This window comes from Salvia hispanica, chromosome 4 (assembly GCF_023119035.1).
Source record: "Salvia hispanica cultivar TCC Black 2014 chromosome 4, UniMelb_Shisp_WGS_1.0, whole genome shotgun sequence".
Classification (NCBI taxonomy): Eukaryota; Viridiplantae; Streptophyta; class Magnoliopsida; order Lamiales; family Lamiaceae; genus Salvia; species Salvia hispanica.
Genome location: NC_062968.1, coordinates 44,918,405 through 44,979,352, shown reverse-complemented (window position 1 = coordinate 44,979,352; position 60,948 = coordinate 44,918,405). Strand labels below are relative to the sequence as shown.

The 60,948-nt window shown below is 35.5% G+C and overlaps 6 protein-coding genes across 6 annotated transcripts; 1 reads left to right on the top strand and 5 right to left on the bottom strand.

Annotated features, from left to right (window-relative positions):
• The first annotated feature begins 16,872 nt into the window (after positions 1–16,872).
• Positions 16,873–18,409, top strand: LOC125218936 (BAHD acyltransferase DCR-like). The gene has a single exon (XM_048120745.1). The coding sequence runs from the start codon at positions 16,897–16,899 to the stop codon at positions 18,286–18,288; it is 1,392 nt and encodes a 463-aa protein (XP_047976702.1). The 5' UTR covers positions 16,873–16,896; the 3' UTR covers positions 18,289–18,409.
• Positions 18,410–20,858: 2,449 nt separating this feature from the next.
• Positions 20,859–23,335, bottom strand: LOC125222436 (SNW/SKI-interacting protein A-like). Its single transcript, XM_048125046.1, has 2 exons — positions 23,194–23,335; positions 20,859–22,984 (listed from the first exon to the last, which is right to left on the bottom strand). Exon 2 carries the CDS (start codon positions 22,929–22,931, stop codon positions 21,105–21,107), a length of 1,827 nt encoding a protein of 608 aa, XP_047981003.1. The 5' UTR covers positions 22,932–22,984; positions 23,194–23,335; the 3' UTR covers positions 20,859–21,104.
• A 456-nt stretch (positions 23,336–23,791) lies between these two features.
• LOC125221193 (WUSCHEL-related homeobox 7-like) lies at positions 23,792–24,420 on the bottom strand. The gene is made up of 2 exons (XM_048123318.1): positions 24,126–24,420; positions 23,792–23,985 (listed from the first exon to the last, which is right to left on the bottom strand). Exons 1-2 carry the CDS (start codon positions 24,418–24,420, stop codon positions 23,822–23,824), a joined length of 459 nt encoding a protein of 152 aa, XP_047979275.1. The 3' UTR covers positions 23,792–23,821.
• An 8,421-nt stretch (positions 24,421–32,841) lies between these two features.
• LOC125218247 (eukaryotic translation initiation factor 3 subunit F) lies at positions 32,842–36,205 on the bottom strand. The gene is made up of 6 exons (XM_048119883.1): positions 35,920–36,205; positions 35,617–35,696; positions 34,780–35,006; positions 33,767–33,888; positions 33,565–33,678; positions 32,842–33,113 (listed from the first exon to the last, which is right to left on the bottom strand). The coding sequence occupies exons 1-6, from the start codon at positions 36,139–36,141 to the stop codon at positions 33,024–33,026; spliced, it is 855 nt and encodes a 284-aa protein (XP_047975840.1). The 5' UTR covers positions 36,142–36,205; the 3' UTR covers positions 32,842–33,023.
• Positions 36,206–44,444: 8,239 nt separating this feature from the next.
• On the bottom strand, positions 44,445–46,223 carry LOC125221192 (nematode resistance protein-like HSPRO2). The gene is made up of 3 exons (XM_048123317.1): positions 45,261–46,223; positions 44,934–45,075; positions 44,445–44,553 (listed from the first exon to the last, which is right to left on the bottom strand). Exons 1-3 carry the CDS (start codon positions 46,171–46,173, stop codon positions 44,445–44,447), a joined length of 1,164 nt encoding a protein of 387 aa, XP_047979274.1. The 5' UTR covers positions 46,174–46,223.
• Positions 46,224–57,559: 11,336 nt separating this feature from the next.
• LOC125224381 (60S acidic ribosomal protein P0-like) lies at positions 57,560–59,787 on the bottom strand. The gene is given in 5 exon segments (XM_048127775.1): positions 57,560–57,837; positions 57,839–58,200; positions 58,283–58,381; positions 59,164–59,232; positions 59,340–59,787. Coding segments are annotated over 5 exon segments (957 nt in total). The 5' UTR covers positions 59,598–59,787; the 3' UTR covers positions 57,560–57,668.
• Between the last annotated feature and the right edge of the window lie 1,161 nt (positions 59,788–60,948).

Here is a 60,948-nt window from a genome sequence, read left to right as displayed (position 1 = left end):
AGGGCATCCTTGACCATGGACTTTACCATTTCTTCCTGCACAAACCTACTTCCACCGCCAAGACATCAAGACCAGATGATCCTTTTTCCTTCCATAAGAGCAAGTGAAGTGTCCCTGTGATAAGGCTAATTTCATGCATCGGTTATGTGGTGAGAAACACTTTATTTTACTGGGTCTAACGCAGTTTTTAAGCCGGGTGTGTGAAGGAGACGCTAGATCCAGGAAGAGCTGGAGGCAATGGACTAGCGGAGGAAAATGAAGGGAAATGAGCAGAGTTGAAGAGAAAAAAATGGCTAGACGAAGGAGGTCAATAGCTGAGGGCAACAAAGACTATTCATACCTCGCTGGACCCACTTCAACGCCTATAAATAAAGGAGCATGCAGCACACGCCAGATACATCATTTTTGCTCTCAGCTCACACACACACTTGGGAAAAATGGGAATTCGGGGGTAGTAAGGGTTTCTAGGGGTTCATCTTCGGCGAAAGTTAGTCGTAACACCGTCCTCACGGAGGGCGAAGAAACAACCTGTTTACATTCAGCTTTTCATACTTTTATTCCGTCGAACTTCATCGTTTTGGAAGTCGATTTGGTTGCTGGCTACTTATCGGTTATCTATGCATTTAGTTTATGTCATGTTGGTGTTTATCTTGCGTTGATTTACGTTAATTCTGTGTTTTTAAGGTTTAATTTCAGAAGTTGAATGTTATTCTCTGTTTTGGATAATTTTGTGCTTGATCTGGGAAATAGGTCGTGGATCTGAATTGTTGTTGTGGATCGGTGGTTGTTTGGCGAATATGTAGCTATGGGTATGCTTTTGGTCAGAGTTTGTGTCGGATGCTTGGATCCAGAGTGGATTTAGCATCCGAGGTTGGATCTGAACAGAGGAATCAAGTTGTGCATGGATATCAAACACTTTTGCTCTCTTTTCATTTTACTTCGTCTAGTTGTCGCAGATCTGTTTAGTTTTAAATTGTTCTTCGTTTAGTTGCTTTAAATTCAGTCTGTTTCGTTTCCGATTCACGTTCCATCTCTGTTTTTACTGAAATTTTATGCAAATTGATTGGAGAAGATGATGTCGCTATTAGTTGGTACTTTAGTTAGTTGTTTTTCAGCTTTTCATCCGTACTTTACCTTTTCAGCAAATGGTCCCCACCGTCAGTTCATTTCCCAGGTCTAGGTAATTTAGAAAATAGTTTCTTAGATCTAGTGATTGTCTCGTTTTCTAGTTTACATGCATGATTTCTGTTCTGCCTAGATCTAGCTGTGTTAGCGTAGCAGATTTCAACTCCAAGTTTAGTTTAATTTCCTCAACCCAAAAATGCGTGGCAGCAGCCAACCCAAAAACAATCCCGTATCCTTGAGCATGTTTAATTGCGCATTCATCTCTGTGGGATCGATCCCTACTTCCCTTTGCTAATTTTAGTATACGTGGTTGAGGGTTTTGAAGCGATATTCTGTGTGTCCGACGACCGAGATCTTCCAACGTTCCATGAGTTCCTAGACCCTGTGATCTAGTGGATTCGCTGGACCTAGGAGACTTGTTATTCCTTTTTGTGCATGCAGTCTCTAAACTGAAAACAAGAAGAAAATTGATCAGGCTTCGCTACCAGCTCAAAGTCTTTAGATGTTCTTGTTTGTTCAGCTTCTACTTTACCTTCCTCTAATTCAGTAGTAGTTAGCTTAGATTTGTGGCACAAGCGCCTAGGCCATTGTGCATTTGACACAATCAAGAAGGCTTTACTTCACTGTAACATTTCCTATGATTCAATAAAATCAAATTTTCTCTGCATATCTTGTTGTGTTGCTAAGGCTCACAGATTAACCTTATGAAGCTTCTGTTACAGTTTACCATAATCCATTAGAACTAGTGCATAGTGATTTATGAGGTTCATCACATGTACTTTCAAGAAATGGTTTCAAGTACTATGTTACCTTCATTGATCACTATAGCCGTTTTACTTGGCTTTTTCTCCTAAAATCCAAAAGTGATGTCTACTCTGCCTTCAAGTAATTCAAATCTCTTGCTGAAAATCAGCTCAATGTTAAAATCAAAACCTTGCAAAGTGATTGGGGAGGTGAGTTTCAAGGTCTCTCCACTTTCTTGCAAGAATTTGGTATTGCACACAGAGTCTCGTGTCCCCATACCCCTCAACAAAATGGATTGGCCGAGAGGAAGCATAGACACATTATAGAAATGGCTTTAGCTATGCTTTCTCAATCAGGTTTAGACTACAAATTTTGGGATGATGCTGTCGTCACTGCATCCTACATCATCAATAGAATTCCTACCCCACTTCTGCAGAATATCTCTCCTTTTGAAAAGCTGTTGAAAACCAAACCAAATTATCTAGAGTTCAAGCCTTTTGGCTGCCTATGTTACCCACTTTTGAGGTCTTATAATAAACATAAGCTTGAACCTAGATCCTTTCCATCCACCTTTCTTGGATACAGTAACACTCATAAAGGATACAAAGCCTTGCTGCCATCCGGAAAACTCATCATAACTCGAGATATTGTTTTTGATGAACTATCATTTCCACATCTTCCTAAGTCAGTGAATACTACTGCTCAAGCTACTTCATCTCCTGCATTCTCCCCTCCTCTTTCCCCAGTCCCACCTCAAGTTTTCCCGTCACATCCCTCTCAGCCTGCTTCTCCATGCTCACGACATACTCATGTCAATTCTCCAACTTCGCAGTCACCTCCACCAGCTGAATTTATTGATGGTGCATCTCCTCATAATTCTCCTCCAACTCCAGCTGATGGTAACTCATCTTCTCCTCATAATTATCCTCCAGCATTATCTGCATCATCTGGTCATCATCAATCACAGAACTCCTCTTCTTCCACTCAATCAATCAATACTCCTACTCATTCCTCTTCTCATTTACCAACTGTTGATGTTTCTGCCAAAACATCTCACCAAATGATCACTCGGAGTAAAGCTGGAATTTATAAGCCTAAATTGTTTACTGTGTCTCTTGATTGTATACCTAGATTTGCTCTTGAGGCCTTGCTGATTCCTATTTGGAAAGCAACCATGTTAGAGGAATTTTTGGCTTTGTTGAGAAACAATACTTGGATTCTAACCAAACTACCTCCAGGCAAGAATTTAATTGGTAACTGACTCAACTTTATTTTACCCAATTAATACCCGCAAGTGTACGGGGTTATCGTAGCAAACAGCAAGCAAGAGTATATCGTATCCCACAGAGACAATTTAGTGTAAACCTAAGTACCACGAACAAATTTCAACTACTATCCAGACGATCAAGAATTTTGGTTTGAAACTATCGACTATTGAAATTATATAGATTCAGAAAATGAAATAAGCACTTAAACAAGAAACAAAGAAGCAAGTTGTAGAAAATGATCGAGAAATATGCAGAATTCAAGGATCCGATGCACAACTCATAGCCTAACCCAATTGACATCGATTTACCATTTAAAGTCTCCAGAATTGTTGAATCAATCACAAATATAGATTAAACCCCCTCCCGAGGTGAGAAATCCGTAGATTAGGTGTAATAATTGAAGTCCCCTTCTAATTCTTAGACCTAACTCCTAATAGTTCAATTAGATTAAAGATCCCACTCAAAACCTCAACTCTCCCGAGTTTTATTGAATTAAAGTGTGAATAATTCTTCTTTCAAGGTTAAATATTTCATCTCCCGATTATTCTAAGAAACCCTACACTCCCAATTGGTGATCAAGCATTTGTTAGGAAAAAGCACAAGAATAATTCAAACAATTGCAAGAGCAAGATAAAAACAAAGTCAATTGGATTAAAACTATAAATCAATGCATCTTCACCAAGAATTCTACATAAAAGAAGTTTAGCTACTCATATTCATGGAAGAAAACAAGTCTAAACTAAAGAAAACAATGGAAAACATGATACGGAGTACAATTGGCGGATGAATTGAAGCTTGAATCTTCAATCTTCTTCCAAGAGTGCTTGAGAGAAATGGGTAGTGTGTTTCACGGCGGTCGAGAGTCCGTAGAGTTTCCCTAGCTTTTATTTCTTATCTCCCTATTTCAGAAAATCGCGTTTTTGCTTGGAAAAATCGCCAGAATTACGTACCCGGCCGGGTGGATTTAATGTACTGGAAAATCACCCGGCCGGGTGGGAATCTTTTGGTACTCTCTGGAAAAGCGCAGGTCAAAATGTGCCACCCGGCCGGGTGGAATTGTTGCACTGTAAAATCACACGGTCGGGTGAGGCTTCTCTCGAACTCTCTGTATTCTCCACGGCTTCTCAATGCCACCCGGCCGGGTGGCTTTTCTGCCCAAAATATCACCCGGCCGGGTGAGACTCTGTTTCACGTCCTTTTTTTGCCTATTTTGCCTAAAACACTTCAACAAACACGTGAACTCCGAAACAAAGAGTAATTGGCTGGAAATAACCATTTTGAGCACAAAAACTCAACAATTAAGCATATCAACACACCAATCATGGCACTAAAATACGAGTTTGTCAGTAACACTTGGGTTTTTAGATTGAAGAAACATGCTGATGGCAGTATTGCTAGACATAAAGCAAGATTAGTGGCACAAGGCTTCTCATAGGAACCTGGTTTTGACTTTGGTGAAACGTTTAGTCCTGTGGTCAAGCCTACTACTATCATGTTAATTCTTTCTATTGCTATCTCTCTTGGCTGGAGCATTTCACATCTTGATGTGAATAATGCTTTTCTACATGGTGATTTGGAAGAGGACATTTACATGAGACAACCTATAGGTTTTGAGCAAGGTGACCCCTCTCTTGTCTACAAACTCAACAAGGCATTGTATGGCTTAAAACAGGCTTCCAGATCTTGGTTCCTAACTATTCAGTCTGTACTTTTATCTCTTGGTTTCTCCCAAGCCAAAGCAGATACTTCCCTATTTTTCAGGATTTCTGGCAAGGAGACGGTCTATCTGCTTATCTATGTTGATGACATGCTCATCACTGGTTCTTCCCATATTGCTGTCAAAGATGTCATTTCAAAGCTCAGCCATCATTTCTCTTTAAAGGATCTAAGGGAAGTGAGGCATTTCCTTGGAGTTGAAGTCACTCACACAGCACAAGGCATCCATCTTTGCCAAGCAGCCTACATAAAAGAGCTCTTGAACAAGGTACAAATGCAAGACTGCAAGCCCTATCCTACTCCTATGTTGAGCACTCTCAAGTTGTCCAAAGATGATGGAGATCCTTTTATGGATGGCAAGCTTTACAGAAGCACTGTTGGAGCACTTCAATATGCTACAATTACCAGACCAGAAATTAGTTTTTGTGTTAATAAGGTGAGTCAGTTTTTGGCTGCACCTCTTGATTCACATTGGAAAGCAGTAAAAAGGATTTTGAGATATTTAGCAGGTTCTGTGGATTATGGCCTACACATACAAAAGTCGGATTTCACTCTAACTGCGTTTTCAGACTCCGACTAGGCAGCAGATCTTGATGATAGAAGGTCAGTTACCGGCTACTGTGTATACTTTGGGAAGAATTTAATATCTTGGTCTTCTAAAAAGCAAGCCATTGTTTCGAGATCAAGCACAGAGGCTGAATATAGGAGTCTTGCTCAAGCTGTTTGTGAAGTTGGTTGGGTAACATCTTTGCTTAATGAGTTGAATGTAGATTGTGGAAAGACTCCAGTTGTTTGGGTTGATAACATGAGCACGATTGCCTTAGTAAGCAATCCTGTGCTGCACGCACGGACCAAACATATAGAAATTGATGCACACTTCATAAGAGACAAGGTGAAAGAAAAGAAAATTGAGTTGAGATATGTCCCTTCTACTGATCAGATTGCAGACCTTTTGACCAAGCCCTTAGGCTACCAATTCTTCTCCCGACTTCGAAACAAGCTTGGCATTTGTTCTATGTCTGGGATCGAATTGAGGGGAAGTGTTAACATGGTGATCCAAACTGAAGTTCCTAAAGAGAAACCAGCTAAGAGAATTTGTGATGCTACATATCCAATGTCAAAGATAATATCTAGTTGTGCCACGTTGGAGCCAATGCTAGCTGCTCCTACATGGAAGGAAGTGCTGCTTGGTGGAATCGGCTGATTGGTCCAGGTACAGGCTTTATCTCATCACCTGAAAAAGGATGGACCACACCTTATTTCTCTTAATGAACATTGTCTTGTAGTTCAGATTTTACAGCTTGTTTTGTTAGGGATTTAGGGTTTGACTAATGTTCTAGGTTGTTCTCTAGCATAGTATATATAGAGACAAAGTTGCAACAGCCGCATTGATTTTCAATGAAAGCTTAATGCAAAAACTCTTTTCTTCCTCAAGTTGCAATGTCTTCTTTTACATCTTGCTGCAAATTCTGTTTTTTAGCCATTCTTATCACTCACCACTTTAAATTTTGTTAGTAAATGTCATTCTCTTATTTTATGAATTGAAGCATTTCATTATGTTACTAAAATTATAAATGGGCCTAGCTACGTGACCACAAAGACAATTCATTGAATTTGGGAGCATATGTGTAAATAGTCTAAACTTTAGATATTTGATAAATTACACCAATAGTTGTAGACCCACACAATCTCCATAGATACCCTTGTACAAAGTGACATATATAAAAGCTTGTTTTGATATAAATATTAAACTAATTATGCAAATTGATATCAAGTTTGTCTACTAGTTCTCCCACACCAGTATTTGTGGCAAATGATATTTGAACAAACAAACACTCACCACTCAATGTTGTTATTGGACTAAAGAGATAAATAACATAATCATTACTCATTTTCTCCCACGGCCATAATTGCATCTTTATTTAAAATAATAAAAAAGGAACATGCATCTTTATCTCATGTAAGTTGTGTATCACTTTTCCTTTTATAGTTTTATGCTTTGCACTGATATTATTAATTAATTTAGTGGCCTTCTTTGGCTTAATGTAATTTGGATAAACTATAAAAACCACCCTTACAGCAATCTCTTTGGTTAAAGAAAATATTGGATGATTACCATGATAATCTTTTGCCTTTAAAAATGTTTCCCTGAAAGAAATTTCTCTGGCCTTTTGAATTTATAAATATGTAGTAGTACAATAATTAACCCAAAGGGTGTGATTCATTCTTTTCTTTTCTTCATCTAACTACGCCCCTAAAATTAAGCATAGCCCAGTAGTTGGAGACTTTACAAGATATTGGATTTTAATGTTAATTATACTTAACCCGTTCATACAAATATGTTTTCATTCATAGTTGATAAAGTACGATAAAATGAAAAAGTGAGTAAAGTAATTAGAATGTATCAGAGGTTGGAATAGAGATAAAAAAAAGTAGCACGTATGTAGATTGCTTAGTCCTTGGATCTTGGGGTGTCGTTGCTTAGTTGTTATGGTGTGTGTGTGTTTTGAAATTTTATATGTCTTCTTTTGTCAATTATTGCTTCGCTGTTTTTGCTAGCATGTAGAATATCTTGTGTATCTTGGACTTCTGCTCGCCTTTTCTGGTTTTGAGATTTTTTAAATGCATTGGAAAAAAATATATTAGAGAGTAAAAGGAAAATATCACTACGATAAAAAAAATTGTTAGGAACATTTTAACTCAATTAAGGGTGCTAATTTGTTTTTCTAAATATAGTACCAACGATTCAAAAGATTCTTTATTGTTGTTGTCCCAATTAAAGTTAAAAAACACAAATGGAAGTGTACTAAAAAAAATAAAAGAAATTAAGTTAATTTGTCCTTAATTTAAGGACGCTTTCTTTTGCGTTCTAAATTGGTTTTATTTTTTGAAACTTTCCAATGCAAATAATTGTGTTCAATTTTTGTATCCTTAAAAAATACTCCGTAATAAGTTTTTTGTAGTGTAATGACAATGTTTTCATGAATAAAAATAAGAAATATTGACAAAAAAATGAGATATGAAATATAGTCAAAGTTTCATAGACATATGAAATATATAATATTAAGGACTGCAATAATAACAATAATAATAATAATAATAATAATAATAATATAAATCTTGATGTACATCTAAGTTATGTAGCATTGCCCTTTGGCTGTTTTGAAGGTTTTCTCTTACTACATACTACCTCCGTCCCGCAAAATTTGCTACACTTTGACCCGACACGGGTTTTAAGAAATGTAATGGAAAGTGAGTTGAAAAAGTTGGTGGGATGTGGGTCCTATTTTTTAAAGTATTAGTTTTATAATAAAATGTGAGTAAGAATAAGTTAGTGGAATATGAGGTCCACTACTAAAAATAGTAAAAGTGAAGTGATCAAATTTTCAGGGACGGACCGAAATGATAATATGTATCAAATTTTCAGGGACAGAGGTAGTAACATTTTTCTCCTTGCAGTATCAATTATTAGTGTTATATAGTCAACCTCATGTAGGGGCTACCGTTACTAACAAAACTTTGTTTATGTTTGTGGTAAGCAAATAGACAATAAACTTTTATGTCGTCTTCATTTATATTAAAGTGTGCAATCACTTTCGAATTTTATTTATTATAAAAAGCTGCCTTCATTTTTGGATGGATGCGTATAATTAACATTCTGAAACAAAACATCATGGCGTACAATGTATTTCCCCTACATAAGTCGTCAACGAATGCAATATTTTATTTATTTTAATATGGCTACTTACATATGATAAAATATCCCAAAGTCCATTTAATCATGCAACCCTTATCCTGGATTTTATATGCGCTCCATTGACTCCTGAGTCTTGAAACAGATCCCACTCATGAGAATGAATTTATTTCATTCATGAATCTGATACATTCTCTATTTTAAGTTGTCTCAAATATATATATATATAGGTGCGTATATACTTACCTGTTTAAACAACATATGTGATGATGATGGTGGTTATCACAATATGCCTGTGGCATGCCACTGAACAATTTATTAGAATCTGTAAATAATTTTGGAATGTTGTGTGAGTGTTTATGTAAATCTTCAGAAATGGCATGCCATCAATATTAATAGTCCGGCACAATTTAGGTCAATCCAATTCGCAGATTAATTGAATGTGAGATAATTAGACTGAAAATTTTAATGGGTTAGATAATTTTAATTCAAATCTGGGATTTCGTGCTATTTTAACAAGCTAATCAAATTGCTAAAAATAAATGTATATGTCACTAATCCAATATATAATGATTGAAATATTTAGTTATATTTATAACATGTAAATACATTTCATTATGAGAATTTTAGGATATACTAGTATCTTTTAATTCAAACATGATTTAAGTATTTCATTATTAGTAGAATCGGGTGTACGAGTTGTAATTTTTTACTTTTATCGACTATTTGCGTCAGGTTATGTTTTTATACTGAAGCAGCTTCTGTATAAAGAAAATAATATTTCATCCGTCTGTGAATAAGAGTCCCGATTTTTCATTTTGGTCCATTCACGAATTGGAATTCCAGTTCATAATTACTGTAAATAGTAAAGAGGCCACACATTTCACTAACTCATTTCACTCACATACATTTAAAACTAATATATACAAAGTGAGACTCATATTCCACTAACGTTCTTCCACCTACTCTTTTTTTAACAATTTTTAAAATCGGTGCCGGAATGAAATGGGACTCTTATTCGTGGATGTAAGGAGTATATACGAAGAAGCATTATTCTATAAAAATCAATCATAATTATTCATTTAGTTGAGTCTTACATAGACCATAGTGGATTAATTTCATAATCATGCAAATGCAATCTTGTAGAAATAAATTTGAGATAAACCTGCGATTTGAAGAGGATATGTCATCAGTCAATTAATACTCAACAAACATGCCCACTCACTGATATTACTTATTTACATGTTGAATTAACTACTCCATATATCAACCCCAATGATTCATTTGGTTCATTGTACCATGCGAATTGATTAGCACTGTCAAAGAAAAAATTATTAATTATGTGGTGGAGCCTGTACTCAGACATTTATTTATATGTATATATATATATACGTGGCTCGGAAAAAAAATCCATTCAATTGAAGGTTCAAGAATTGGACTCCAAAAATTAATAATGTCCGGCCTTGAATATTTTTGATATCTGAACTAGTATAAAACTGAAATATATTGACTAAAAGTTCAAAGCATATTGAATAATTACTAGTATTTTTTTAAGAGAGAAAAAATTTAAACCGCTTTAAGATATGTGAGCAAAGGAATCAAAATTAAAAACAAAAAAACTAATCTAAAAAGACAAGAAAGCAAAACACCTCAAAACCAAAATAAGTAAGCTAAATAAAAGGCAACCTAAAAAGGACTAAGAAGTGCATCCTCCAAGCAAAATAAGAAAAAAAAAAAAAAAACATTCATCAACCAAAGCCACCAAGTAAAAACTGAGCAAGAAGTAAGGACGAGTTACGTTGAACTTTTATATTCGCAGAATTGCTTATGTAATTAGTTAAAACCAAATTCTATTTGACTATTAAAATTAAAAAAAAATCACAAAACAAATTTTAATAACTAATTAAAATAAAAAAAAATGTTTCAATCCAAAATATAAATAACTAATCATAGATATCAGAATCCAATCTAGAACACAATAAATCAAACATATGTTCACAGTAGTCCCCATCAATGGGGACAAAGATAATATTGACCACACGTGTAAGTTCTTATGATAGACAATACTAATTCAAGAAATAATTATGTGCCTGAAATACATTTAAAATCTCGCGTGATTCCATAAAGTATCGGAATTAAGCCAAGCACTTTTATCTTCTACACCAGAATTTTATACCGATGAATGCAAAAAATATATGAGCAAAATTGAAGAATTTTGCAAGAAGCGTGTTTTGCAAGAAGCGTGTAGTAAAAAAATAAAATAAAAGTTTATTATACTGGAGTACATGATTTATGTATAACTGGGGAAATTGGAGGCAGGCATTTGCCCCTATAGCTAGTTCGGGCAATGCGTAGGATCCTATTAGAATGATAATTGCATTTTTAGAAGATCTATATTATATAATAATAATAATAATAATAATAATAATATAATAATAATAATAATAATTATTATTATTATTATTATTATTAATAATTTTTTATATTAAATTAATAATTAATTAATATAGACTTAATAAAAATTAAAAAATTGTGAATTGTATTCATAATGATATAAACAATATTTAATATTTTTAGTTAGGTGTTTCAACCCTAAAATAAGTATAAATTAATTTAATTAAAAATATTCAATTGATTTAACTAGTTTAAATAATTAATTTAATTATTCTTTTTCTTGATTTATATTATGAATGTAATTAGATGTATGTATAAAATAATAAAAAGAAATACAAGAAGGAAGAGAAAAGAAAAAAGAGGAAACATAAATTAAGGAGAAAAAAAGAAGATGAAAGGAAGATAAAATACTAAAAAAGAGAGAAGAAAATGAAGAAAAAAGAAAGAAGTAGAAACTAAAGAAAAAAAATAGATAAGAAAGGAAGGAAAAAGAAATCACATGTTTGGCATACTATTTAATTGAAATTTCTAAAAATATCTTCCATAGCCAAAAAATCACATGTTTGGTACTTAGGGTTGTTTTGTCACGAGTACCAAATATGATACTATAAAATAAAGATCAGGTACTATTTATGTGCGAAAGTGAAAGATCATGTACCGTTTATGTAGTTCACTCTAAAGCAAAAAGAAGGAGAAAAATGTTTCCATAAATGAATATGGACTATTTCTATGGGACAGACGAAAAAGAAAATATGACATATTTCTATAGGACAGAGGAGTATGGCAAATAATGTCAATACTTATAAAGTGATTACCAAGATTAAAAGTATACGAATGTCAATATTCTTCATAAAAATGTCAACCAAGATTAAAATATGGAAATGTTAACTTGCTGCATAAAAATATCAACTGAGATTAAATGACACATTGTGTTGACAATAAAATAGATAAAACTTTCTTCCTCTCTTTTACTTTACTTGTTTTTTCTCTTCATCTCTCTTATTTTACCAATTATGCATTAAAACTTGTGTCGTTCAAAGGTTTTTATTTTTCAAAGACATAAGAGTACTTTCTTAGTCCTAACTAAGTCGAGTCAAAACTTTTGGACACCGAGATTAAGAAATTGTGTTGAACAGTAGGAGAGGGAAATAAAGTAGGAAAGATAAAGAGAGAGAAAAGTATGTGATGGAATAATATAAAAGTGATTGGAGGTTTTGTTTTTTATCAAAAAGGAAATGACTCAACTTAGTTAGGACATCCTAAAAAGGAATACACTCAATTTAGTTGAGACGGAGGAAGTAATTAGGATTAGGTATACTTCTCCGTCTCTTAAAAATAGATCACATTTATCATTTTTGGATCTCCCTTAAAAATAGACTAATTCTATTTAAGGATTGTTTGATCTCTCTAATGAGTTGTGTCACATTCTCCACTAACAATACTCTAATCACTTTTTCTTTTGGTCTTTCTCTAACTTAACGAATTGTGCATTAAAACCTTATCGTTTACTCCCTCCGTTCCATAGTAGTGGAATCGTCTTACTTAACGAAAAGAAATGACTCCACTACTATTGTAATACTTCAATTAGATCAACATGCAACAAAACATTTATCAGCGTTAAAGTCCGTAGGTAAATACTTTGACTGGCGTATCTATACCAAAAGTAAGTGGTAATTTTGACGTGTTCACTTGCAGCTTAGCCAGTGCTAATCCATCGAACAATTTGGTCATTAATTAACAACGCATTTTGTAGCCTTAATATTCAATTTTGATTATGCCTCTTTTGTCAGTTATAAGAAAATGTAAGAAAGTAGATTGGAAAGGTGTGTTTAACAGTCATCCTTTAAATAAATAAATAAAATTTAATTAAATATACCTTCTTAACAATTACTAATATAAAAAAAATCTAATAAAAAAGGAAAATTTAAAAAGGCGAGAAAACTATTCCTATCATTTTATTTTTTTTTGTGAAAAAGAAGTACCTCTTCAAAATTAAAAACAAATTAGTAGTATAACACATTTTCAAATACCCTTTGCATTCAAAAATATTTTTTTATACAAAAAAAAAGTAAATACTCACTTCATCACAAAATAACTGACTCGTATTTTTTTTTTTTTTGTCATAATATAGTAGAATCATTTCCTTTTTTTGGCAAAAGTTCTATCTTCCCTCGTATTTTACTCTATTATATTCTATCTCTTACTTTTATCTCTCAACTTTAACATTTACCACATCAATTTCTTAAACCTCGTGTCTAAAAGAAGAATTGTTTCAACTACCTTAGGACAAATGCAGTAATATTAGACCTGACCGTATAAGTGTGCTTTAATAATGTTCAAATTTTTATACTTGTGTATATAAAATACTCCCTCCGTCCTATTGAAGATGACCCACTTTCCTTTTTGGTTTGTCTCAGTTAGGATGACCCATTACTTAAAATGGAAATACTTTTATATCTACTTTATTCTCTCTCTCTTACTTTACTCTCTCCTCTTACCACACAAAATATAACTGCATAAAATCCCGTGCCGCCCAAGGAAGGGGTCATCTTCCTTGGGACGGAGGGAGTAATAAATAGGTACCATGTACAAATTTCATAATTATGTACTCCGCGAAGTTTTTAAATAATTAATTATGTATATCATGTAAGTACATATTTTAAGTTATTATTCATCGCTTAATACTGAATATATGGTGTCATTTTCTTTCATTTTATGATAAAAAAAAATGACGAGTCTTCAATATTTTAATTAATTTGGGATTAATTTGTACTGAATTAGCAAGTTCTATTTTGGATCAATTTTTCTGTATTGAAAAGTAAAAAATTTTATAAACCACAAATAACCTGACATGACACTGACTCAAAATTAAGCCTCAAATCAATCCAACTGAAAACATTAATAAATCAATCCTATTCCATCAAACACCCTACATAACTCTAAACCATTATTTATTTGTTTAAACTATGAATGCCAACGAGGTCGGAAATACGTGGACGGATTTAAGTAGTTTATAAGACCACCCCTATCGGTGATTATGGGATGGGGGTGGGACATATAGGACAAAATAGGGAGTATTAAAAATAAACTAAAAATAAAATTGCCCAACCCAACCCCCCATTTTCATAGCTTGTCAGTCGGTCCATCCAAAAATGAAGGCCAAATGACACTTGTCAACTTTTTATTGGTTTCATGTATTACTATTTTTATATTTTTTATTTACTACTAATTATTGATTATCACTATTTTATTTAATAATGTACATGTCTTAGAATTGTAATCTGTAAATATAAAATCTAAATACTTTTGAATGTTTTGAATATTGTGAATTTATGAAATTTTTATTACTTTAAGTGATTAATTTTAATTTATTTAATTACTATTATTTTTGTCTTTATATATCATTTCAAAACTCATGTGAATTATTCTTTCAAACATTCATGTCAGCTTCTTTTCTGAAAAATTCACGTGAACGTTCACTTTATTTATGATTAATTGTTATTTTTTTTTATTATTTCTTTATTATTTGCTACTTTTTTATTATGCTTCATTTTTTCTATATATATCCCACTAAGCATGCAAAACTCTTCACAAACAAATAACTTTCTTTTCATTCTTGTTTTGATAAATTTGGTTTCATGGATCCAAATTATCCAGACTATCGTCCTTGTTTCTCAAACCATCAAAATTTCCAAAATTATCAACAATTATCAGAATATCCAAACTCCCAATTTTTTTCAAATCCGGAGTATTCACAAAACCTTGAATTTTCTCCAAATTTAAGCCAAATTCCTACATCTACTGAGATTCCCACGTCTGGAAATATCACCCGCAATTTGTTCGGAGATGTCCAACAAGCGAACAAAAATCAGAGGAGCTCAAAAAATCTAAGTTGGGGTGTGAGAGAAGACATAGCACTTATGTCTTCTTGGGTCTACGCAAGCGAAGATAGTGTGCGTGGTAAAAATCAGAAGGGAGATACATTATGGCTAAATGTCCATAAATTGTATCATGTTTGCCAAGCAGAAAATCCAGGTGAAATTAACAAAAGAAATATGGACTCTTTGAAGGGTCGATGGAAACGACTTAACGGAAACGCCAACAAATGGGTGGCTGCTTGCCGCTGTCAACGCCCGAAAAAGGAGTGGCATGAGCGACCAGGATATTAGCAGGTTTTTCTTCAGCATGAAAATTAAGAATGCGTTCAGTTGCCAAGATTAAATCTCATGATTAAATATGTATCATGTTTGGTTTATAAGATTGAATCCTACAACTTAATTCTAGATGGATAGTCTCATGATAATTAGTCATAGCCTCCCCCTCCAGCTAAAATAATCCCACAACTTAATCCTAGATGGATAGTCTCATGATTATTAGTCATGACAACCGAACGTCACCTAAGTAAATAGTGAATAAAATAAGAGACAATAAAGTAAAATAGATAGAGATAGAATACAGTAAGAGAGTAAATTACTTTTTGCCAAATAAAAACTACTCAATTATTTTAAAACTTCTCAAAATAAAACAAAGTCTCAATTAACATGGAACATAGGGAATACTTATACAATTTTCAACCCGGTTAGCCGGCTGCGTTCTGAGTAGGGCTGACCCAATGGGTTGGCCAAGATGCGATTATTGCATATTTTTCTTCTTCATTTGCAATTAAAAAATCCTTTAATGATAGCTTTAATAAAATAAAACTAACTCTCTAATTATATACATATACATATATATTGGGTGCTTTAAAATGCTAACTTTTCTTAAATTACTAACTTGTTAACTTATCAACGTAGTGTATTAAAAATATCAACACGATCACATTAAAATGTCAACACATATTTGTGTTGACATTGTATTGACGTTTAAATATCAATGTCAACATAATGTATTAAAATATCAACTGAAGTTTATGTTGACATTTCAGTATCATCGTGTTGACATTTTTAATACATTGGATTGATGAGTTAGCAAGTTAACCACTTAAGAAAAATTAGCAACGGATCACACCCCTATATTCATTATTTTTTATTAATACAATAAATGAATAAAAAAATTTAATCCAACTAAAATAGTTATTCTAAATCTTAAAAATTAAAATATATCATCAAAACATGTTTATATTTTATTTTAGTTTTACAAATCTTTAATTATATTTTAACTTGTCAATATTCACTATAACCTATTGGTATAGGTTAAATCATTCAATAATTTAAGATGTACTTCATCGATCTACGAAAAATAATCTCTTTGTTTTGGTCAGGGGAGTATCAAACATTATTTTTATCCAATGTCATATTTTTAGAATTTTGTAAATTTGTAACATAGTGTTTATGTTTGCCATATGATGAAGCATTTTTTATATTTGTATATGTTTATATTTTAATAAATATAAAATTCTTAAGAATGAAAAATACATAGGTTAATTTAACTATTTAGATTTATCAGTCAACTGAGTTACCCAAATATTAAACGTTTAGGATTAGAAATAAATTTCTAATCTCATAAAATTACAATCTTATTAGTCCACATTGATTAACTTGACATTGTTAGTTAAAAATAGACATCTAGCCGTTTAGCCGTGTTTTCGATTCATTCAATACCTTGATCAAGATTCAATACCCGACCAACCTAAATGTTTCTAGTCTCAAATTAGTACAATTAAGGAAATAATTTTATTTTTTTGTATGTCGAATCAATTTTTGTATGCCGATTATTTTATGTTCATATTTTTGTATATGTCGGTTGAATTTATCTCTCAACATTTTTGTTTGTCGATTGTATTCCTTTTTTTGGTAACAATAAACGAAACACGTGAAAATATTGAGACGCCAACAATTAAAAGTCAACCCCACAAATTGAACCCCAAAGGCCAAATCCAATGCCTATAAATACCCCTCTTCCTATTTCAATCCCTCTCACTCCAACTCTCTCAATTCTGAATACATACTGAAGAAAATGGTTTCCCAGGCCTTCCCAATTGTGTCGAAATGCCTAGTTTCTCCCGACCAAAAATCAAGCCTAAGAGAGCTCAAGCTCTCAGTTTCCGATCTCCCAATGCTGTCGTGCCACTACATTCAAAAAGGCGGCTTATTCGAAAAGCCGCCGTTGCCAATCTCCGACCTCCTCTCCCGATTAAAACGCAGCCTCTCAAAGTCGCTCACCCATTTCCCGCCGCTGGCTGGCCGCCTCACCACCGACGCCACCGGCCACGTCTACATAGACTGCAACGACGCAGGCGTCGAGTTCATCCACGTCAACGGGTCCCACCTCCACGTCAGCGATCTCCTGGGCCCCACCGCCGCTGACGTGCCCGCGGCCGTTAAGAGCTGCTTCGCCCTCGATCACGCCGTCAGCCACACGGGCCATTTCCGCCCGATTCTAGCCGTCCAGGTGACGGCGCTCGCTGACGGCGTCTTCATCGCCTGCTCCGTCAATCACGCCGTCGCCGACGGCACCTCGTTTTGGAATTTCTTCAACACCTTCGCCGAGTTCGCCAGAGGCGTGGAGGCGATATCGAGGTCCCCGGATTTCAGCCGCGACTCGATTTTGACATCCTCCGCGGTTCTCCGGCTGCCGGAGGGCGGCCCCGTGGCTTCTTTCTCCGCCGAAGCTCCGATCAGGGAGAGGATTTTCCGCTTCAGCAGAGAATCGATTTTGAAGCTTAAATCAAAATTGAATAAAACTGACGGCAACGTTAACGTGGCGGAGGTGATGGGCAAGCACGCCAACGACACGCGCGTTAGTAAACAGAAACCGTTAATCTACGCTGTTAATCCGACGGTGGAGATCTCGTCGTTCCAATCGCTGTGCGCGCTGCTGTGGCGTGGGATCACGCGCGCGCGGGAGCTTCCCCCGGGAAAAACGACGACGTTTCGGATGGCGGTGAACTGCCGGCACCGGCTGGAGAAGAAATTGGAGCCGCTATACTTCGGGAACGCGATCCAGAGCGTTCCGACGTCGGCATTGGCCGGAGAGGTGGTGGGGAGGGACATGCGTTGGTGCGCGGAGCAGCTGAACGAAACCCTGGCGGCGCACGGCGGCGCGGAGGTGCGGAAGTGCGTGGAGGATTGGGAGAGGGAGCCGCGGTGTTTTCCGTTGGGGAATCCCGGGGGCGCGATGGTGATGATGGGGAGCTCGCCGAGGTTTCCGATGTACGACAATGATTTCGGGTGGGGGAGGCCGGTGGCGGTGCGGAGCGGAAGGAACAATAAGTTCGATGGGAAGATATCGGCGTTCCCGGGTCGGGAAGGGGGCGGGTCGGTTGATTTGGAGGTTATTTTGGCGCCGGAGACTATGGCGGGTCTTGAGTCCGACTCGGAGTTCATGCAATATGTGACTGTTTGTTAAATGTTACTGTCTCTGTCCACTTTTAGGAGTTCTCATTCCTTGGCGGCATTGGTTTAATATGAATGTCACTTGTATATATTAGTCTTAAATAAAATATCAATGGAATGTGTTAATAGAGTGAGACCTTATACCATTTATAATAAATACTAGTATGAAACTTCTATTTGCCGACAGAAATAATACTCCTCCGTCCCGTTACAATTGAGGCGCTCTAAATCGGACGTTGTTTTACAAAAATGATAATAAATAATTACAGTTGAGATAAAGTAAAATAAATAACATAATATGTATATTTTATCTCTGACTTTATATTCTCTCTACTTTAACTATTTATTATCATTTTCACAAAACAACAGCCAAAACGAAACGATCGAGTGATTAGTATCGTGGCTTAGTTAATGTGATGTAGTATTATAATAGTGGAGTATTTTTTTTTCAGAGTTTTAGATTAAGAAGAGTGGTGTGTTGAGGAATTGCAGTTCGTGATGTGAAGTGATTTAGAATAGAGATTGAATAGAGATTGCAATTTTTGGCACGACACGATAACACGATATGAATCCGCACGAAATTAATGGGTATGTGTCAAAGTTTATTGGGTTCGTGTCCTTATCGTGTCGACACGATAACGACACGAAAATTTAGTGTTACACGTTAAGTATACTATAATATTATTTCGTGTCGTGTTCGTGTCATGTTCGTGTTACACGTTAAGTATATATAATATTAATTTTATTTTTATTTATTTTAAAATTTTAAAAATTTAAAATTAAAATTAAAATTTTCATATTAGAAATAATATTAATATATTATAATATTACTACCTCCGTCTCCCAAATTTTGACACACTTTGACCCGGCACAGATTTTAATAAATGTAATGGAAAGTGAGTTAGAAAAAATTCAAGGATGTGGTCCTACTTTTAAAATATTAGTTTTATAATAAAAGTGAAGTGTGTCAAATTTTCAGGGACGGACCGAAATAGTAACTGTGTCAGAATTTGGGGGACGGAGGTAGTATTATTATAGTGTTGTTATCGTGTTGTGTCGTATATGTGTTGTTATCGTGTCGTGCTGACCCGAAGTGGTTCGTGTCGTGTTCGTGTCTGAGGGTAGCGGGTCGTGTTCGTGTTCGTGTTTGGAGTTTTCTTAATGGGTCGTGTTCGTGTTTGTTGTTATCGTGTCGTGTCGACACGATAACGACACAACACGCACGATTTGCCACCCCTAGGAGAAACATTATGGGTGAGGATTGGTCAGTTTAGATCGTCATCGGTATTTTGCGCATGTAATTAATGTGCAAAAAAATAATCTTATATTCCTATTTTGTGGCGTTACTAAAAAACCAAAAGTTTCTTTTCCTCTCTTAATTTTTAAATTTTTTCATTAAAACACGTGTAGTTTACCTACAAGACTAAATACTTTAGATATGAGGAACACGTACTCTTATTATGTCCCATTATTAGAGAGATTTCGGAATATAGATTTCAATTGCCTTATAATCAGAGATAGGCGTGTTAAAAAAAAGATAAGTTGAAACCAGAATGCAATTTTGGTGATAGTATATTTTGTCAAAAATATTATAAATTTATGAATTATAAAATACTTATTCCATTTCATTTTAAATGATACATTTTCTTTTTTTGATGTCCATTCGAAATTATACATTTTTAAAAATAGAAACACCACATTTTTCTATTTTTTCTCTATCCTAGTTGATTCTCTCTTAATTTAACTTACAAAACACACCAAATAAATTCTCGTATTGAACGAGAAATTTCTACAATTAAAGTGAGACAGAGGGAATACATAATAGTCATTAATTGTATTGTTTTTACTTTTTTCACGTTAACATCAAAATCTTGAAATTTTACATTGTGATGATGACATTGTGTTGACGTTGTATTGCTATTGCGTTGAAAAGTTTGGAGTTTGTACAATGTATGATATTATATTGTATTTTATGACTACCCTATTAGACCTTAGGTGACTACAAATATGATATAACCCTTGAGTTTGGAGTTTGTATAATATATGAATTTGAATTTCACAATTAATTCTAGATAGATAATTATAGTATGATTATAAGTTATAGTCGGTCACTCCAACTAAAATAATCTCACGACTTAATCTTAGATAAATAATCAAGAGTATAATAGTACGTAATAGCAACCGATTAAGACCTTAATTTATACTCTTCCACTTCACTCACCACCTTACTTGCCACCTCAGCCCTCTCATTTTCTCTCTCTCCTCCCTCTCACCTTCGACTAATCTCCATTGTATTTACCAAAAAATTGTAGAGAAAGGGAGAGAAATTAGGTCGATTGTGTTTGCAACTTATTAAATTCATAAATTTCCTTGGATAGAAATTCACCTACATCTCATAAACCAGTTTCCAATGACTACATCTTATTGTTTCTCAAGCTTTCTAGGATCGAACGCTCAAATGGGCAAACCATACTAAGAGCCACGTGTGTACGCAAAATCCATATACATAATTTTTGGATATTCAATTTGATAGTATATTTCACTAAGTCATCCATTAAGTGTGTCTGTTTATTTCCTCCTTCGGAAACAAGAGGTCACATAGAGGCCCCATTTCATTCCTCCTTCAGAAACAAGGTTTGGTCAAAGCATACAATGCCAATCATAACAAAATACAAATATTTAAGTGCAACAAGCTACAATATCCCACCATGCATATAAGTGTAGAACAGTAGTAGAGCAACATGGCACAGCTTTAGCATTCCCAATTCTAACAGCATAGAGCTGAGTAATCAGAAGAAGCTCCGGATAAGGTAAAGGTAATCTACCTCCTCAACGTCCCCCTTTGTCGAATTGAATACGTGATCTGGTAGATCCGTCTGAGCCATCTCGCATGGATCCAGCACTCGCCTTCAAGGTACCTCCGCTCCCAATTTTGTCAATGGCTTTCTTACCAGTCTTAACCTCTGTCAAGAATTGGTCAAGACCGAAGGGATCTTCTTCAGGTTGCTCCTTGTCAAACTCAACTGGTCTGTCTCTTGGACCAGACCTCTCGGATGTACCCGTAAATGCCCTGTCAACCTTGAAGCGCTCAGTCTTCTTTATCTTATCCAGCTGCTCATCAGCGCCACCATACATCTCATCATCGCCATCTTTCTTAGGCCTGTACAGAGTAGTCAAAGCAGATTGAGCAGTAAATAGGCCCTTGTCGTAGATGTTGTAAGCATCATCCGTGGCAAAACCAGAATCCATCCCTTTCTCTTGGTTGAACAGCCTCTGATCGTACATAACTTCACCCCCTCTTGCTCCTGTGTTGGCCATCCCAAGAGCCACTTTCTCACTGATATCACGGTCTCTATCCCGGGTAATCTTGCTCTTCTTCCCCATGGCAGCATCTTTTGCCTCAAGTCTTCTTTCCCTCTCTCTCTCTCTTCGCCGCTCCTCACGAATTTTTTCCCTGCGCAACCTATCCTCTTTCTCTTCTTTCGTTTCCTTGGGGCCATCCCTTACCCTTTCCTCTCTACCTCTTTCCTCTCTACCCCTCTCATAATCCACACTCATATCACCATCATTAGCAGTCCTCTCAGAAGGCATTGATATTCCACCTGCTGAAGCCACACCAGTTCTCTCAGATCTTGCCTTTTGTGCGAGCACCCGTAGTTCCATCTCTTTCTTCTCCTTTTCCTTCATCATCATCTCCTTTTGAACCTTAGACCGTACTGCAACAGCCTCTCTAGCTTTCTGTTCTGCAACGTATAAAGCCTCAGATAACTTGGCAAAATTATCATTAATCTGAACCTCCTGCAGCCCTCGGCCATCAGCAGCCAGCCGCTTGTCGAGGGGAATTGTATACCCTTTAGGGTTCTTCCAGTTGGATATGCAAGGTGGGATTTTCCAGTCCTGCTGGTCCTTCACAGTCACAGGCCGAGGCGGAGAATGCATGACCGGGACAGGAGGAGAACCTGAAGCCTTGGGAACTCTCTTGTGCTTGAACTTCGGAGGCTCTAGAGGGTCAACAGGCATTTCCACCATGCGAATGATTCTCTCCTTCGCACCTGAATTAAAAGCTGCCGACTGCTGAGACGGCTTATACTTGATGAACTTAGAATCCGTGGACGTTTTAGGAACATTTTTTGGCTGTGCAGCACTCAACCTAACATTCACAATCTGCTCCAAAGCAGCCTTGGTCTGTTGCGTTGTCTCATCAATCTCCTTCTGCTTCTCATCAGCATCCATGTCATCCTCTTTGGTACCATCCTTGGCAAAGACTGGAACAAGATCTGAGTGCTGCGAATACACTATCTTCTTCGCATTCTCATCCTGCCTCACAATCGTATCATATCTCAAATTTCCACGCTCGTCCACTGTGAGAGGCAAAGTCTTTGCACCAGGCTTGCTCTTACTCCTCCCCATCCCAAGCGGATACTGCGCGTAATGAATTTCAGGGAACGCCCCTCCATCCCCAAAATCCTCAGGCTTCGACGGCTTAAACCCTGCCCGTTTCAAATAAGGAGGCACTGGCTTAGCTTTCAGAGCCACATGTTCCTCCTCCACCTCAGATAAACTATACCGGCTTTTAAACCAGGGATCGTTAGAGTGATCGTAATTACTATTAACCGAAGATTTCGCCTTTGGAAGAATGTCTGTCAACGCCGCCATCTTCTAAATCCGATCTCGGTAACAATAATTATCTAAAACGATTCTTCAAATTTCTACAAATAGATCAAGGAACCCTAAATTAGAGAGAAAATCAGGAAAAATTGTTTATTCCGTATATGCAAAATACGTGCTCCATTTCAGATCTAAGATTAGGGTTGTATCACAAACGGAACGAGCGATTAACAAATTAAATTGTTACACGATAAGTCACAAAATTCAAAAGCTAAGCGTATCGATTGTTACAAAGCATCGGAAAACTGACCTACGATTCGAAGTGTTTTACGAGCGGAGCCAAACGCCGGAGTTCCGAGTTGAGAGGAAATATCTTGATTAGGTCGGAGTAGTGTTTATCGATTGATCAGACACAATTTGTCGACTTTGGGCTGAAACTTCCCTTGAGCCCATTAATTTTCCTTTTTATGCTTTGGAGGGCGGGGATCGAAACTTAACCAATTTAGTCAATTTCAAATAATTAAAAACGTGTACTCCCATTTATAAAATTAATATTCCTCTGGAAGTTCATTTTTTTCATTTTTGTTCGTCAGTTCTAATTCATTTCATTCATTAATAGGACCTCACATTTCACTCATATTTTATTTAAAACTAATATTCCATCTGTCTCATATTACTTGTACTTTTTATTTTAGGCCATAAATTTAGAATTGGTTTTTTAGTATCATTATATTAGTATTTTAAATGTAACGAGAGATCACTAAATAAGGTACAATTAATTGATTTTAATAAAAATAGTGTATGTAGTTTGGGACTCATGGGCCCGTCATCAGAAAGGTCGAGCATATGTATATATATATCGATATTGATGATAATTTGAAACAAAGGATGAAGAATTGAGAAAGAGAAGATGAATGATTAGTTAATGATACGGCTAACTAAACAAAGCTCAATCTCAAATCCAAGGTGGGATGATCCATTTCCATGGCAAGGTTGTACGTATTCTCTTTGCAGTCGTCTGCATACAGCCGAGACTTCACCGGAAACAGTTGAAGCGTTTCAATCACTCTTTCGGCTTCATTTTTCTCGGCACTACCGAATTCTGCACAGAATATTCAATCTCAATATGATCTGTTGCAAACTATTTGCTAGTCGTTAACTAATTGCTAAGTGTTAACATTTGTATGCCAACTAAATTGTGTATATATACATAGATATAGGGGGAGAGAGAGAAAGAGTTACGTTTAGAAGGGGTGGGAAGGTCATCAACGGAAATGCGGCGTCGTTTCTGTCTCTCTCTGGCCTTGTGGTTTTGGAACCAGTAAAAAACATTTTTGCTCTCAATCTTACCATAAAAGCTCAACTCAGCAGATATCTTTTGGATCTGATCAGTAGTGGGAGTTCTGAGACCTGACTTGAACAGCTCCGTCAGAACTTTTACTTGTTCCCCTGTCGGATTCCAACGCCCGCACTTGCTCCCTGTTCCGCCCCCTCGCGCCGCCGCCCTAATGCAAAACCCCGTCGAGTACTCATCCATCACTATATTTTTTTTATTATGCAATAACTTACTACAAAATTAAGGACCAAAGCTCAACTTATTTATAGCACCACAAGATTCATTAATTTAATATAAATGGACTATTTAGTGCATTGATTTTAGGGACGAGATGGAGAAGTTTGAGGATTTGAGGGCAATGTTTTTTTGCCTGGTTTTTTGTGTTAAGACTAAGAGATGCGCAAAAGCTGCCACTGTTCAAAGTTTAGGGCCGCGAGCAGACAAAGTGGTGACGACTCCAATTTTTTATTAAATCATTTTCACCACCAATGCTCTGCAATTTATTATTACAACAATATGTTAGGAAATTAACTTGCTTGAGTAAACAAGTTAGTAATACTCTCTTCCTTCTCTATATATTACGTGTTCCAATTTTTAATTTTGTTTTGTCTCTTATGAATTACTTCCTCCGTTTATGAATAAATGATTATCTCATAGTTCACCTGCTCGGGTTTTAAGAAATTATTTTAACTCTAGAAAAAATTAATGAAATGTGGGTCTTATTTTATATAATAGTTTTATAATAAAATGTAAGTAGAATAAGTTAATAGAATGTATGTAGGGTCCACTTACCTAAAGTAGTAAAAAAATGAAATGGAACATTTACTGGCGGACGGATAAAAAAGAAAAAATTGAACATTTAATATTTCACGAACTTTTTTGACCTACTTTCGCTTACAATTTTTAAAACTCATGCATGTCCAATCAAAATGGGACACATAGTAGTAGTATATAGGGTTATGAGAAAGTTACATGATTAATTCTTTTTAATAATGATTCATAATTGAATTTTTATCCGATCTTTATTTTTTTATTAAGACATAAGAATCTGACAAAGAGGATAAACATGAGTAACGTTAATAAATAAGAGTGCACGGCGATGAAGGTCAAAAGTTCACATTGTTTGATCCAGTTGCGAGAGGTTGTGATCACCATAAAAATAAATAAAAATCTGACATAGAAGCTGAGATTATTTGACCAACACAACTATTGATTCAGTCAAAAGTTAAAATGTTGTTGGGATGAAAAAATAAATCTTTATTTATTGATTTATTTTAAACTTAAAGAAGACCCCTCCTTTTGAGGTTATTGAGACATAAACTAGAGGACATAAAAAGCCACCAATTAATAGAGATTTGAGAGAGAGAACACACGACCAACAAAAAGGAGACCAAATTGGCTTTTATGATATCTCAGTGCTTCCTGTCTTAGGCCGACCGGTTTAGGCTTCTTTAATGAATTTCATAAAATTTCGATCTTATATTTAAAATTTCAATTTATCCGAGAAAGTTAGCCGAAGATAAGAAATTAACCCAAGAAACGCATGCATCGTTTTATACATATTTAAACCCCATATTCATATTTGTTTCTAGGGTTTGTCTTCATGGAGGGAATTCAAGATTCAACATTTTCATATAAAAAGGTGAGGTTGTAATATAGTATATTGATTGTTACCATAAAATAAATAAAATTAACTCATAAACAAAGTAATAGTAGTACCTCAATATTGGTCACGAACTTGATTGTCATATTTTGTTAGTTCCTTTTTATGTCCATTGAGTAATAGTAATTGTTTCTGAAAATTTTTAGGGTTGCCTCTAACTTCAGCTATTTCAGTTTCTAGAAAGGGGGGGCAATTTCCATGGAAGATTGTTTGTGTGTGTGCTTTGGACAATTGCGACTTATTTGCCCTTATCCGGACGTAAAATTGTCATGTCCGTCCCCTCCGTTTGCCTCTGACGTTGCTCCGAAGACCGAAAAAATAGTCATGCCCAACCTAACCAATCTATTAACAATATATCCCGCCCCCTTTGTTTCCAAATCCTGGATCCGCCACTGGTATTTTGGAGGTATAGATACTTATGATTGAAGGTATAGCTCGCCATTTCTGATTAGAAGACATACAAGAATAAGGCTAATTACATGTGTTGGATCTTGAAATTATGAAAAGATTTAGGTATTCAGGGCATCAATTCTTCTACTGGTTCTAATGCACTGTTCAATGGGGAAATACCGAAATAGGGTTAGACGAGTAGTGTCATCATTATTAATGGTGTAACTAAGCATTTTTTTTTAGGGTTTTTGGCTTTTAAAACCAAAACCTTTCCCCGAATTCCGATTTTTTCCATGAACTATGAGATTTGTTTTTAAAACCACGAACTTTCATTTCGTTAGGATTTTCCCAACCCGACCCGAATAGCACATTTCCAACCCGAATAGCATAATTTAAAATGTTAAAGTTGTGTTTTGTTTATTCAAAGGTTGTCATTTGTTATGTAATAATTGTGACCGTATGTATTATTGTGCCAAATAGTATCTAAGTAATCAATTTAGTGACAAATAGGATTAAAATTGACATGTATACAACCCGGGTTTCGTCGTTGACCCGCCAGGGGAAAATCCTAACGAAATGAAAGTTCGTGGTTTTAAAAACAAATCTCATAGTTCATGGGAAAAACCGGAATTCGGGGAAAAGTTTTGGTTTAAAAAGCCAAAAACCCTTTTTTGGATTTTTGTCCAAGGTTATTTGATTCATTAACCCTAAACATAGCTCAAATGTTGTACTTCGAGGACCTATCTTTTGTATTTCATACTCTCTATGTTCCACCTTAAATAATTCATATATCAAGTCACTTTTAGAAAAAAAAACAACACACTTACTGATCTCCTACCAAAAAAAAAAAAAGAACAACTGAGGGCATTTTTTATGCAATTACGAAGGTTAATTTGTGTTTCTAATTATAACTCTTTCGCTAAGCATCTTAATTCTTAATATCTCAACTAAAATTAGGGGATACAAATGGAAATATTATATAAAAGTAAAATATTAAGATAATTTGTCTCTCAGCTTAGGAGTACTTTCTTCTACATCTTAAATTGTGGCTACTTTTCAAATTTTCCAAATAAAAATAATTACTCTCTATTTTTATATCTTAAAAAAAATATTTATGCCCAATAAATATATTTTTTTTAATTAAAAAAAATATCTCATTTAAAGCAAGACAGAGAGAATGTTAATTTATGCTAATATCCCAAAAAAATGTGCGACAGATGTTTTTTGAGCGGTAAAACTTATCACATATTAATCCGTTCATTATTAAAATCTTTGAACTTCGAGCACTTGTAACTTTATCTGCGCAATTATTCATGAGAGAATTGACTTAAGTCCTAAACAAACCACATCCAACAGGAAAACAAAAAGACAACAAGAATGGGACTGTACTTTCAAATATACAAAATCAGCACATATTGTTATTATAGTCACTATATGTATATATGTGTGTACTAGAAACTATGGGCATATCAATTGATCAATTTGAATTTATTATTGTAGGTTAAATTATACTCCAGTTTTTATCATGTCATTGACTCATTGCATTAAAATTTTGAAAGAAACGCCCGAAATTGAATATGGCTTACGCATGTTAAATTTTAATCTAGTGCGTGGTATTCGATTCTCTAGATAAAATAGTATTAAGATATAATCTAAGATTAAATTATGATAATAATACTATTAATTATTTTATTTTATAATAATACTATGTAATTAAATATATATGTGTATAATTATTTTTATACTTTAGAATTTTAAGAATTTTCTAATAATAAAATAATTAGTTGCTATTGATTATTAGACGAAGAAATTCAATTGAACAGTTAATTTTTATATTAGTGTTTGAATAAAATAAAATAAAATTCTCCATTTTAAGGTAACCCAATTCGAATCCTTTTATATTATGCAAAATTGAAGAGAGTTATTACCGACTTAATTAATTACTCCCTCCGTCCCGCTTTAGCAGTCCCATTGACTTTTCTGTCATCTTTTTTGTAAAAATAATAAAAAAAATAGTTAAAGAGGAGAAATGGTAAATTAAAAGAGAGAATAATATACAGAAGAGTCTTATCTACATTATTGTCCTCTTACTTTACCATTTTTCCACTTTAACTATTTTTTATCATTTTTACAAAAAGATGGTAAAAAAATCAATGGGACTGCTAAAGCGGGACGGAAGAAGTATAATTTTCCAAAGTTATTGAAAGTTACTATTAGATAGTTAATCTGCTTTGATTTAGACTTTCCTTTCATAATCAAACAGTTATACTACATAACCATTTATCTAATTTCCTTTCATTTGAAATAAGGGTATATTAGTCCACATATAAATTATTCTTATGGCAAAAAAAAGATAGGGATATTATGACTTGGAGACACTATGTCTCTAAATCACTATTATTTTAATTAGAAGTAGTTGGCTATGATTAATTATCACATGAATATCCATCCAGGATTGAATTGTGAGATTAAATACCTAATGAATTAAATACACTACATAATTGATCCTGATATATAATCGTCCAAATCGAACATCCCCTTTATTAATTGGCATAACTTTTCCTTTTGTCATTTGTCCACAATTAATTGTATTTACTACTTCAAAATATTTTTGATGATAGACTCCACATTTCACTATCATTCCACTCATATTTTATTACTATAAGGTGGTGTTCGGTTGTCATGACTAATAATCATGAGACTATTCATCTAGGATTAAGTTGTGGGATTATTTTAGTTGGAATGGGGAGTCTATGACTAATTATCATGAGACTATCTATCTAGGATTAAGTTGTAGGATTCAATCTCATGAACCAAATATGATACATATTTAATCATGGGATTTAATCTTGGCAACCGAACACCCCCTAAGTGTATATAACAGTACGAATCAAATTCCAATAACATTTTTCTCCCACTTTTCACTATCTTTCTTATTACTTAATACGTTAATTAATCTTGGCCGGAGAATAGTGTGTATCATGTCATTGCATTAAAATTTTGAACGAACGCTCTTTAATTTGAAGTAGTTGAAATAGTATTAAATTAAAGCCAACAAAATTGTTTGTTAATTCAAGAGATTTGAACTAATTCTTAGTCAAGGAACAATGTTTAAGTTATAAGTGTGATTCGCACATGATTCAAGAATAATATAGTTAAAGAGAGAAATGGAGCATCCAATTTGCAATGCGTGGGTGATCCCACAAGTCCCAACAATGTTTGGATCTCAAAAATGTAATCCCCTAATTTACTAATCACATTTTTTGTCCATTACTGCTTGGCTCTGCGTTTTGCACCATTCTAACTTCTAGGATATCTTTTCTCCACTATTTCATTTTTTCTGTACTTGTAGTCAGCAACATCATTATTTTATTTTAATTCGTTTATCTTTTCTTCTTTTACATTCCTTTCGTTTTTATTTTCGGCTTTAAATGTGGTGGTTTAGGGAATTGAAGTTTTCAATTATATTTCTCCAATTTGAAGAGAAAATTTAGGAACTATCAAGGTTTGAAAAAAAGAACTTCTCCGAAAGTTTAGTTTCTCAAATTTGAGGAGAAAATTCAGGAAAAGATAGAGGTTTAACTAACTAATTAAATTGGACCTGGCTAAGTTTTAAGTGGTTTGGACTTTGGACTTTGGAGTGTAAAAAACGAAAAAATAGAGCTTTTTTATATTGTTCTCCTATTTTGGAGTGTAAAAGTAGAATTTAGTTTTTTATGCTATTTTAAAAACATATCGTGGCCGGCCAAAGTATGACAAATTGGTAGAGACGTTAGTTCAATCCGAATTTGATGGGCAATCAGATTAGTCCGTTAAAAAATTAGAAGGTTAAGACTGAAAAACTACAACAACTGGAAATCAGGCTAATCGGATAGCCCGTTCGGTGGTTTTTTTTTTTGGAGGGGGGATGGGCTGCACAAAAATAATATTTTTAATTATTTTTCATATTTTATGTATTGCTCTCTTCGCTTCAAACCATTCCTCTACATTTATTTCCTTTTTTTCTATGAAAAATATGTCCTTATACAAAAGATGGATTAAAGTTTATAATTGTTTCCAAACTAAAAAACACTAGAAAAGTCAAATATGAGTTTTTTTTTATGTCATAGATGTTTAAAAATTAATTATATTATTATTGTTATGAATTTGATACTTTTTCTTTTATCCACCTTATATCTCACTTTCTATTTATAACTTTTGCTAAATATAGTTTATTTAGCATGTTGATGTACTCCATTTATTATGATTCTGAAAACACGTGCGATAAAAAAAAATGTGCAAAGTGAAATGGGAAGGAGGGAGTACGTCTTTTTGCATCACTCTTCTTAGTTTATTACTCTCTCCGTCCCAAAGAAGTTGACACACTTTCCTTTTTAGTTTGTCCCACAAAAGATGTCACATTTCCCTTTTTGGAAAAAGTTCTCTCTCACATGAATATAAAAATTATAATTTTTCTCTCCATTTAACACACAAAACAAAACCTCCTAAAATCTTGTGTCATTTTCAAAGTATGCCAACTTCTCTGGGACGGAGGGAGTATTTTATAATTTTTGTGTTTATATCGTCGTTAGAGACTGCTTTTATGTTTGGTAGGTGCCACCTAATTCATGTTTGATCCACGTTTTATACTTGAGTATACGACACTCAATATTTATTTTGAGTTTACTATTGAAATTTCTCATTCTGTTTAAAAATATTTTGAAATCAATACTCTTTGTTGGACAAGAATTGACCGATAACGTAATGTTTGATGCTAGTTTATTTTAGATAAAACTATTGAATAGTGACTTTTTGTGTGATAATTAATACTCCCTATTTCCTCACAATGCTTTTAACTTGAGAATTTATCCTTCCATCATAAATCCCAATCCACACCACAATTACAACACCTCAACGGACAATAACTATTATATACTCCTATTTGGAAACCTCCATCACTGAATGTCCATAATTTTCTAATTTCCATTTGTAACGACTCTAAGTAATTAATGTTTTTGGATAAGAAACTAATTCATGGGAAGGACCAATAGCTATGGCTGGATAAAAGTGCCATCCGTCTTTATTCAAATGTCCCTTTCCAATCCTCCAAGTAGATAGTGACACCATATTTTTCCCCATATTCATATATCCACTTAAACTTCCATCAATATTAACAAAACTAATGTTTTTCAGTGAGATTCGAGAACTATAATAAAATAACAATATAAAGCTAAGTTTTTTATACATAGTTTTGTAATAAGAGATGTGAAATCTAGGCCGCCCCTAATTTCCGTCAGTTTCCGAGTTGTCGCCACTAAATATTGTCAGCATGCACTTATCAGTTTTTGGTGTGAAGTGAGGCCCCATTTTTGGGACACCCTTCTTATTGCTTGGAGATACATTGTAACCAGTTTTCCCAATCACCTAAAAAGGGTGTATTCTGTTACGGTGTAGATTTAATTATTACACTCCATTAATCAAATTACATGATTAGCTGTCGTACATACTTTTTTCGATTTTAAAAGGACCCTTAAATGTTAGGGATAGTTTCCTTCCATTTTTAGCAGTACTGCTCTATCTGTCTTATAATAAATGTCACACTTTTCTTTTTAACTATTATTGAAGGGAATCAGACTTAGAATTGAAAACTCACTCTATAAGATATTCACCATTCCATTCCATAATCATTTATCACTTGAAGTTTGGAGCATGATAAGAAAAGAAGATCGAGACTTCAAGATTCATTCTTTCGGTTTTGTCTTTGTTATTTTTAATATTTTCATACTTGATAGTGGATTTTGTTACCTCGTCTATGGATAACCAATTTGTTGGATTCTAGGAATTTGAAAGTAACTATTTATATTAATTTGATATCTAAAACTTGTATTTAATTCTGTTCAATAAGGCTTCAAGTTGTGTATCACAACTTGTATGATTTGATGGCATGTGGAGAATCGAAAGAGGATTCATGTGTTAGATTAGAATTGATAGCATTATAGTTAATGTCCCAAAAAGAGTAAACCTAAGACCGGAGACTTTTTAAGGATCTAATTAAAATGTTAGAGACTAATTCAAAATTGTACTCCCTCCGTCCCATAAATGTTGAGTCGTATTCCTTTTTAGTCCGTCCCAACAAAGTTGAGTCATTTTCTTTTTTAACAAAAGACAAAACATTTGATCACTCTTACTTTATTCCATCATTTACTTTACTGTCTCTTATCTTTCCTACTTTTTTCATCTCTCCTATTTATTAATATAAATTCTTAATCTCCATGCCCAAAAGTTTTGTCTCAACTTTTATGAGACGGAGGGAGTAGTTTAATAATCTATATTTTTTCATTGTTGCATTTTCAATCTATGTAATCTTATTATAGCATTTCAATATATGCAATTTTCTTCATACTACTTTGCAATTTGATTTTTTTAATTCAAATATTAAAAGAAAATAACACAAATCGATAAAAAATAAGTGCAATAATGTTTGACTAGAAATGAAAGGTGCTCAGTCTGAAATATAAAAAAAAATGCTGATGTGGATGGGAGAATTGGTTGTGGCTGAAAATGAGATTGATTTTCAGTAAAAGCAAAAGTGAAGCAAACAATGATTAGTTAGTTAATAGCAGAGAGATGCTCAAATCCAGATCATACACGAAAATTTCCCTTGTAAAAGAGAGCACAGCACAAACAAAGGTCATACATCTTGGAAAGGAAAAAACTACTACATCAACAGAGCTACTATCATGGTGTCTCAAGAAAACAAAAGGAATATCTATCAAATGATCTGGGCAGCAGTATTCAGCTTTTCTGCTAAGCTAAGTTGTGTTCTCGTAATGCTAGACAAATAAAGCAACAGAAGTTGGTCCTGCAAGAAGATGAAAACATGGTTTAAGATCAATTCCATAACAAAAGAACACCTCCAACCACAACGACTATGAATTTCAATAGCTCATTACCCAGAGGAAACTAGAGACTCTACTAAACAACTTAAAACATAATAAATGGTACATTTAACGAATAAAAACTTCAATAGCTCATGACCTTCACCACTCTCTTCCATTGTACGTGTCTCAAGATTTTCTATAAATAAACTTTAAAATACTTAATAGAAATTGTATGTTTAGTTAAAGCAAGGCAGAAGGGAGCATAGGAATTGTCTTTTAGCTTATGTGACTGTTCAGACAATACAAAGAAAAGGAGAAAGAGAAACAATAAATTTAACTATGTTTAATTTGAAATAATGGAAAACCCAAAGAAAGAATGTAAACATCTTATTAACTTCTGAGTAATTAAAGCCAGCAGATAGGATTTCATACCTGCAGATTGTCATTGACTAGCTTATCAAAAGCATTTGGAGATAGTTTGGGAAGAGCTGCTATTGTATCAGATAAAAATCTTCCAATTTTATTATCAGGGGCGCTGCGTCCTTCCTGAAATAATAAAAAAAATACTTGTTCAAATGACAAGCAAGGACGGGAAAGAAGAGATTCAGACAAAAAAAAAAAACAGCTTCCTCACCACGACATTATCCACATATTTGTACACATCGTCGATTAGAGCAAGCAACCGTTCCGTGGTTGCTTCCATTCCCTCGAGATCATTTGGAAGCTTGTGAACAATTGTTGGCTTAAGTACATCAACTGTGCAAAGAAATCCAGATAAGATTTTGAACAACGGTATGTATGACATGCACTTGTTCAGCCTAAGTAGTGAGAACTTTCATCTCAAGTGATAATTTAATAAGGGCATTTTTGACAATGAAGGAAAAAAGAATCCATCTGATGGAGACCAGAAAAAGCTAACTACATGATGTGAGAATAATTAGGGTTCCATTTCACAAGTGCTACTTGAAAAAAAGTTCCATTAAAATCTTAAGTAAATTTTGTTTGGCGGTTGGGCCCTCAGTTTTTTTTCAAGTTCATTACGAATTTATGATTCTTGTCAGTTGGACATCCAAATTTTTTGATAGAAATTTGATTCAAGTAACAAATGGTAAATCAAAACAAAAGAATGAGCTGGAAGTGCAACTAATTATGTCACAACAGTAAATTTCACAGGTACTCCAAAGATATATAAATAGCTCAGTCCTTACTCTGAAGATTAGCTCAAACCTCAAATTTAATTAAAAAGAATATGAAAGACAGAATGTCAATTAGGTAAATACACAGAAATATTTCAAACAACATGTTAAAAAACACTATGAAGCAGTGAAGTCTGTAAACCAGACAGTTCACAGTAAGAACTTGGTGATTCAAAATACTAAAGTAGCAGCTGATTCAGCCCCATCCCCAACTTTCGCGGTGCACAACACACTACCATAATGTCAATTTTCCAACCAACACAATGTTATTTGCTATTAGAAGGTTAATGCACTGATATAACCTTGAGTCTCCACATAGCCACTAATGTAAAACACACACCAGGGATTTAATTAAATGATGAATGATACACAACTAGTTCAGCTAATCAACAATCAAACAGTCTGCAAAGAGAAAATCTCAATAAAATCACAAGTTCAGGTCGATACTTACACCCAATCTGTTCCGCCTCCACCATGCATAGGAACAGTGCAATTTCTTGAAATTGTGCAGCAAGTTGTTGGTCTCCAAGAGACAGACCAACAGAGACAAAAGCCTTAATTGAAGCATTACCAGTTCTAAATTCAGTATCAACAGTCAAATGAATAGGATTGTTAACTTCTCTAGAGTAGAACTCATGGATCAAAGCACTGCCACCAATGACTCCGCCAGTTGAAAACCTATCCGCACAAGCATGATCAATTTAAAAACTACAAATTATCGTAAAAGTGAGATCATACAAGTCATGCATTCTTCATTTTCATTTTATTATAAGACATAATAAAAACAGAATTTTAGTATAAATAAACAAAATCTAACTATAATAAATCGAAAATTTCATTTTCCATTAGTCAAAAATACATAAAGACATAAATCAGCAGAACATATTTCCGCAAACATATTTTCTATCTAGCTTGCTCCTTTACATTATTTAAGTAATCAATTCCCGACATTACTACGAATACGAAATCACAATGCTTACAAAAAATACACATCATTTCTAAATACGTACTACGCCCTAACTATTCCAAGCATATCCACATACTCAAAAATATTTATAAGCATTTAATCATACGGACAAACTAAAAATGAAAATATAATAGTAATATAACTTACCAAAAAATAACTTTAATCAACAATAATTTCATCAAGGACGAAAAACATATAAGAAATCATGAACGCATCACTTCAAAATTGATACCTATACATATTTTTGGCTCTAATGTCAGATCAGAACACAATGTGGGAGTAAAAAGTAAGCGCACTTGAAAATCGTAGCTAAAAAATTACCATCCAACAATGACTTCCTTTGGATTCACCTTCTGGTGAGACGTCAACATGTTCTGATGATAATCAATATCGAGTGCAACCTAAAATCACGCAAGCATTATATAATAAATCCATGTCACCAAAATACACAATTGAAAAATAAACTCCAATTCGTTGAACTAAATGAATGACATAACTTGATTTTGGAGAAATCATGAAACATATAAATAGAAGCAATTGAAATTGGTGATAGAGTATAATTAGAAGAAGTTGCAATTATTACAAAATTAGAGTGAAAAAGTGGAAGTAGAAATGTGGAATAACCTGATCGGAGGACTCGTTGTGAGGAACGGCGTAGGAATTGCGAATGTCGACGGTACCGTCAGGCAAAACGGAGCCGAGGAGCGTGCCGATAACGCGCTCGGCTTGGTCCGGTCGCCTGACGTAACAATCGCAGATATTGAATATAACAATCGGATGAACTTTAGCCGACACGCTTGCCGGTGATGGTACATACTGCAGCACCGTTTGTCCGGTGGTTGCCATTGCCGACGAGAGAGAAGAGAGAGCTTCTAGGGTTTTTGGATTCAGTAAAATTGATAAACAGAGAAAATATCAGCTATTTGTGAAACGGGCCTGTAATATAGGAGCCCAATGCTACTCAAATAAATCAACAAACATACTATGCGCCAAAATTGGACAAACGCGTTCACCGTTAAAAAATTAATGAACTATTGACAAAGGACCAAAATGATCAAATTTCCATATGTGCAGGACCAAAAAATCCAAAAGATAAAGTTTAGGACCAAAAAGGCAAAATGATCATATGTTTAGGACCAATTTTGGCCTTAACTCTAGTTGGAAATAAAGCTAACACAATGTTCGGGGTGTAAGAGCATGAACAATAGATGCTCTGGGCCTGTCTAAATGGATACCTGATATCCAATTTTTTGGGTATCTGATCAAAATCGGGTAGTGAGAATTTTGAATGATCGGGTATCGAGTTACCCGATACTCAATCAGGTATATCCGAATTATCTGAATTTTTTTTAAAATTAATAAATTTTGTTTTTATTATAATTAAATATAATTTAATTTCTTAATTACATGTGGATGGATGGAAGATGTTAATATGTCAATTTCTTATTGTGGATGGATGAAAGATGGAAAATGTAATTTAATTTCTTAATTACATGTGGATGGATGAAAGATGTTAATATATAATTTAATTTTTTAATGTAATTTATTTTCTTGTCTAAAAGTTTGTAATTATTTTCTCTTGAATACTACTTCAACTTTGTATTGAATTCATTCGAACTAAATAATTATTAAATAAATTATAAAACTTTGTAGTTAATTTTCAGAAGAAAAAAAAAAATCAAAATTGTAATCGGGACTGGATACCCAATTTTTCGGGATTGGATACCCGTGTCGGGTATCTGGGTACCCGAAATTAAATTCGAGTCGGGTATCGGGTATTGGATTTTGGAAATTTCGGGATCGGGTACCCGAAAATTCTGGATCGGGTATCCGCGGGTACCCAATTTGTCAGGCCTTGATGCTCCAGTGAAAGTCCTAGTGAGAGCCTTAGTGGTTGCCACATCAGCATGTCCTATCTTTCTGCAATGGTAGAGCTCTAGTGGATGCTCTATCTCTTATCCATTTTTCATTTCAATTTTAATATTAATGTTTTTTTATTTTGTTTTTAGTTACTAAAATACCAAAATATATTATATTAAACACCACAAATGCTAAAAAAAACTACATTACTTTAAAAAAAATACAATAAACTAAATTACTAAATTAAAAAAAAAAAAAAAAAACCAAACTAGTAATCTAAAAATAACTTATGGCTCAAATTCTTGATCATCTTCTCAGTCCTCTATCGTTTTTTCGGATCGTTTTCCTGATGAAGGCTGTTTTAGGCGTCAAGTATAAATCTATTCTCAACCACCTCGCGAAAACCTCTGAACTCCTCGATCGCTGAGGCCATGAGCTGAGCAGACGAACGAGGCGTAGGCTGCGGGAGAGCTGATCCAGACGCGGCCGCCTTCGCCTTCCCTTTATCCTGGGCTTTGGCAGCCTTGGTGCCAATGGGACGTCTAAAAGTAGACGTAGGCGTGTCCCTTCCGGCTCAACGTTCAGATCCATAAGAGATGGGCCGCTGCTCGTGTAACCGCCAGTGGCGGTGTTCTTCGTCCGCTTCACAACCGAGGATCCAACCATATTCCTCCGTTGAACTTCGTCTTGTCCTTCAAGATCAGCCAAACATTGTACATCTTGAACTGCCCGAACCGCGAATGGTACTCGGACATCGACTTCTTGAGCATATCCTCCATGCTCTCGCCGCTAGCCCTTCCGTCCCTGTTCTTGTTGTAGATATAGCAGAAGTTGTTGACATGGAGCTTGATCCGATCCCAACACTTTTGCAGCTGAACTTTGGTCCGCTTGAACGCCTAACTCGGTTTCACCTTGTTGTAGCGTTCCTCAATGCGATCTCTTGGACGAAGTCTGGTTAGGATATATCCACCTAACACTGAGCCACCTTCACGTACTCATCCAACTCATAGTCAGTACGCCCTGTTGCGTACTCTTCGTTGGGCTCGTTGGATGGGAGTGGGACTCGGACCGATGGCGCCTTTTCCTTCCGCGCCATCTTCTTCCTCCACCTTGGCGCCTCAGGGGCAGGAGGTGCCCACAACTAGGCTCCATGTCCTCAACCCGATATGCGTCGGTGTTGAAGAACGGATCGAACTCAGAGTGGATCCTACAAATCCGGGCATCTCAACCGGGTAGTCTTCGTGGCCGGGCCATCGAGCGCCACCACCGCCGCCGCCGCCACCGCCAAACATCGGCATATCGTCGTCGACACTATGGGAGTTTGGGAATTGACTCGGATCCATTCTTGAAAGTGTGAAAATGAGAATAGAGAAGAGAAAGTGTGAGGAGTAGGGAGTATTGGTGTGTGAAAAGTGAAGAGAAAGTTGGGTATTTTAATAGTGGTTAAATTAGGGTTTAAAGAATTAAAAATAAAAGATAAATAAAAAAAAATGAAAAAACGCCCGATCGGGCTCGGGGTCGGGCTGCAATGGATGTCCAATCTCATGCCCGATGGATCGGGCGCGAAAGATCTTTCGGTCGTTGTCGGGCGCGACCGACGTCTGCAGTGGACGCCGACGACATCCGAGCCCGATTTTGCTTGGTTTTAGAGAGTAATATTGCATGGTTTTGATCACATTTCGTCTATTATCGGGTATGATTATGATTACTTCTCTATTATTTTGGTATTTGACCATTTTGTGAAGAATGTGTAGAAAAATGTGTAAAACAAGTGGATGTGCAATAGCCTTAGTTCGAGGTAGTTTTTCTGGAGATTTCGAAGTCCAATCAGCCCTTAATTCATACCATTCTCTTCGTCTTTGAAAGAGCTTCACGTGGGTATCTTGCACGCCTCAATCGGAGTCCCGTAGAAGAAGTTATGGTTATTAGACGAACACTGCCCAGTCCAGTGAAAACGCCCGACTTAGGGAAGAAAACGCCGGTTTGAGAAGAAAACGCCCGGGGACAGACTAAACGCCCGGTTTGAGTAGAAAACGCCAGGGCACAGCGCCCGGGCGGGTGTTTTGCTTTATATATATGTGCAGCGCCTAGGGTTCAGGGATTCAGGCCCATCCGCCTCCAACACCATTCTTCCACCTCCAAACATCCATATACACCAATTTTTTCCAAGAGCAAGGGGAGGGCGATTGAGAAGAGTTCAACCATCAAGACGAAGGATTCTCAACCCCCAATTCATCTCCGGGACATTTAGTATCAATTTACTTGTGTTTTCCATGTTTTCTACCGATGATTTTGTTAAATTCTTGTTAAACATGAGTAGCTAGATACATTTGTGGAGCTTTGGGTGAAGATTACTTTGAATATGTTTTGATTTAATAGAATTGAACCTTCGCCTAGCTCTTGTGGTTATTTTGCTTGTTCTTGTGCTTTTATTGTTCTTTTGTTTGGCCAACTTTAGAACCATGTCCGTTTAACTAGATTAATCGAGAGATAGCTAGTTTTATGTGGTAAAAGGAACGAGTACAACACATGGTTTATCTACACTCGAGAGAGGGGACCCTATGTGAGGGCTTGAGTCTTAGGAACTTAAGGAATTAGAATCTAATCTATTGGAAGGAGACTTTGATAGTTAGAATCTAATCAACTGGATAGGTGCACTCGAGAGAGGGCTTATCCTATGGTAGCGACTTTCCTAATAGTCCTAGAGACACAAATAGGTGAATCGATCTTTTAATGTTATGCTTGGCTCATGTAGTTATTTTGTCATTCCCGCGCCTTTACATTCATTGGATTAGCTATACGAGAGTTGATTAACAAATGTGTGATTTGGGAGTGGACAACACCTTAATCAATATCATCCGAGAGGAGTGAGGTTTTGTGTGAGGATATAAATCTTAGGAGCCTTTTGGAGTTGTGTGCTTACACTATAAGGAGACTTTTGGCCTAGCATGCAACCTACAAGTCATGTGCATTCGAGAGAAGGCATGATCTTACCTTCGTGATAGCTTAGTAACTCTTGAGACCCCAGTCGGCATAGCTCGAAGATTGATTTAGAGGTTTAGTGAGATTAATCAAGACTATAACATTGTAGTTGGATCCCAAAGCTCTACTCTTTCTCCACTTTCTCTTCAATTTACTCATCTTTATTTTATTTACTTTATTTTGATTCATTGTTCTTAGGATTTAGATACAAAAACCCAATCTTCGGTTGTCTAAATAGCGAAGGATCTTGATTCAAGGTACTTAAGCACTTAATTAGTCTCTGAGGATACGATACTCTTGACTTGCCTATACTACGATAGCACCGTACACTTGCGGGTATTTCTCGTGTTTAAAATAATTCGAGTCATATTTTCATAATGGATATATTAAAAATATATCATAGAGGATAATACTTAATAAGGAGTGATTGTGGTAAAATATAGTTAAATCTATATATATATATATATATATATATATATATATATGTATATATATGCGTGTGTGTGTGACACATACAATGTATATGTAATCTTATAGATTAAATGAAGTAATAGAATATATTAGTTCAATATTATTATGCATACATGTACGTGTATACTATGACTGTGACATAAGTAGATATATATTGTGAAAATAACTTATTTTCTTAAATAAGAAATTATTTGGAAAAATAATGGTGACGTGTGTGAGTGCATGCATGCATGGAACATTATTTTAAAGAAATGACATGTGTAAACTACATTAGTAGCTTAGTCGACAAGGCTGGGTTATACATTAATTATATAGAATAAATCATTAAAAAGAGAGGGATAGAAAAAATATAAATTCACGCTGACATTAGAGAGTGAGGGAGAGGGGGAGGATGAGAGAAATATAGTTAGATAAATAGGTGGTATTTGTTTTAGACTATTTTCGGGTAGAGAAGTGAACCTGAAGAAAAATAAGCGAGGGCAACCTTCATGTATATACTGCATAGTTGTAGATCAGAAAATAGAATCAGAGACTGGATTATATTACCATTTATCGTGATCAGGTGTGTATAAATCACACTTTTAATTTTACGCGCGTTACGTAGTTAATTGCTATGTGTTGACTTGGGGTGAATATTTGGATTATATGATATGAATCTAATATAGTTGTTATATTTGATATCGATTGTGGAATATGACATGGATACGTGATTGGTACAATAGATATGTGAATGGTGCTAGGATTAAGTTTAGATGGTATTAGAATTTCTTGAATCATTGAATTAAAGAGGATCTGCGACAATCTTGCATTGGATCTGAAATCACATTGGACATATTGGGACCTTCGGGTCAATCACAATGGGACCTACGGGTCAAATCATATTGGGACCTTCGGGTCAATTATATTGGGACCTTCGGGTCAAATCACAATGGGACCTACGGGTCAATCATATTGGCATAGTGGAAATCCCGAGCAGATACCAGACTTGATTTGTCACAGAATAATAAATTGTTCATAGAGGCATATGCATATGGAAATGAAATTATTTATGATATATGCTTTGTATTGTGTATGATTATATACGTTGTTTCGTGGGTTAATGAAGAGAGAGAGAGAGAGTAAAGTAAGTGAAAGGAAAAAGTAGAGATGGTATTATTTTTATTTATATGAATTTTTTTTTATGGAACCGAAAGAATATTTGTTTATTATAAATGTGTACGTCAGAGGGGTTGAGGTGTGACATTAAGTGGTATCAGAGCAGGGATATGATCTCGTGGGTTCGGTGATTTTTTTTAGTGCGTTAACTTTGTTGAGAAATGAATTTTGAGGACAAAATTCTTAAAGGAGGGAAGAATTGTAACATCCCTAACCTAAAATATGTCATTAATATTTTTGCGTTTATGTTGTTATTTTCATAATGGATATATTAAAAATATATCATAGAGGATAATACTTAATAAGTAGTGATTGTGGTAAAATATAGTTAAATCTATATATATGTGTGTGTGAGAGAGAGACACATACAATATATATGTAATCTTATAAATTAAACGAAGTAATAGAATACATTAGTTCAATATTATTATGCATACATGTACGTGTATACTATGACTGTGACATAAGTAGATATATATTGTGAAAATAACTTATTTTCTTAAATAAGAAATTATTTGGAAAAATAATGGTGACGTGTGTGAGTGCATGCATGCATGGAACATTATATTTTAAAGAAATGACATGTGTAAACTACATTAGTAGCTTAGTCGACAAGGCTGGGTTATACATTAATTATATAGAATAAATCATTAAAAAGAGAGGGATAGAAAAAATATAAATTCACGCTGACATTAGAGAGTGAGGGAGAGGGGGAGGATGAGAGAAATATAGTTAGATAAATAGGTGGTATTTGTTTTAGACTATTTTCGGGTAGAGAAGTGAACCTGAAGAAAAATAAGCGAGGGCAACCTTCATGTATATACTGCATAGTTGTAGATCAGAAAATAGAATCAGAGACTGGATTATATTACCATTTATCGTGATCAAGTGTGTATAAATCACACTTTTAATTTTACGTGCGTTACGTAGTTAATTGCTATGTGTTGACTTGGGGTGAATATTTGGATTATATGATATGAATCTAATATAGGCTTTATATTTGATATCGATTGTGGAATATGACATGGATACGTGATTGGTACAATAGATATGTGAATGGTGCTAGGATTAAGTTTAGATGGTATTAGAATTTCTTGAATCATTGAATTAAAGAGGATCTGCGACAATCTTGCATTGGATCTGAAATCACATTGGACATATTGGGACCTTCGGGTCAATCACAATGGGACCTACGGGTCAAATCATATTGGGACCTTCGGGTCAATTATATTGGGACCTTCGGGTCAAATCACAATGGGACCTACGGGTCAATCATATTGGCATAGTGGAAATCCCGAGCAGATACCAGACTTGATTTGTCACAGAATAATAAATTGTTCATAGAGGATATGCATATGGAAATGAAATTATTTATGATATATGTTTTTTATTGTGTATGATTATATACGTTGTTTCGTGGATTAATGAATAGAGAGAGAGAGAGAGAGAGATAGAGAGAGTAAAGTAAGTGAAAGGAAAAAGTAGAGATGGTATTATTTTTATTTTTATGAATTTTTTTTATGGAACCGAAAGAATATTTGTTTATTATAAATGTGTACGTCAGAGGGGTTGAGGTGTGACAAAGTGGGTTGAAAAAGTTATTGGCATGTGGGTCCTACTTTTATATATTAGTTTTAAAATAAAATGTGAGTAGGAATAAGTTAATGGAATGTATGGTACATTAACGAAAATAGTAAAAGTGAAAGGTGACAAATTTTTTGGGACGGACGGAAAAAGAAATAAGTGACAAATTTCCAGGGACGGATGGAGTAAAAAACAAATTCATTAAACTGGTATAGCACAATAGTATTATATACTTCAAGAAATGTAAAGAATTAATTACACAAAATATAGTGTTTGGGTGATGGTGTTCATCGGATAAGATTTTTTGACAAAATAAAATTAACTAAATAAATTTTAATTATATAATTTAATAAATTTTTTAATTACTCTTTAGTATATTAAAACCATTTTAACAATTATATTTAAAAAAATATTACTTTATTTCGTATATAATATTTAAGCTATATAATTAATAATTATATCAATATAATGATATTATTTTCTTAATTTTGTTTAATTATTTCAAATTTGTATTCAATAAATAAAAATCGTAATACTAGTTCCTACGTAAAGTAGATGATAACGTTGGAACTTATAGATTAATAAATTTCATCTAGTGCATACTCAATTACTCTTCATATTGGTTTATTACTCTTGAGCTTCAAAAATTCAATTAACTAGTTGCCTCTTGGAAATTAGATTAATAAAATTTGTCAATTTACGCATCCTCAGTCAATACTCAAATAGTAGCCACTGTCATAAAAATTATAAACATTTTTTAATTTTTTAATTTTTCTCATGAACTAAAAAATACTAGCATATAATGTTATGAATTTAACTTGGTTGTGCGAATTTCCCATCCGACTCAATCCGGATATTTTTCGATAATATTATGCTGACGTGGCTGGTTTGAATTCCTATGTGGAAACATTGGAAAGTACGCATGGCTTTGAGTGTTTAGGGAAAACTGCCTTCAAAAGTCATGAGCTTCTCAAAACTTTCGGTTTCTCCCACTAACTATAAATGTAGCGTACAAAGTCATACAAAGGCAAATATCATAGATGTGATCGGCCCCTTGTGCGCTTGAATTTCTTGTCCACTAAAGATTGAAAGCTCCTTCAACTTCCTCTGGATAGCAAACCCTGTCTCTCGAGATCTTCGACCTCTGCATCTGGCTCAAGCTCTTCTTTCGTATTCCCACTTATCATACAAGTCATGGAACGCGATCTGCAATGTCGATTTCATCTAAAACAACTCAACAAATTCTTGGAGAATCTTTTACAAATTTAACTTCATCTATCACTAATTTCATCAAAAAAAACCCACCAAATTTTCTCAGACCTCCAACAATAATGGCCGTCTCCACACCCAACATCATAACCTACTTCTACAACACCACCAACGCCTTCTGCAGCACCAACGGATTTCAAAATACACTATTGTCTTCTCGTTGTTTCTGGTCAAGTCGGGACTAGGGGATCGACGATGTCGCTACTGAATCAAACAATTCCAAGAAATCGGTGGAGGACAGAACCACCACCGGCTCGACTCACAGAACCCAAACCCCATCCCCCAAATTCGACGACGAGCTCGTCTTCGACGATTACCTCAAATTCTCCCACCTCACTCTACCACATGCTAGTCCCAAGTCGACCCCAACGCCTGATTTGTGGTTTCTGGTAAAGGAGGAGGCGAGGATTGTCATCGTCCAAGAACCCATCGTCGCCCGTTCGCCATTCTCGTCTTCGACTATTCACTCAATCAAATTGAAGTGTTAATGGTAAGGTAATTTTGGAGTGGAATTGAGAAGTGCAGAATTAGGTTACAATTTGGAGATTTGGGGAAAAATCGTCATCCACTTAGCACCCACGTCAGATAAAAAAGACAGTTTGAAAACGACGCACGATTGATAAGTTCATGACTTTGTATGTTACATTCGAAGTTAATGAGAAAATCATGGCTCCACCGCTCCCCCAGAAACGTCTTCGCCGCGTCCAAGCTCGGAAAATACGTCGGCTCCGTAAATATCTGGCTCAACAGATCGCCGGACTCAACGTTCCCCTTCGCCTCCAAGCTCCCCATCACCACCGCCAGCAGCTGCTTGTAGCCGAAGTAAAACCTCTTCACCGCCGCCTCCACCGCCTGCATCGCCTGCAGCAGGTGGATTTTCGCGAAATCCTCCTTTTTCCGGTACAGCTCCATCGCCGCGTCCTGTATCCTCGGTCCGCCGCTCGGATCCACCTCCACCTCCAGCACCGCCGGCACCGTGTGCTTCAGATCCTTGGACGATTTCGTGATCTCGACGAGCTCGCGCGATCGGAAGCAGAAGAGCTCCGAATCGGAGCTCGCCTTGATCACCAGCTGATTTTTCAGCTGCAGGAAATCATCCGGATCCATCAGCAGATGCAGATCTTCGATCTGATTCAAAATCGACCACACCTTCTCCAGCAGCCAGCAATCCCTCGCCGCCCTCTCCCACCGCCGCGAGTCGATTTCCTCTCCGATCCTCGCGATTAGCCCCCTCGCGACTCGGATCCACGACTCCAGAACCTGATGCGTCGAGTAAACCGTCCGATTTTCGAAATTCTTCGTCTCCACGCCGTCGATTGAGCACTTTTTCAGCGAGTGCACCGCCGCCGGCTTGCAGATCTGGTCGTAGTTGAGGCTCGGCTTCCCGCTCAGGTTCGGCTCCCCCAGACCTAGCGTGTACGGCAGCCCCTGCATCTGGCACTCGATCGAGTACTGGATCCGCCGCGCCACGCCTTCGTACTTCTGCCACGACGCCAGCCGCGGCAGGAGGCTCTCCTCGCTGACGTGGCTCACCACCACCGTGTCGTCGTCCGCCATCTTCCACACCTCCGCCGAGCTGTTCGTCGGCGCTAGGGCGCCGGATTACTTCCCTCCAATATGTTATCGACGCGTGTGGGAGTATGTGCCGCCACTCACGAATTAGGACTACTATTTTTCTCGTATAAGTGTAACCAATTTATATTTCTTAAATTATTGAATTTATTATCCAGTCGGAATTAGAAATATATACTCCCCCGTCCTAAGATTAGTGAGCACAAACTTTTTGGCGCGGAATTTAAGAAAATGAGGTTTTGTTGGTAAAGTGGAACGTGAATAAAGTAAGAGAGTTAATAAAGTAGAGAGAAAAGGTAAGAGAGAATACCGAAAAAGAAAATTGCTCACTTATCTTGGGACGCTCCAAAAAGAAATGTGAGTCGCTTATCTTGGGACGAAGGGAGTACAAGTTAGTTGAAATAAAGAGAAATTACAATACAAATAATGGAATGCATATTTTCTATAGATATATAAATAAAAATTTTAAGATCATGTCATGATGGGTTAAAATATACTCCCTCTATCCCACTTTAGTCGTTCCAATTTACTATTTGGATTTCTCACTTTAAGAGTTCTGGTTGAATTATTCCAATATTTATTAAATTAATTAATTTACTATTTGAGTCAGTATTCTTTGACCATCAAATTTAATAGCATTATTACTTTTTCTAATTAAAAATGAATAAATATATTAATATTTAGTACTCAAAACTATAAAGTATCCTAATATAATTGTAAGTATATAGTATTTAAAATCAAAATGAACTTTAATCTACTTAAAATCTGAAGTTAATATCTTATCAATGTAGTACTCCATATATTTAGAACCAAACGAACTTCAGTCTATCTTATCAACTTATTTAGAACCAAGTGGACTTTAGGTTTGTGAAGTGATTTACATGGACATACTATTGTGAATAAAATTTAGGGGTTCAGATAAATAATAATTAGAAGCAAATGCTACTTCATCTTTTTCATGTTACTTGCACTTTTTGAGTTCGTCCCAAACTATTTATACTATCGATATTTGAAGTAAGAATTATGATATTTAAGTAAATACATATTAATAGAATTAATTAAATACTTATTATTAAGTGATCTCTTATTTCATATAAAATATTAATTTAATTACATTTAAAAATTAATTTTAATTATCAATCTAAAATGAAAAATGCGAATTATATGTGACCGAGGACTACTAATATAGACTTGGTCCACAGAGGCCGAGTAAATGGAATTGAATGGTCAATGCATATACTAAGATTATTCCATGAATGCTTCCATCCTAGGATCCTTCGTTTATTGCACTAATCTGTCTTTTTCATTTTGAGCTTTTTCAATGTTAATAATTTCTATCCTATATTTGGATATGTCGACATCGGTTTAGCCGAATCAACAATAATCTGAAGTTGACTCATTTATTCTTCAACTGAGCTCGATTTCTTTTGCCAAATATTTTGACAGTGAAGCTTAACCCAACCTAAATACTAATTTTTATGTCGTGAATTAAAAGAAGTAGTAATGAAAAAACTTTCAACGGATGGATCAGGCGGAGGAAATAATTTTTATTACTCCCCTCCGACGTCCTCCCTTCGATGTCCCTGACAATTTTTTGGAAATATGATTAAGAAATTAAGTTGAATGAGTTAAATGATATTCTCTCAATTTTTTTATTAATTGAATCATTTTTCTATTTTGGAAAGTACCAAGTTAATTAAATCATTTCTATTTTTGGCAAAAAGTAATTTTCCATTTTACTTTATTCTATCCTTATCTCTTACTTGATTCTCTCTTACTTTTTCAACCATCCATTTAGAGTGTCCACAGTGGGAGGGCCGCGGCCCTTGGCTCGGGCTTGGGCAGCCCGCGGCCCCCCACTACTGAGGCGAGAGGTGGACGCGGCTCGGGGGGGTGGACGAGTGATGGCCGAGCTCTCGGCCAGGCCGAGGCTCTTGGGCACGCGGCTCGGCCCGCCACTGCAAGGGCCGAGAGCCGCGACCCGGGCCATGGTTTAAATGTTTTTTTTTTTTTTTTCAGTTTTTATGTTAATTTTAGGGTTTTGGAGAAGATGAAGTGGAGAGAGAGAGAGAGGGAATGTGACGAAAATTAGATGGTAAGTTTCAAAAAATTTTGCATTAATTTAGCATTAATTTGGGAAACAAATCAATCTCAATCACTAAATCCCTATTAAATTGGGCAACTTTTTAATTAATGATTGTGATTTCAATTCACACCCTAATTATGGAAACAATTAAAATTCAAATTTTCAATAAATATATTTACTTGTAATTGTCAATTTTTTTAAAATTAATTTAGATTTTTTATAATTATTATAGTCCAATAATTTTATTCTAGTTAAATTAAAATATAACTAAAAATGTAAGAAAATAATTTTAATTGGTGGCCCGGAGGGCCACCATTGTGGTGGCCAAGTTTTGAGGGCAAGAGCCAAGTTTGGTGGGCATGCCCAAGAAATGATGGCTTGGACATGCCCAAGAGGGCCACCACTGTGGACACCCTTAGCACACTATTCTTAAACTCTGTACCGAAAATAAATGTCTCTATTAACAAGGAATGAAGGGAGTAATAAAATAAAGTATTCATTATGTCCCATTAAATATGAAACGTTTCCTAAACTGGAAATAACACCATCTCTACTTTTTCTCCCATCTTACTTTACTCTCTCCTTATTAACTTACAAAACAACACTGAATAAAATCTGTCTCGAAAAGCAAACGTTTATATTTATTGGGACGAAGGAGTATGACTAGAAAAAAGATGTAATAAGTAGAAGAAATAAGAGAGAATAAAATAAGTGATGGTGTAAAGTAAGATGGTTTAAAAAAATTTATTTTTATTGAAAATGAAAATCAATTAATCTATGTGACCAAATTTTGTACAACCACAAACTGGTTTATTTGAGAAAAAACTGATTTATTGTGCATTTAATTAAAATATATGGATGCATATATAGTACTACATGGAACGTGCATAATATTGTGGTAATTTGTGCATAAATTTTGTAATTTTCGGAACTATAAAATATAATTAATATATACTTTATTTCAAATTTGAAAAGTAATATATAAGACAATTTAAATATAAAAAAGAATAAAAATAAGACTGAAGACTAATTAAGTTTTTTTTAACTTGTCCACTAATTATATTTAATTTTAATATATAATTAATATATCAAATTATTAATAGCAGTATAATTTTTTTAATTATACAAAAATTTAATTGTTTACCGCTTCTGAAAATAATTCGTCATTCAAATAAAATAAAATAGCGATTTTATTGGGAGAGGAGTACTCAAAAGTACTAATCCTATTTCTCTTTGGAAAAATATATTGAGTGGACATTTTTGGGATAAGGGTAGACCAAATACACAAATTTTAAAGATTGGCGGGCGAAAACATTCTCCGTTAAACACCCGCGTTTACCGCTTCTGAAAATTGCGCCTTCTTCCTCGTGTCTGTGGGTCCCAATCTATAGCTACTTTTCATTAACTAAAAAAGAAGAAACTTTAAATTCGTCCGAATCAATTTATACTATTAGTACTGTAAAATTAGCTTACATTTATATAGCTCCTCTGTCCAATTCAAGATACCAGGATTTTAAGAAGTGCGGTTAAATGAAATAAAGTAAAGAGGAAAACAATAATTGAATATTTTAATAAAGAGAGAGGAGGTTATTTCTAAAATTGAAAAGTAATCATCTTAATTAGGATTTGGGACAAACAAGAAAAGGAAAGATGGCCATCTTAAATGAGATGAAGAGAGTATATATTAATTTTATAATTAAATGTGAGTGGAATAAATTGATAGAATGTGAAGTCTACTTATCATTTATAGTAAAAGTGAAATAAGATTCTTATTATGGACGGACTAAATGTTAGGACTATGAACCCTAAACCCTAAAAGTGAACTAGACACATCAATTTCAAAATTAGCGGCGAGTAGTAATTATATAGAATTTCAAAAGTGAACTAAATGTTAGGACTATGAACCCTAAACCCTAAAAGTGAACTAGACACAAACAAAAGTGAAGGTTGTTATAAATTTAAAAGCGACTATTAGCAACACTTTCAATTTTAATCCTTTGTTCATGCCTTATACCTAATCTACATAATTAATCTTATGACTAAGTGGTGCCAGTAGCCTTGTGTCTATGTTCTAGAGTGGTCTGTAATTTCATCATCAACAGCCTATATAACTACTCCTAAGATAAAATAAATCCATCAATGTATGACTTATAACTTCCTCCAAATAAAAAATCAACATTATTAACAAATAAAAGTGTTGAGTTTATCAAATTGAACATACAAGTTTGGTAGATATGTCTCTATATAGTTACCAAGTTATTTCATTGAATATACTTTGGTTACCTATATGCAATAATAAATCAGGCCTTGCTTATCAAACTTTTCTCTCTTTCCATCTACCACAAATAGGAATCTTATTCTTATTTTTGCGTCCACTAAATTTTATCCCATTTCACTTTTATTACACGTAATAATGTGGAGCATTTGTTCAATCTCAGAATTGGTGACATACTTTATCTTATATACTAGTAGTATATATTAAATTGCAGAATATTAGTAGTATTTTCCCATAATTATTTGAGACTAAATACCTAAAAGAGGAAATCTCCACAGATAGGCATAATTTATTTATAGTATTTCCGAAATTGCATTTAGTTTATGGCGCCCAACCACTGTAACATATCACGCGGGAGAGCACGTGCCAGTCATGGACGTCCACGTGGATTCAGTGGTGACGTGGGGACCATATGGCGTGGCGGAAGATGGTTGGGTCAGCGGTGCCACATGCAATGAACAAAATAAACAACTAGATTTTGCCTTATCTTTCTGGAAGGAGTTGTTTGGCTTGTAAGTTTAGAGAATGGAATCGCAAATTAGAAATTACGTCCACTGTAGAAAACGCCTTTTTATCTGAATCGCGTGGAATGCCTTCCCAATACAGCTGTAATTTTGATGACATAGAGAGAGTACTATTTTGTGAATAAAGTACTCCATTAGAGAGGAAAATTAAAAATGATGTCATTTTTTAAAAATATTTTATATTTAAATGCAAAAAAGGGAAATTTTTCTATCTGTAACGAAATTTTTATATCATACAGATCGTTTCACTATTTTAATATGTGGGCCGAATATTTTTTTTATTAAAGATATAGATATGAATGGAGGGAAGTGGATAATTACACTTTTACAAACATAAAATAAGGTGGAGGGGTTGGGTTGACTTTATAAGCGTGATAAAAAGAGATTAGCGTGATAGGTTTCCTAGGGTGCAACCACAGCATGTGTTGTACCGATTATGCCTTCTTTTTTCGACCATTCTCAACTCTTCAATATCTTTCATGTCATGTCTTAAAACAACATTTCAAAAGTTATTATGCTCTTAAGCCGCAATTATTGAAATAAAAATGGATCATTTCAATAGTTATTCTGCTCTTAATAAAGATCTTGAATTCCGCGATTAACGTCAATATATTTTTGAGAAGTTAATTAGTTATTTCTTGATATGATGATAAAATGGAAATGACTCCACCTTTAATATTCTTTGTAATTTAAATATATTTAATTTTTTTTTATTATATTGAAGTTGGTATATAGATTTTTTTTAACATTTAAAACAAAACTCATTAATCACAAATTATAAAATGTCCTTATTTTGTCAATTTCGTCATCGGATGTTTGAGTAGCAGAGTAGTTTTATCATCGCGATATCACTGAGTCGTAATAAATAGTTAAACTGAAGAGAAAGTAAAGTACAAGAGAGAATAATGTAGAAGAGAGTTATATATACATTATTATCTTACTTACTTTACTTTATCTCCACTCTAACTATTTATTACTATTATTTTTACAAAACAACGCCCGATTTGGAGCGTCTCACTTGTAGCGGGATGGAGGCAGTATAAACTTTCAATGGTAAAATCGACAAGTAATCTGTTTCAAAAGCGCTCAATCGATTATCAATATTTATATTCCAATATATATCTAAATATCAACTTAATAACAAATGTAAGATATATTTTTATTGTTAAATTTGAAATTTGGATCCAAATAACAAATTACTCCAAAAATTTGACATTAAAGTGGAGATATCCCAATATATAAATGAGCAATGCAAATGCTATAAGATATTAGGATAATAGCATTGTTTTGGACAAAATGATATAAAGGTCGTGTAAGCGTTGCATACAATTGCTGAGCCAAAGAGGGTGAGAATCGGATCAAGGAAGAAATCAAGCTATTCAACTCCCGGGCTTCAGGAGCCGTTGGATGCGTTTTAGTTGTATGAGATTAAATCTCAGCCGTGCGATTCAACTAGCCGTTGGATTTGAATGTTTAGTTAAAGAGGCGTTTGTTGCCAAGTCGTTAGTTAGTTCGAGAGCTTTCTTCTTCCACTTTTCTTCTCCCTCTTCTTCAATAGTGTAATCAATCCAGAGAGTGGATCTTTTCTTGAGTGCAATACAAGAGTTTCTTGCGTTCAATTGTGTTTCTTCGATCGTGTTTCTCAAGCAAGAAAGCCAAAGTTGCGAAGGAAACAACCGCGACTGGGATTTTGGAGAAGCTCGAGAATCTGTACATGACAAAGTCCCTTGCCAACCGATTATTCATGAAACAGAGACTCTATTCTTGGAGATTCTTGGAAGATAAAAGTATAATTGAGCAATTAGAGGATTTTGACAAGGCCGTAGATGATCTTGAGAACATCGACGTTGTTATAGACGATGAAAATAAAGCTATATTGTTGCTCAATGCTCTCCCAAAGTCCTATGATCAATTAAGGGATGCTATTCTTTTTGGCAGAGAAGGAACCATCACCTTGCTAGAAGTTCAATCGGCTCTGAGATCAAAAGAGTTACAAAGAAGTGGGGTCAAAGTAGCTGAGAATGTGCCCGAGAGCTTGACTATAAAGAAGTTCAAGGGCAAGAAGAATTTCAAGAAGGGGAGTGAAGGCTCTAAGGAAACCTCGACTGATCAAAAAGAGACACGTTCTTGCCATTGGTGCAAGAAACCCGACCATCTTAAGAAGGATTGCTTCGCATGGAAGAAGAAGCAAGTTGTAGAGGCAACACAAGGCAAAAATACCTCTGATTGTGTTCAAAAAAATGAATCTCCAGAAGCTTTGAATGTGATATTGCATGAGAATGGGGGTTCTTGGATCTTGGAATCTGGTTGCAGCTTCCACATATGCCCGGATGTTGAGTTTTTCTCTGATTTAAGGGAAGCTAGTGGATCAGTGGTTCTTGGAAATAATCAAGTTTGCCAAATTGAGGGTGTTGGGAATATTAAGTTGTAGCTGGATAATGGCTCTATGAAGTTACTAACTGAAGTTAGGTTAATCCCAACTGTTAAGAGAAATTTGATATCTCTAGGGATGCTTAAAGGAAGGGTTGTTCTTTTGAGTCCTCGAATGGAAAAATGTATGTCAAGAGGGGGTCAGCTGTTCTCATGCAAGCAGAGAGAAATGGGAGCCTATATTACTTGTGTGGCTCTGCAGTGAAGGCAGCTGATGGTGTCTTGAATACTACTGAGTCAAATTCTGGAAGATTATGACACTTAAGATTAGGGCACCCATCAAATGGGGGCATTAAAGAGCTTATGAGGAAGGGTGTTATCTATGGAAATCATTCTAAAGCCACTGAACCATGTGAGGATGTGTTCTGGGCAAGGCCAAGAAACAACCATCTCCTTTGGATTATACACATAGTGACTTATGGGGGCCATCTCCTGTTAATTCTTTGGGAGGGGGGAGATATTACATGACCATTATAGATGATTATTCTAGAAAGATGTGGCTCTATATACTGAAAGAGAAATTAGAGGCTCTCACTAAGTTTAAAGAATGGTGCATGATTGTTGAGAAAGAGAAGGGCAGTGTGTTGAAGGTCTTAAGGACAGACAATGGGTTGGAGTTCTTGTCAAAAGAATTTGAAAGTTTTTGTGCAGAAAGGGGTATCAAAAGGCACAGGACAGTCCCTCTCAACCCTCAGCAAAATGGAGTGGCAGAGAGGGCCAACCGGACTATTCTTGAAAGAATTAGATGTATGTTGTTCTCCTCAGGCTTGGAAAAGAAGTTTTGGGGTGAGGCTACTGCTACTGCTATCAAGCTGCTGAATAAGTGTCCTTCTTCAGCCATTAATGGTGACACTCCTGATCTCAGATGGTATGGTAGGTATGGAGATTATTCAACCATCAGGATTTTTGGCTGCCAAGCCTATGCTCATGTCAAACAAAGTAAGCTCGATGCTAGAGCTTTGAAATGTATATTTCTAGGGTTTCAACCTGGTGTAAATGGGTATAGGTTGTGGTGCATTGAACCAGGGAACCACAAGATCATCATTAGCAGAGATGTCATTTTCTCTGAATCAGTGATGCCTTTCAAAAGGGATCAAAATACTGAGGGCTCTGGTGTACCTGATAGTGCTGCTCCAGGAGTTGAGGTGGAGGCAGACTCATCAGTTCAAGGTGGAGCTGATGAGAGTGGTGATGACCTTGTTATTGAACCCGAGAAAGAAGTGGAAGTTGGTGACTTGAGGAGTTATCAACTGGCCAGAGATAGGACTAGAAGAACCAACATTAGGCCTCCAGCCAGATATGCAGATTCAGAGATGTTATATTTTGCTTTGTGTGTGGCTGAGGAGGTGGAGTTTGGAGAACCAGCTTCTTACAAGGCTGCTATGGAATGTAAGGAAAGAGATAAGTGGCTTAAGGCCATGATTGAGGAGATTGGTTCTCTGTTAAAAAATGGGACCTGGGTGTTGGTGGATAAGGTTGAAGGAAGGAGAATCATTAGTTGCAAGTGGATTTTCAAAAAGAAACTTGAGTCTGCTAATAATGAAAAGGTTAGATACAAGGCCAGACTGGTTGCTAGAGGCTTTACTCAAGAACATGGTGTTGACTACACTGAAGTATTTTCACCAGTAGTAAAACACACTTCAATAAGAACTCTTTTAGCTGTGGTTGCAAGGATGGATTGGGAACTGGAGCAACTTGATGTGAAGACAGCATTTCTCCATGGGGATCTAAAGGAGACTATCTATATGCAGCAGCCAGAGGGTTTTGCAAGACCTGGGCAAGAAAATAAGGTTTGCTTGTTGAAGAAAAGCATATATGGTCAGGCAGTGGCACATTAAGTTTGATGATCACATCTTAAGGAATGGATTCATTAGATCTATATATGATGAGTGTGTCTATATCAAGAAGAAAGGGGGTGCTGCTATAGCCTACTTACTTCTTTATGTTGATGATATGCTAGTGGCAGGAGCTAGCAAGCAGGTGATCAAGGAGATTAAAGAGAATCTGAGGTCTGCTTTTGATATGAAGGACCTGGGCAATGCTAGAAGAATTTTGGGCATGAATATAGTCATAAATCGAGCTAAGAAAGAGATCTGGCTGAATTAGTCAGACTATATCTCAAGATTGGTCAGAAAGTTCAAGATTGAGAACACTAAGCCAACTTCAACACCTCTGGCTCAGCATTTCAGACTGACAGTGGAGCAGAGGTCTAAAAATGAGCAGGAGAGGCTAGAGATGCAAACCATTCCTTATGCAAATATTGTAGGCAACATAATGTATGCCATGATTAGCTCTTGACCAGATGTTGCACATGCTATTAGTGTCACTAGCAGATTCATGAGTGATCATGGTAAGGAGCATTGGCTAGCTCTGAAATGGATATTAAAATACCTCAATGGTGCAGGGAGTGTTGGGATTCTTTTCAGTGGAAGCAAGGAGGTGAAAAGGGGATGCTTTAGTTGGGTTTTGTGATAGTGATTATGCTGGGAGTGTTGACAGCAGGAAGTCACAAACTGGCTACATCTTCATTTTGATTGGAGCTGCTGTGAGCTGGAAATCAAGTTTGCAGAGTGTGGTTGCTTTATCCACAACTAAGGCCGAGTATATGGCTTTAACAGCTGCTGTAAAGGAAAGCTTCTGGCTGAAAGGAATTACATCTGATTTTGGAGTTGTTCAAGCTGCAGTGGCTATAGGATGTGACAACAATGGTGCACTGAGCTTGGCCAAGAATCATGTCTTCCATGAAAGGAGCAAGCACATTGATGTGCGGTTGCATTTCATTAGGGAGGAGATAGAGAAAGGAAAAGTTAAAGTCTTCAAGGTAGACACTTTGGAGAACCCAGCCGACATGCTCACCAAGCCTTTGCCAAAGGAGAAGTTTGAGTTGTGTTTAAAGTTGATTGGGATGTGCAAGAAAAATTAAGGGGCTCAGCAAATTGTATTCAAGGTGGAGATTTGTAAGCGTTGCATACAAATTGCTGAGCCAAAGCGGGTGAGAATCGGATCAAGGAAGAAATCAAGCTATTCAGCTCCCGGGCTTCAGGAGCCGTTGGATGCGTTTTAGTTGTACTCCCTCCGTCCCATTAAAGATGACCCACTTTCCTTTTTAGTTTGTCCCAATTAAGATGACCCATTACTTAAAATGGAAACACTTTTATCTCTACTTTATTCCCTTTTTCTTACTTTACTCTTTCCTCTCAACACACAAAATAAATTTGCACAAAATCCCGTGCCGCCCAAGAAAGGGGTCATCTTCCTTGGGACGGAGGGAGTATGAGATTAAATCTCAGCCGTGCGATTCAACTAGCCGTTGGATTTGTATGTTTAGTTAAAAAGGCGTTTGTTGCCAAGTCGTTAGTTAGTTCGAGAGCTTTCTTCTTCCACTTTTCTTCTCCCTCTTCTTCAATAGAGTAATCAATCCAGAGAGTGGATCTTTTCTTGAGTGCAATACAAGAGTTTCTTGTGTTCAATTGTGTTTCTTCGATCGTGTTTCTCAAGCAAGAAAGCCAGCGGGTAGCTTGAGAACATTATCCCATGATTTTGTCCAAAGTTTACTCATCTAAATTCTTTTCTTGTTTGGTTTATATACTTTTCTGGCCTACGTTTCTATGTATTTGGATGGCAAACAAACATTATCATTTATCCGCCACCAAAATTTTCGATTGTTCAACGATTCTCGATTTTTAGTGCTCTTTCTACGAGAAAATAGTATAATATTGTTGTTTGATCGAAGGTAAGTAGCGCCCTCTGCGTGATAGCTCGGTTCTGGGGGTAGACTGCTTTGTAGCGAGACGGGGATAGGGCTTCTACGGCCTAAAGTCTGCTTTTCAAAACCGACGTTGACTAACCCTCTAGGTAGATAGGTAGACGATAGCCCGTAGGGATTGGTGATTTATCCCAGTGATTCGTCAATCAAAGCTATTGGAAAGGCAAAGCTTACAAGCGCAAAACCCCTATCTATCGGAAAGCGAGAGGCAGCCCGACGAATCTACTTTTTGACTTTCCTTTCCTAGGTAGCCCGTCTTGTAAAGACTTGGAAAAAGTCCCATGCCTTGAATCTAAGAAATAAGCAATATAGAGGTTCCAGCAACAGGGAAAAACAAGGTAACAAGTTCATTAAAAGAGAGAGAGAAGATAAATTAAAGAGCAGCAGACTTGGCACAACTTAATCGAAGAGACCAAGACCCATGTCATCATCAGACTCCTCCTCTGGCTCATCCTTCTTCTCCTCTTCCTTGGCAGCAGCAGGAGCAGCACCACCAGCCTCAGCAGCAGGAGCAGCCTCAACAACAAACTTGCTCGGATCAGCAAGGAATTCCTTGACCTTATCAGCTAGGGAATGAATAATCAGTTTCAACTGCAATGGCCAAAGCATTCTTGTATGCATTGATAAACATGTGTGGTGCAGCTACAAGTGTTGGGTAGGAGATGGCCAGGGAAAGCGATGTAACCATGGAAACACCAAGGGCAAACTTCTCAATAAGGTCCTCCTCAGTCATATCAAGCACCTCCGGACTGAAAACAGTTCCGTTGTCATACACAGAGGTGACAATGAGACCATATGAGAAGGGACGGATCCCTAGCTTTGCAAGCAAGGCAGCTTCAGACGAACCCACTTTGTCGCCCTTCTTGATAAGCTCAACAGGGGTAATGATTTCTACAGTACCCTTGTTAATCTTGGTAGGGATGTTCAGAACCTGGATCCATATATTAACACATTAGCACCAACAAGTAGTCAAGAAAGGACTACAGCAATAACAAAAATTCTATTCCAAATACCTGGAAGAAAGAAGTCTGCGATGGGTCGAGACCAGTGTTACCAGGAGTGACAACGACATCAATTGGAGCAACCAAACCAACACGAGCAGGTGCTCCAACCTGTAGGTGAAAATTATAATCAGAAAAAAACTACATTCGGATGATAAAAAGAACATGGAAGCAACATCTTATATACTCGCCCCATTTCCTAAAAATAGAAACTCTTTACTTTTTGAGTTGTTACCTAAAATTAGCATCACTCCATTTTAAGTAAGTTCTTTCTCTCTATGAAGTGGGGACCCATATTCCACTATCAAATTTTTTCTTTCTATCTCTCTTACTTAACCAATTTCGTATTAAAACCCATGCCATTCCAAAAGTTCCTATTTTTAGGAAAAAATGGAAGGGGTATATATATTATATGGAAAACTATTGTTATATATCATATTGTATCACCACTTGTGTCCACTATCTATCTATCAACTATGCATGCATCGAACTTCACCAAACTTACAGCATCAACTGTTACAGGTCAAGATATAGAACTCTCGATCTTTATTCACCAAATTTAACTAGATCACAGCAATTACTACGTCAAGCAAATTAATTTAATCCCAAAATCAAGTAATGCATGAGTTCTCAATGAAATAGAACATGGAAATGAAAATAATTAGGCAGAATAATGTAAAATCACAACGGAACAAGCATATACAACTAAATTTCTTTATCAATCAAATACCAATTCCAATCCTTACTTCAGACTATAATATTCAAATATAGTACTATAAGACAATATTAAAAATTATGCGATTACTAATATATTCATTTAAACTCGGGAAGAAATACAAATCAGCATAAGCGTGTGCCAAAATATAAAATTTCAAATAGTCTAATTAGCTCACCTTGTATTTGGCAACCTCCTCACTGACTTCCTTCAAATCACCCTTGGTGAAGATCAATCCAACGTTACCCTTTAAAAAAGTAGTAAAAATTAAGAGATTTGATGTATTTCTAAATAAAAAATGACAAAAAAAATAAAAACATAAGAAATGTCAATCGTAGGAATAAAAAAACTCACACCAAGGAGAGGGATCAGGTTGAGAATAGCCTGGTTCCCGGTCTTCTCAGCGTGGATGCGGACAGATCGCTTCATCATAGTGTTCTTCCCCATGAGAACCACGGAATCGCCTCTCAGGCCTTTCCTGATGTTCTGGAGCTGGGTTGAACCGACGTTGTCGGCAAACACCACCAGAATCTGAGTGTACTCATCGATAAATTGGCACAATTTCTGGTCGTATGCTAGCTTCCTGTCGCTCTTTGACAATTTAGGCGCCATTTCTTTTGAACTACAAAAAATGTCTAATTCACAAAACCCTAGAAATGAATAGAGGAGGTGGTACAAAAATGAGGGCCAAGACGGAGCCGCTGTGGCTGAGTCAAGGCGGACAGCGGCGTCGCCGTCACTTTAACCTCTTCGATTCGGATTTGGGGATTTTCGAGCAGAGACGGAACTAAACCCTGACAATGCTGGTGGGAGTTTTTGGGGATTGAATTTGCCTTTATAGGATCATATTGATGCTCTGTGATCAGATTGGGCTTTACCGGTTGGACTTTTGGATTGGGCTTCTTTTTTGTAAGGTTGCTATATTTTTAGTAGGGATGTCAATCAGGCCAGCCCCCGGGTTTCGGGCCAACCCTATTCGGGTTGCAGGTCAATCGGGTGCATGCTAATCGGGTTGTGATTTTTTTTAGGTTATAAAAGTTCAACCCTAACCCTAAAAGCTCGGATTTCGGGCTAGCCCAACGGGTTAATCAGGTTGCTACCGATAAAATAACATACGATCAATCCAATAAATAATGATAAAAATTAGTTATATTTATAAAATGTAAAATATTTAAATATGATAAATTTGAGATATATGGTTAAACTCAAACATAAGCATGATCAAATACTAATATTTGAGATTTATGTAAAATAAAACATACTCCCTCCGTCCCAGTTTTATAGTCACATTTTGCCATAAAATTCCATCCCACATTTAGAGTCACATTTAGAATTTTCAATATTTGGACATAAAATTTTACCCCATTATTCACTAAAATTACACCCAAATGTCATTATCTACATTAAAATAAACCAAAACAAAAATCAAAAAGTCAAAAAGAGACGCACCTTCAACCAACTCACTTCATTTATTACTCACTTCACCATCTCACTTCATTTATTACATACTCCACCTCCCACTTCATTAATTACACACTCCACCAATTCCTTAAAACCCGTGTCATAACTAAATGTGACTATAAATGTAGAGTGATGCTAAATGGCCATAATGTGGCCAGCCACACACTTCAAATATTAATAAAAAATCAGTGTAATTAATGCTAATTCAACATAATTAGTTATACCTCAAAAACAACAAACATGTTAAGACAATTGTACCCTTTTACTTGAAATGTAAGAGTACTTTGATAATATGGAGTATATGAAATACGATGAGGTTTTATTTAAAATTGAATAAGATATAATAATCAGGTAATTTGATAATATATATGTATATACGTTTAGTTGCATACTTTAAATATTTTTAATTATTATAGTTCATAAATTCATCGGTTTTATTTTCTTTTATTATTAATTTATTTTTAGTAACCATTTTAGTAAGATATAATAATCAGGTACGATG

What these genes read in the sequence shown, in the direction of transcription:
- LOC125218936 (XM_048120745.1), top strand. Translation starts at nt 16,897, where the DNA reads ATGGTTTCCCAGGCCTTCCCAATTGTGTCGAAATGCCTAGTTTCTCCC.
- LOC125222436 (XM_048125046.1), bottom strand. Translation starts at nt 22,931, where the DNA reads ATGGCGGCGTTGACAGACATTCTTCCAAAGGCGAAATCTTCGGTTAAT.
- LOC125221193 (XM_048123318.1), bottom strand. Translation starts at nt 24,420, where the DNA reads ATGGATGAGTACTCGACGGGGTTTTGCATTAGGGCGGCGGCGCGAGGG. An exon ending in CCTTCCCACCCCTTCTAAAC is followed by an intron (nt 23,986 to 24,125) that starts GTAACTCTTTCT and finishes TATTCTGTGCAG; the next exon opens with AATTCGGTAGTGCCGAGAAA.
- LOC125218247 (XM_048119883.1), bottom strand. Translation starts at nt 36,141, where the DNA reads ATGGCAACCACCGGACAAACGGTGCTGCAGTATGTACCATCACCGGCA. An exon ending in ACAACGAGTCCTCCGATCAG is followed by an intron (nt 35,697 to 35,919) that starts GTTATTCCACAT and finishes GCGTGATTTTAG; the next exon opens with GTTGCACTCGATATTGATTA. An exon ending in GGAGGCGGAACAGATTGGGT is followed by an intron (nt 33,889 to 34,779) that starts GTAAGTATCGAC and finishes TTCTTTGCACAG; the next exon opens with TTGATGTACTTAAGCCAACA.
- LOC125221192 (XM_048123317.1), bottom strand. Translation starts at nt 46,173, where the DNA reads ATGGCGGACGACGACACGGTGGTGGTGAGCCACGTCAGCGAGGAGAGC. An exon ending in TTTTCTCATTAACTTCGAAT is followed by an intron (nt 45,076 to 45,260) that starts GTAACATACAAA and finishes TTGAGTGAATAG; the next exon opens with TCGAAGACGAGAATGGCGAA. An exon ending in GTGAGGTGGGAGAATTTGAG is followed by an intron (nt 44,554 to 44,933) that starts GTAATCGTCGAA and finishes TCGACATTGCAG; the next exon opens with ATCGCGTTCCATGACTTGTA.